Source organism: Abrus precatorius, unplaced genomic scaffold, assembly GCF_003935025.1.
Source record: "Abrus precatorius isolate BTA unplaced genomic scaffold, Abrus_2018 Scaffold3, whole genome shotgun sequence".
In the NCBI taxonomy this organism is placed as follows: Eukaryota; Viridiplantae; Streptophyta; class Magnoliopsida; order Fabales; family Fabaceae; genus Abrus; species Abrus precatorius.
Window position 1 is genome coordinate 6,622,609 of NW_020874373.1, and position 68,168 is coordinate 6,690,776.

General features: G+C 33.0%; 13 protein-coding genes and 1 pseudogene across 19 annotated transcripts in view; 8 read left to right on the forward strand and 6 right to left on the reverse strand.

Annotated features, from left to right (window-relative positions):
- Window positions 1–2,076: 2,076 nt before the first annotated feature.
- Window positions 2,077–4,552, forward strand: LOC113860950 (auxin-responsive protein IAA16). The gene is made up of 4 exons (XM_027493531.1): window positions 2,077–2,330; window positions 3,641–4,045; window positions 4,143–4,204; window positions 4,282–4,552. The coding sequence occupies exons 1-4, from the start codon at window positions 2,092–2,094 to the stop codon at window positions 4,329–4,331; spliced, it is 756 nt and encodes a 251-aa protein (XP_027349332.1). The 5' UTR covers window positions 2,077–2,091; the 3' UTR covers window positions 4,332–4,552.
- Window positions 4,553–7,516: 2,964 nt separating this feature from the next.
- Window positions 7,517–8,407, forward strand: LOC113860949 (pro-hevein). The gene is made up of 2 exons (XM_027493530.1): window positions 7,517–7,961; window positions 8,027–8,407. The coding sequence occupies exons 1-2, from the start codon at window positions 7,554–7,556 to the stop codon at window positions 8,240–8,242; spliced, it is 624 nt and encodes a 207-aa protein (XP_027349331.1). The 5' UTR covers window positions 7,517–7,553; the 3' UTR covers window positions 8,243–8,407.
- A 544-nt stretch (window positions 8,408–8,951) lies between these two features.
- Window positions 8,952–12,372, forward strand: LOC113862058 (annotated as a pseudogene).
- A 2,958-nt stretch (window positions 12,373–15,330) lies between these two features.
- On the forward strand, window positions 15,331–16,274 carry LOC113862996 (pathogenesis-related protein PR-4-like). The gene is made up of 2 exons (XM_027496351.1): window positions 15,331–15,596; window positions 15,933–16,274. The coding sequence occupies exons 1-2, from the start codon at window positions 15,339–15,341 to the stop codon at window positions 16,101–16,103; spliced, it is 429 nt and encodes a 142-aa protein (XP_027352152.1). The 5' UTR covers window positions 15,331–15,338; the 3' UTR covers window positions 16,104–16,274.
- Window positions 16,275–19,022: 2,748 nt separating this feature from the next.
- LOC113863414 (probable prefoldin subunit 4) lies at window positions 19,023–20,798 on the forward strand. Its single transcript, XM_027496984.1, has 3 exons — window positions 19,023–19,095; window positions 19,168–19,278; window positions 20,179–20,798. The coding sequence occupies exons 1-3, from the start codon at window positions 19,087–19,089 to the stop codon at window positions 20,437–20,439; spliced, it is 381 nt and encodes a 126-aa protein (XP_027352785.1). The 5' UTR covers window positions 19,023–19,086; the 3' UTR covers window positions 20,440–20,798.
- A 355-nt stretch (window positions 20,799–21,153) lies between these two features.
- Window positions 21,154–26,353, reverse strand: LOC113862848 (ankyrin repeat domain-containing protein 50). The gene is made up of 12 exons (XM_027496101.1): window positions 26,132–26,353; window positions 25,878–26,048; window positions 25,672–25,803; window positions 25,447–25,586; window positions 24,682–24,768; window positions 23,965–24,090; window positions 23,550–23,702; window positions 22,967–23,038; window positions 22,396–22,497; window positions 21,966–22,136; window positions 21,794–21,873; window positions 21,154–21,525 (listed from the first exon to the last, which is right to left on the reverse strand). The coding sequence occupies exons 1-12, from the start codon at window positions 26,223–26,225 to the stop codon at window positions 21,471–21,473; spliced, it is 1,383 nt and encodes a 460-aa protein (XP_027351902.1). The 5' UTR covers window positions 26,226–26,353; the 3' UTR covers window positions 21,154–21,470.
- A 1,481-nt stretch (window positions 26,354–27,834) lies between these two features.
- LOC113862059 lies at window positions 27,835–28,787 on the reverse strand. Its single transcript, XM_027495214.1, has 2 exons — window positions 28,367–28,787; window positions 27,835–27,914 (listed from the first exon to the last, which is right to left on the reverse strand). The coding sequence occupies exons 1-2, from the start codon at window positions 28,785–28,787 to the stop codon at window positions 27,835–27,837; spliced, it is 501 nt and encodes a 166-aa protein (XP_027351015.1).
- Window positions 28,788–30,736: 1,949 nt separating this feature from the next.
- LOC113862060 (receptor-like protein kinase ANXUR1) lies at window positions 30,737–33,331 on the forward strand. The gene has a single exon (XM_027495215.1). It carries the CDS (start codon window positions 30,737–30,739, stop codon window positions 33,329–33,331), a length of 2,595 nt encoding a protein of 864 aa, XP_027351016.1.
- Window positions 33,332–33,781: 450 nt separating this feature from the next.
- Window positions 33,782–37,485, reverse strand: LOC113861635. Of its 4 annotated transcripts, none has more exons than XM_027494595.1 (8): window positions 37,101–37,485; window positions 36,753–37,022; window positions 36,483–36,609; window positions 35,952–36,013; window positions 35,582–35,809; window positions 35,193–35,314; window positions 34,515–34,653; window positions 33,782–34,297 (listed from the first exon to the last, which is right to left on the reverse strand). In XM_027494595.1, the coding sequence occupies exons 1-8, from the start codon at window positions 37,434–37,436 to the stop codon at window positions 34,199–34,201; spliced, it is 1,383 nt and encodes a 460-aa protein (XP_027350396.1). In that variant the 5' UTR covers window positions 37,437–37,485; the 3' UTR covers window positions 33,782–34,198. The 4 variants fall into 4 exon arrangements, 2 of the variants coding, with proteins under 2 accessions (XP_027350396.1, XP_027350395.1); XR_003504279.1 differs by having other exon boundaries at window positions 33,873–34,360; window positions 34,515–34,943; XM_027494594.1 differs by having other exon boundaries at window positions 33,880–34,360.
- Window positions 37,486–38,527: 1,042 nt separating this feature from the next.
- On the reverse strand, window positions 38,528–42,900 carry LOC113861561 (protein WVD2-like 1). Of its 3 annotated transcripts, none has more exons than XM_027494468.1 (7): window positions 42,716–42,900; window positions 40,970–41,444; window positions 40,230–40,318; window positions 39,943–40,033; window positions 39,727–39,798; window positions 39,393–39,503; window positions 38,528–39,118 (listed from the first exon to the last, which is right to left on the reverse strand). In XM_027494468.1, exons 2-7 carry the CDS (start codon window positions 41,438–41,440, stop codon window positions 38,828–38,830), a joined length of 1,125 nt encoding a protein of 374 aa, XP_027350269.1. In that variant the 5' UTR covers window positions 41,441–41,444; window positions 42,716–42,900; the 3' UTR covers window positions 38,528–38,827. The 3 variants fall into 3 exon arrangements, with proteins under 3 accessions (XP_027350269.1, XP_027350267.1, XP_027350268.1); XM_027494466.1 differs by having other exon boundaries at window positions 38,530–39,121; window positions 39,943–40,036; XM_027494467.1 differs by having other exon boundaries at window positions 38,531–39,118; window positions 39,943–40,036.
- Window positions 42,901–50,539: 7,639 nt separating this feature from the next.
- Window positions 50,540–52,188, forward strand: LOC113863519 (uncharacterized protein At2g34160). Its single transcript, XM_027497123.1, has 5 exons — window positions 50,540–50,656; window positions 51,075–51,123; window positions 51,726–51,788; window positions 51,874–51,938; window positions 52,051–52,188. Exons 1-5 carry the CDS (start codon window positions 50,540–50,542, stop codon window positions 52,141–52,143), a joined length of 387 nt encoding a protein of 128 aa, XP_027352924.1. The 3' UTR covers window positions 52,144–52,188.
- Window positions 52,189–53,786: 1,598 nt separating this feature from the next.
- LOC113862829 (flowering locus K homology domain) lies at window positions 53,787–60,526 on the forward strand. 2 transcript variants are annotated; one of them, XM_027496060.1, is made up of 7 exons: window positions 53,787–53,940; window positions 54,144–54,437; window positions 56,850–57,102; window positions 58,302–58,450; window positions 58,535–58,813; window positions 59,420–59,614; window positions 60,146–60,526. In XM_027496060.1, exons 2-7 carry the CDS (start codon window positions 54,165–54,167, stop codon window positions 60,314–60,316), a joined length of 1,320 nt encoding a protein of 439 aa, XP_027351861.1. In that variant the 5' UTR covers window positions 53,787–53,940; window positions 54,144–54,164; the 3' UTR covers window positions 60,317–60,526. The 2 variants fall into 2 exon arrangements, with proteins under 2 accessions (XP_027351861.1, XP_027351862.1); XM_027496061.1 differs by having other exon boundaries at window positions 54,155–54,437.
- Window positions 60,527–61,170: 644 nt separating this feature from the next.
- On the reverse strand, window positions 61,171–63,594 carry LOC113863220. Its single transcript, XM_027496717.1, has one exon. The coding sequence runs from the start codon at window positions 63,544–63,546 to the stop codon at window positions 61,276–61,278; it is 2,271 nt and encodes a 756-aa protein (XP_027352518.1). The 5' UTR covers window positions 63,547–63,594; the 3' UTR covers window positions 61,171–61,275.
- A 2,562-nt stretch (window positions 63,595–66,156) lies between these two features.
- The window catches only part of LOC113863143 (probable aldo-keto reductase 1), a 3,089-nt gene continuing 1,077 nt past the window's right edge, over window positions 66,157–68,168 (reverse strand). The window contains exons 5-7 of the mRNA XM_027496599.1: window positions 67,963–68,029; window positions 67,469–67,625; window positions 66,157–66,617 (exon numbers count right to left, since the gene is read on the reverse strand). Of these exons, the coding sequence (XP_027352400.1) occupies window positions 66,430–66,617; window positions 67,469–67,625; window positions 67,963–68,029 (412 nt within the window). The 3' untranslated portion in view covers window positions 66,157–66,429. The remainder of the gene's footprint in view (window positions 66,618–67,468; window positions 67,626–67,962; window positions 68,030–68,168) is intronic.

Below are 68,168 nucleotides of genomic sequence, written 5' to 3' on the forward strand. Positions count from 1 at the left end.
AAGTAGAAACTCAAACACAACGAACAATTAATCAGCATGAAATGTGAATTCTTTTATATAAAGAATACATTAATTTTATTTTATTTTATTCTCTTCTTACATGAAATGTGTATGGCAAGGGTGCCAAATCATCGTATTTGGATATGAAGTCATCGTTATTCCTTTCTAAAATAAGTGGTCTTAAAATTTTAATTACAGTAAAGCAATACTACTTAATGCATATCTGAATCCGGTTCACTTTATTACAATACAATAGTCACTGATTTATCCACTTTTTCAACATATTATTGTAAAAATAGGCATGGCTTTTTAAAAGACAAACTCTTATCAAACATATATACCTATAAAATGATATAATTGATCGGAGTAATAACGAGTTACAATCTTAGATAACTTTTGTTTGCTGTGTCATAATTCAAACATCTAAGTCATTAGCATTATTTTAAAACCATTTTTCCTAATTACCATCTTAGCATAAACTAAATTAATTATGCGAATAATTAATAAAATAAACCAAGACATGTGAGCCTGTACGTACTATCACAAGTGTTCGTTTGTTGGAAATCGCCAACCATACCCGCAGAACTATTCAGTAAACGTGAACTTGCACTGTGAGTGATTTATGAAGTGTAGTTAATCTTGATGATAAGTTGATAAGTTTGATTAACATTAAATTTATATGTTATGCTGGAAGGCATGGTTGACAACAGTGAAACACAGTGGTTGGACCCTCCCTCGGGACCGCTTTAGATGATCGCCACGCAAAGTGGACAAAGGATAAGTACATAAAGATTGAAAAAGATTTAATGCCAAACATAAGAATAGTTAAACCTTATCTTTCCCTCCTCCTTTTCTGCATAATCCTCGATTGCAACACGGGCATGCTTAAAAGGCCATTGTCATCTCCCACCAGCAAAGTTTCTTTCGCCGACGATGTTTCTCATGCAGTTCAATTTCATTTATATTTAATACAAATTTAAACGCATATAAAGCAAAGCACTAACTGAGTTATCTGTTAAGCTTTCCTGTAATGGGAGGGAATGATAATGATTGAACGTGTTTCAAGTATTATAATGAGTTTTGTTAAACTCTAAGCATGCACAAATAAAAATTTTTTATTAAAAAAATACACAGTTATTATATTTAAACTATAAAAATATAATAAATAATTTTATTTTTAATAAAATTTTACTAATATTAAATATTTATCTTTATTCTTTAATAAAATCTTATGATATTTATTAATATCTTTATATTTTATAAAATTTAAAATAATACTTTTAATATCCGTACATTTTGGTATTAGATGTTTATATGCATGACTCAATTATGCCATACTAACAAATTTTACAAATATAATAGTAATAATTAATTTTTTTAATCTAAACTCATTTTATGGTTATGAGTACAACCAATAATGAGAAGAAGAAAATCCAATTAAGTGCAGTAGTATAATATTATTAATAATAATTTTTAACTAAATTAGTATTACTTCTATAGCATAATAAAATTTAACAGTAAAAATTAGAATTTTAATACAAATTAAAAATAAAAAAATAATATTCATAACTATATATTTAAATGTTGTAAAAATTATAGTTGTACGTATTTCTTATACACTAACTTATCCCTTAGTAAATGGAATTAATAATTGGTGCGTGGAGGCTAGCAAACAAGTGAAACTGAAACTAGGATAGGATTGCACAAATCACAACTATTCTCATTTTTATGACATCAGCTGTGACATCATCTCCCGACACGCTGCGGATGATCCAGCCATCAGAATCTCTTACACGTGGCAGAATATTTATCGCCCGATGTTCTGGCGCACACCACGCGCTCTAACAAATGTCACCAAAACCACATTCCAAACGCACGCACACTTCTTTCTCCTTCCCACACACATCTCAAAACAGAGGAAACAGGCTTCTGATTCTGAACTCAAATCAGAAAACCAAGCACAACAAAATAGTTACAGATATATATATATATATATATATATATATATATATATATATATATATATATATACACACACACGAGTCCTGACATAAACTGATTCCTAAGGTTGCAGAACGAGACAAGTACGGCATGATCAATTTCGAAGAAACCGAGTTGCGACTCGGTCTGCCATTGAGTGGAAATGAAGGCGAGTCGGCGCTCAAAACCACACCTTCTAGTGCTGCCTGTAATGGAAAGAGGGGTTTTTCGGAGACGAGTGGTAGTAGCGTCGATTTGAAGCTTAATCTTTCTAATGCGTTGCCTTCTGCCTCTTCTCAAGCGCCTAAAGACAAAACCACTCCTCCTCGCGCTAACGACCCACCAGCAAAGTTAGTTTTTTCTTCCTTCTTTATATCATTAATTACTGCCTCTGTTTTGTGTTTAATGCGCGCTTCCTCATCCCCTTTTGAATTTATCGGTTGAACATCTTCTCAAACTTGATACTCGAATTTGGCATTCCAAATTTGAAATTTTAATACACTTAATTGTAAATTATTTAACTCGACTATAACTCGGGTTGAAATTAATCTCAACAGTTTATATTAAAACATGTACTCGATTTAAACAGAGAAATGAATTTTCCATTTACAGCGGAGTTTATGAATCTCAACGATTTTTTTGTATACAACGACGTTAAACAAGCACGAGTTATCAATTGCAATTTGCAATCGCTTTGATGTATTATTCATAAGGATGGTCTTGTTTCTAGTTTTATTTTCTCTTGACTTGAGGTACCAAAAATTAAAAAGTAAAAAGAAGAAGCATAATGCAATTATGTACGTTGGGATATCATGGAGAAAAGGAAAATGTCATCCAGATTTAGAGCAAGAAAAAGTAACGAGTGATGGAGGATGAGGCAGGTTTGGGTGGATTTCTTTTGCGATGGCATGCTTCATTGTCGGGTAGACAGTGAAAAAGGACAAGACACATGGAATCTTACTTTTTCTCAACCACCCAACAATTTCTTGGACTCGAACATGCAAAGGGGAAAAAGGAAAAGGATAGTCCACGCCCCTGTCCTATCACCTAACACATCCCTCCCTCTCCCTTTCATCTGTTCTACATCATTATATTAATTCCAAAATCATGTGGCCAACACTAATAATTATATCACATCCTCTCTCTCTTTTTTACTTGCTTTTTTATTTTGAAGTTTAAGCTAATATTAAGTATTATTATTCAATTATGTTGTTATTTTTATATAGTTTTAAATTATATTGTACACTTGATAATACAAAACTAATACTTTTTTAATTAAATTAAATATCAGAGGGAATTCAAACTATGCGACTCTTAACAATTATTTCTGTGCCTTGACTGGAAATTTGCTTTTGCTGCTTGTTTTCTGTTTTCCATTTCACACCAGCTGATAATGTATGAAAAATATTAAATTCAGTGTAAAAATAATAACTTTTTATTTTAAAAAATTAGTATATTATAAATATAATACATTTTTTTGGCAGAAAGTTATTTACTTGAATACATTTAAAATGAATCTTAAATACTATATTAATAAAATCGATAATTTGTTTAGCCAGACTAGTTAGGTAATTACAAAAACAATGCTACATATTTGCATGTTTATGTTGAACGAAGATTGTAATTTATTATTGATGAGGCGTTAATTGTGAATTTGCAGGGCACAAGTGGTGGGTTGGCCACCTGTGAGGTCATTTAGAAAGAACATTGTTAACGTTCAAAGGAGCAACAACAATAACAATGGAGGCGAAAAAGTTGGCACTGCAACAACAGGAACCACGAGTAACAACAACGGCAGTGTGGCAGGAGCTTTCGTGAAGGTGTGCATGGATGGTGCTCCTTATCTACGCAAAGTGGACTTGAAGTTGTACAAGAGCTACCAAGAGCTTTCCGATGCACTCGTTAAAATGTTCAGTTCCTTCACCGTTGATAAATGTGGTTCCCAAGGCACTAAGGACTTTATGAATGAGACCAAATTGATAGATCTTCTCAATGGCTCTGATTACGTACCAACCTATCAAGACAAAGATGGAGACTGGATGCTCGTTGGTGACGTTCCCTGGGAGTGAGTCTGATGAAGTCGCTAATTAATCTCCTTTTCTTTTCACTAAAACAAATTTTCTTTAATTAATTATTACTAATTAGCATATATACTTCTACAGGATGTTCGTGGAATCATGCAGGCGCCTGCGCATAATGAAAGGGTCTGAGGCAATTGGGCTGGGTTAGTGATCTAAATCAACTTAGTTTAATTAATTAATAAATTAATGTGTATTAACTGTTTTACTCCTGAATTTACAGCACCAAGAGCGGTGGAGAAGTGCAAGAATAAGCTGAAGTCATATTTGTAAATTAATTCCACGCTCAAACCACAATCTCCTTGGTTGCTCTTGGCCGTTCATGGGAAGCAAATTTCTGGAGCAAGGTGTAATCTAGTATAGGAGCAAAGTTATGTAATGTGTCGTCCATTTTTTTAAAATAATTTTCTTGTATATGTATTGTGTATTATATATATATATGAGAAAATAGTTGGAAAATAGGTAGGGACAAGAAATAATGGAGTATGTTTATATGAGCCCGTTTTTGCTTCTAAGTGAAAAATGTTACATTGTCTAATGACAACGTCTACGTTTATGGTTGTACGTGCATAATCACGCATACCCTATACGTATTAATTATGCAACGTGCTCTTGTCTCTCACATTATGAGGGAGTTGGAACTGGTTGGTCGAGGAAGCAAATACATAAAATTTGATGAACATAGGGATAAGGTGGGGCAACGTGTGCTTTGTGCAGCAGCCTTTCATTGAGGGCTCCACTGATTTATTTCACGTGTTCCCACTTTTTTTCCTGTGGCCTTCCCTCCCTGTCTCATTTTATTGTGATTATCAAAGAAAACTTTTATTGCCAAAATATATTTATACTGTATTTTTCATTTTCCAGCAACCTTTTTCACATTCAAACGAATAGGAGAAGGCTACAGGGTCATTTTTTATTGCCAAAAGATATGTGTACACCATGTTAATTTTTAGTAATTAAATATTAATCAAACTGTTAATTAAGATAAGGATAATTCCTACCCGCAATCTACAGTCACAGTACAGGGATGGAGCCTAGCTTGGCTAAGTAGGAGAGTTGTTGAATACTATTTTCATTTTTTATTTTTAAAAATTAAAAGGTTTTCGTTTTTTAGTCATAAAAGGTTCAATGGGATGGTCGTAGGGCTGCATGTATATATATACCATCTTTCTTTTCTCTTTTCTTTTTTCTTTGTTAAATCTTATTGGGTTGGGTTCCATGATGCTCTCACGTTCAGAGTCCGTGCCTTTTTCAATTTGATGATAATTTGTAATGTTCCGTTGTCTTGCCCACTTGTTTCTATAAAAGCAGCTAATTTATATTTTATCAAAACACATTTTTCTTTCACGCATACCCTATTGCAGGGATTTTGATGATGTGTTTATTTATAGATATCACTTAACATTTATTTTTTTTATTCTCGTTACTCACTCTTCCCTCTATTCCTATTGCGCCTATTTGTTTGGTGTAAAAATATAAAGCATGCATATATATACACATATTATAAATCGTAAATCGTATAAAATGTACAACTTGTATCATATATGTTCGAGTTATTATTATGTTAATAAATAAATTAACGGTATCTTATTTGTACTATTTATTAACAACAACAAAAAAAACAAACAAGTAAGACACCCTTAAAAATTGTGATTCATTCTAATTAAATAAATAATTCAAAACTTATACTTACAAGCTTAATTTTTACGTATAACTAGACCAACTAAAACTTTGTTTAAAATTCTGGAAGCAGATAAAATGTAAGGATATGAAGAATAAGAGAAGATAAATTTTTAAAACAACGAGGGTTAATGATAATAAAAAATAATTAAAAACTTAAAAATTTAAAAATATAAATTATGAAAATTTTAAAAGATTTATAAAAAAAATCTCTTTCATATTTAAAAACTTTCAAACAATATTTTTTTTTATCAAATAAAACCTTATCTTTCTTCCCTTTTACTCTTAAATTTAACTTCCAAAGAAAATCAAACTATATACAAAAGTCATTCTCGTAAAAAAACAAAAAACAAATAGTTTTGTCACTAAATTAAGTAGTTAATTATCGTTGTAAATATATATAGGAAATAAAACAAAAAGCACATAGTTTTGCACTCTCACATCTTAATATGACATTTCGATTATTGACGATCTACGGTCCAAATTATGGAAACTAAATTCGGTAGCATACATCATAGGCAGGTCGATCACTAATAATTATTTATTAATATTTTATATATCTTTACGCATTAATGCAATTTCTAAGACTCGAAATATAACCTCGAATAATGTAGACTTTTCATCTTTCAACATTTTATTTGAAAAATCATTCAAAATTATTTAGAATGATATAAACGCTGAAGCAAAATAAATATAAAATATTACATTATAAAAAATACATTTTATTTTGAAAAAAAAATCTAAATAAATTAGAATTTTTTTATATTTTATTTCACGTAACATTTAGCTTGATGAAAACTAACTTTTTTAATATATTTTTATTTTAAAATTTTAAAATAACTTACATTTATAGAAAATAATTTTATTTATTTTAACCATCTATACAACTAATTTTATCAAATAATTATAAGAATTTAATTGTAACATTTTGTTAATTTAATTAGTTAATAAATTATAAATTTTTAATAAATTTATCCATTATAAATCATAAAGTTGAGTTATATTTTAAAAACAGAGTTTAATTTTTTCAGATTACTTTACTGCCATTTGATTTTGACTTACAATTTTATTATTTAAATTATTAAAAGTTAATGTTATATATAAAACATGGTTGCTTCTGGTACTCGTCTTATATCCGTATAGCCGCCGGACTAGGTACAGCGTATGCATCGTGTCATAACTTAAATAAATTGAGATATCGTTTAAATTAGTTTTTAAAATTATATAAACAGTATATTTAAATTTATAAAATTAAAACTTCCTTCCTAATCTTCAGTATTATAAAACACTACTTATTTTGATTTTTAACATAAAGTAATAATAAAATTAAATAAATATCTTTTACAAAATTAAATATTATAAATTTGTTATAATTTAGAGACTAAATACATGACTTCAAAATTTCGAGAACTGACTAAAAAGTTTAGTTTAAATAAATAATAAGCTGAGAAAGAGGGAAATGAAATGGATAGTTCACTTAGTAATAATTAATCAAATTTTAGAAATAATTTGTAAATAGTAATTGTTGAAAAATAATTTTAAATTATTATTATTTAAATATTTTTAAATTAATTTGTATTATTTATTCATTAATAATAACATTAATTTATATTTTAAATAATTTTAGTATTTTTTAATTTTATTTAATATAACACATTATTTATCATCAATAAGTATAATATTTACACATTTTAAAAATCTATGATATATTTAAAATTATTTATTTAACATAATTGAATAATACATTTACCGTGCAGCAGAAGGTTTTTTGGTTTATATAAATGGCGAAGCAAACATGGGGGGAAATGTGAAAACATGGGGAAAGTGAGAGTAGGCTTGGCGCTGCTGCTGTGCTTCATGGTCACGGCGATGGCCGAACAATGCGGTCAACAAGCTGGAGGGCAGATATGTCCCAACAATCTCTGCTGCAGCCAATACGGGTGGTGCGGCGACACCGAAGATTACTGTTCGGTCTCAAAGGGCTGCCAAAGCAACTGCTGGGGTGGCGGCGGAGGTGGCGGTGGTGAAAGTGCATCTAATGTACGCGCGACGTATCATTACTATCAACCAGAGTTACACGGATGGGACTTGAACGCCGTGAGTGCTTTTTGCTCAACTTGGGACGCTGACAAACCTTACTCCTGGCGCAGCAAATATGGGTGGACTGCTTTCTGTGGACCTGTTGGGCCTCAGGGTCGAGATGCTTGTGGAAAGTGCCTGCGGGTAAGGGAATCATTTATATTTGAAGATAATTTTGATCGTATGATGTATTAACGATGATGATGCAGGTGACAAACTCAGGCACGGGGGCGCAGGAAACTGTGAGAATTGTGGATCAATGCAGCAATGGAGGGTTGGATTTGGACGTGGGAGTGTTCAACCGAATCGACACAGATGGCAGAGGCTACCAACAGGGCCATCTCATCGTTAGTTATCAATTTGTGGATTGTGGGAATGAGCTTCACCTCACCAATCCTTTACTCTCGATCCTCGATTCTCCTTGACATCATCGTCTACTACTACTGTAATAATCAATAAAACTTGCTGCTTTCTGAGTAGAGTTAGAGTCTTTCCGTTTCGAAAGTCATGCTCAGAATAATTAGGTCTGGATTTTGTTATCCTTATATAATCACATCAAAATCCACCTTAATTTCACTCACTCTCTTTTATTTATTTATCTATTTCCGCTGTACCTCTGCAAACTGCAGATTCATTGTGTTCCCTTGAGAAACCCCAAGTCAACACGATCATATGCATCTTAAGCATTATATCAAGTATTTATCAAAGAGATTAGCAGATAAAATATGCTCTGGTCGACCCAAAAACATATAACGATAGACTTGAGATTTGGCTCTAATCCTCAGAGTAGTTGGTTTAATCCAAGGTAATTAGGGATGGATCAGAGGATGGGAACACTTTGAATGCGAAATTTCAACGTCAGCCAGAAAACGACGTTATTTAACGGTGCTTTAGATGACAAATCGAGGCAGACTTGGATTTTGTTTTTTCATTTTAACGTAAAAAATTTACTATAATATCTAAATCTTCTATGTTATTTTGTTAAATTAATTTATAATAAAGTATAAATTAAAAATAAATAATTTACAAATTATCAAAACTATTAATCTTTTTTATATAATTTCTTATCCTCAAACTTTTTCTATTTTTATTTATATCTTTTCTTTTCTTTTTCATGCCTAATGGTATTGGAATATGCCGTCTATCATGTATATGGCAGGCATCACAGTGAGTCAATAACTATTTAATTTAGCAAAGACGCGGGTCCCACATGAATTCTACCTACTTGTTTCAGTTGCTCACGGCTCTGACTTTATTCAATGGGTATACATAATGTTAGATATAAAATTCACACTCTTTTCAGGAGTTATTATATTGTGTTTTCTTTTGCGATAAAGGGTTGTTATTTATTTTTATAGAATGAATAAGAGTACGTACTTTGTTAATTTGTATAGTTTGTTTCTCGAATTGCTCAAACCTACTCTGTTTTAATGCACGTGCTCTTATCTATAACTGTACTTCTTGAATTGAATACCCACTTTGCAAAAATCCACGAGAAAAGTAATAACAATAAAAGTAGATATAAGAAAGATTATGTTATTGGAAGAAGTAAAAATCAGGGGTAGTTTGGATTAAAATAAAAACTTCAGATAAAAATACTTAAAAAATTAAATAAATATTATTAATCACATCATGTTTTCATTTTAAGAATATAACCGTTACGAAGAATTACACATCATAAAATTATTGTCAAATTTTTAACTCGACTTAATAATAAATGATTTATAAATCCAAATTTATCTTAAGACTATTTTGAGTTTGTAAAGCATAATTTTTTTCTCCTCTTCTCTCGCAAAAGAGTTGCTATCCTACTCTAATGAATGAAAGAATTTTTTTTCTTTTCTTTCATGAAGTAGTTACTATCTCACTTTAATTACCTTTCTCTGTTTGATTTTTAAACTCTTATAACAAGGTGTAGTATGTGACTATGATTTTTTTTCACTCTCTTTTTTTTTTACATGTAACTCTAAAACTTCATATCTACTCTTACTCTTATAAATCAAACAAAGTAAATTCACTCATATTTTTTTTTTCTTTACATAAAATGAGAGTGCAATACAAATAAATATATGTAACTTATATGCTATATACACTACTAGAATTATTAATTTTTCTGACAATTTTTTTCTCGCGGTTTATATAATCATGGTTGAGTTTGAATTTTACCTGCAGTTTAAATAACTGTAGTTAAATTTAAATTTTCTTCACAATTTGCTATTATAAACGTAGTTAATTAACGATAGTTAGGAAAACTTCAGGTAAATATTAATTTTTTTTTATCAACCCCAGATATGTAATTAATCTTCGTGCTTAGAAACCCCTTTCTCCCAAAAATGTGAAAAGAAGGTCATCTTTCTCAATTCCAATATCATATTTTGAAATCTATTTGAACATCCAATGTTGCCAAAATCCTCTCTAAGAAGCCTTAGAAACTCCCCAAAAACGTGAAACATAAGTCGTCTTTCTCAACTTCGACTGTTGCCTACTCTTTCCTGCGCTCACAAATCCTCTCTCTTTGAATCAATTTGGTGTTGTTGTTTTTACTCTCGGTGTCATACGAAGGTATGAATTTTGTTTTATGTTTGGGGTTTTATGTTTAGGGTTTTGATTTCAAATTTTTTGTTCCTTTTCTTTTGATTAGGTAGTTTCCTTTTGAAGGTTGGTATTATTGACTTTAAATGTTGTTTCTTTCAATTTGTGTGCAATATTTGATTGATTCACAGAGAAAGGCTGGGATTTTTATTGTCAGATCTGATGCAAAAGTAAGCCAAGTCCTAAAGATAGGAGCTCGAAAGCATGAATTGTTAGTTACTAATGTAGTTGCAGTATATTATCTCATCAATCTCATTCAATTCCTTTTTTTTGCAGTTTAGTTTAGGATCAATGGGATAGGGTGTTATCAAGTTTGTAAACTGTGTTTGTTACTTTTTTGTAGACAAAGGAAGGCAGTTCTATGGCTTTTACATCAAAACCTAGGTATGTCTATTTTTGCTATCACTTGCTGTTGTTTTTCCATCTTATACAAAATTTAATCATTTTTTAATTTCTTTTAATGTGAGATGATGTGTTTACTCTTTTGCTGATAGATCAACTTCTTTGTTTAAGTGAAAAGCTATAAATTAATGTCTATCTTTCAGTTTCCTAAAATAACGTGTAAAAGTAATCTAACATGGTATTGTCTATCAAGACTCGGGCTATGGTTGGATGGCAAGTAGAATTAGCAACATATTTTGCATAAAAATCCTTAGGCCAGGAGTTAAAATTTTGCTTTTTATAGGCCAATGATCAGAGAACCCTTGTTACTATCAAAGTAAATTACTTTACTAGATGGAATTTTTACTGTTCTATGGCCTTTCAAAAATGAGGGATTTAAGGCATAGGGGCCGTTAACTTAGCTCCTTTTGTACCACAATGGCCTTAGAGCTATGTACTGAAGGTTATTGCTGGTGCTATCAAGATGACGCTTTTGGACCTCTTGACTCCTCCCCTGTGCTAGGGAGTATCAGTAGTAGGAGACTTAAAAGTCTAAAGGGCAACCTTTTGACTGTCCAAACTTCTAGGATGTTTTGTTCTCCTGTAGTCTCTGAGTATGTACAAGCTCCATAAAGTTGTCAACTTTTTGATACATCACAGATTATGATCAAGCACCATGAGTTAGGTAATGATATTTAGTACTAGATTTTGGGGCACTTAGAAGGATGCTAGAAGCCCCATGAAGTAATTGTTTTGGGTTGAGAATTGAAAACCTTTGGGACATTCTTGTAACACTTAATTCAAAATGGTTAACACATGAAGTTGCTAGAGAATGCTGTGATTTTTATTTTATTTTAATCTCGTATTGACTGTACTTATTGTAGAGTTATGACCAATTACGATGAAATTCACCAGATATATATTTTATTTTTAGGCATGAACTTCTCCTTTTTGAAGCCCTACGTGAAGGCTTGGAAGAAAAAATGAAGAGGGATCATTGTGTGTGTCATGGGTGAAGATGTAGGTCATTATGGAGGATCTTACAAGGTGACTAAAGGATTGGCTGAAAAGTTTGTGACCTTAGAGTTTTGGACACCCCTATTGCTGAGAACTCATTCATAGGCATGGGTATTGGAGCTGCCATGACTGGTCTAAGGCCAATTGTTGAAGGCATGAACATGGGGTTTCTATTTCTGGCATTTAACCAAATCTCTAACAATTGTGGTATGCTCCATTATACCTCTGGAGGCCAGTTTAAGATACCAATTGTCATTCATGGGCCTTGTTGAGTTGGGCAGCAACTTAGAGCAGAGCACTCACAGAGACTGGAGTCATATTTTTAGTCAATCCCTGTAATCTAGATAGTAGCTTGCTCAACCCCTTATAATGCCAAGGGCTTGATGAAAGAATCTGAAGTGAGAACCTTGTGATTTTATTTGAGCATGTTTTAGTTTATAACCTCAAGGAGAGAATTCTAGATGAAGAGTATGTATTATCACTTGAAGAAGCTGAGATGGTTAGGTCTGGGGAGCATGTCATAATATTGACTTATGAAATGAAAGACATGACATGTTTTTTTTAATTAGAATATTATTATAAGTGTGTATTATGAGGTTTTTATGTATGACTTTTGATTTTATATAAGTGTTTGTGATTTTTAAAATTTGTTATGTTTATCAATTAAAGGAAATTATTTGATTTTTATGTAATATTATATGATATACAGGTGAATTAAAAATAAGCTATATTTTAAATATCCAAATTTTATATATTCACATGCATTTAATGGGAGTTTCAAAACCGCTGGCAATTTTGACAAATTAATGGAGGTTTCAAACTGCGGGTAATCCACGCAAAATTTAATGTTGGTTTAGAAATTGTAGATATTTAATGACGGTAAGTAAATCGCAGGTAATTAACGATGATTAATAAACTGCGAATAATTAACGATAGTTAATAAACCACAGACAATTAACAACTATAAAAAATCGTTGTTAATTAACATAAGTTTCATTAACGGTAGAAAATACCAAAATTACCTGCGGTTGTTTAAAACTGCTGATAATCTATTTGTCACACTTAAATTAAATACGATTTTATCAACCGCAGGTAACGTCATTTACGATGGTTAAAACCTCTGTTAATGTCATAATTAACCATAGATAAACTATTGTTTTCTTGTAGTGATAAGTCACATACATTATGAATCAGGTCTTGAGGTTGCTACTTGTTGGCTTAAGCTCTCAATGACTAAGACATCAAAGTGTAACACCTAATTAATTCGCGCGTGCTGTTTTCACTTCTCAGTTCCCACCATCTTTCTGGATGCATGGGTTGACACAGTGGAAGATGGACTTGTTTTGGAGTGTGTCACCGAAGAGAGTTCTATACTATTATTGTTACGAGAGGGATCCATGACCAGTGACAACCAGAAGGAGCACACAGTGAAAGACAAGAAAAAAAAAAAAGGATATAAATTATTTTTATAAACTGTTTGCAACACTTTCAAAAGTTTACTCATTTTTATAACATGTCTCGTAATTTTATTACCTGAGTTGTCATAAGGAAATACCTTCATTTTACTTTAACAAAAAAAATAATAAAAAAATCACATTTTCACTCGTAGGAATTAGCTGGTAAGTGGTAACATTACAAAATTCAAATAAGTTGAAAGAAGACTATGGTGGGAAGAGAATGCGAGATACGTACTGCAATAGTTTGTATATAGTTATGGTCAATAATGCTGAATATATAATTTTTTTAGCCAAATTCTTCAGATGTTTGAGTAGGAATTTCATTTAAGAGTTGGTCCCTCAACTTTAATGTTTAATATATTCTAAAAATTAATATTTAATGAATCATTGATAATACAACCAGGTATTATATCCAGTAAGCTACACGTGAATTTTCTAATTAAATTAATCCGTAAATTATTAAGTTTTCTTTTAAAAAATTAAACAAGTACTCATACTTTTAAAAATTTTATAATTAAGTTCCTAAATCTTAAAATTATTTTTGATTAGATCCTTCTGTTGGAATTCTATTAGAGTTTTGTTGAGTATAAGAACCTAATTAAATAATTTTAAATAGTTTAAGAATTTGGTCTCTGGATTAAATATTTATCAAGTCTTTAAATAATTAATTTTTTTTAATAAAGTTCCTACACTTTAAATAATTTAAATACCTACAGATTAATTTAATTATTCTTCCTTTTTTTTTTTATCAACTTTTTATGTTTAACAATAACATTCAATTAGGGGTTAGATTTGAAAATTTACCATTGTTAAAATTTATACTGACATTTTATTTAATGAGTTATACTATATTAAAAATTACATAAAATACGAATTTCGTTAAAAATGTCCATGCAATATATTACAAAATATAAATGATAATGGTTAAGCAAAATTAGGAAATGGAGAAACCCACATCATGTTCTCATTCATAATGGGCTTGTGTACAGCAGGAGACTAAGAAGGAAAATAAAGACCAATCTTATATATCACATCCTTTGACTCGTGACTTGAGAAATTTCCAAGGAGTTCAATTTCTTTCGGTGACCGTCGCCAATTATTGATGATTTAAAATATTTATAGGTCTGATTTCTCATTTTTTTTCAAAATTTGATTCATGATAAAATACCAGCAAGTAGAAATATTACTGATTTAACATTACATGAATCGTTCTTTTTAAAAGTGTAACATTTTCACAAACTTATATCTAATTAAACAGAACCTTCTTTCCTTTTCTTCCCCTTATCTGTCACTTAGAATGTTCAACCAACAAACTTAACATTCCGTTTTACAGGACCTTGAATTATCATTCTACAAATAGAATGTTCATCACAAGCCTCGTGTCCTGCCTATCAAGCAAACCACGTATTGGGGGTGTTAAAAATTGAATACAAGCATTTTTAAATTGATAAATTAATATAAAAAATTGAAGACTAATTAAATTAAAAATAATTAAATAAAAATATTATTTTATATTATTGTTTGATTCTTAAAATTAAACCAAACTTAATTGTATTTATAATAAATTTATATTATTTTTATTGTATTTTCATAGAAAGTTTATTTTTTTACTCAATTTTATCATGATTATATAAATATTTAATTTAAATTATCATTTCTATTAAAAAAATTTATTTATAATGATATCGTTTAAATTATCATGTATTTATTAATAAAAATAATTTAAGTCATATAATAATAATAAATAAAATTTAAAAAATAAATAATTAATAATAAACAAAAACTGATTTAAATAAAATTGATATTTTCCATTTAATTTAATTTTCAAATTATATTTAAACTGAATTAAATTGAACCACATGTTAATGATTTTTAAGGAAAAATTAAACCAAAACCAAACACCCTACCACGTTTGGGTCTTCTCGTAAGGGAGTAAAGGAAAGGAATTGTGATACTTTTCAAACAAAGGCAAGGGGTATTTTCATAATTTTGCAATCCTGGATAAGTCCTATAAATATGGAAGTTGCTATGGTGCTTAAGTCAAGTGCAAATGCAATTGCAAACAACTAAGAACATGGCAAAGCTTTCTGTGTTTGTGGTGTGTGTGCTTGGTATTCTGGCTTTGGCCTCTGCTCAGAGTGCTACCAATGTTAGAGCTACTTATCACTTATACCAACCTGAGCAGCATAATTGGGACTTACTCGCAGTGAGTGCATTTTGTGCAACTTGGGATGCTGACAAACCCTTGTCATGGCGCAGTAAATATGGTTGGACAGCCTTCTGTGGACCTTCTGGGCCTCAGGGCCAACAGGCTTGTGGCAAATGCTTGAGGGTACCTATTCCTTTCTAATTCAACTTTATTCAAATGATTTAGCAATATACAATTTTCCATCTTCAAAAATTCTTTTTTCACAGTAAGCTTGGTTTGAATAGTTTCTAATAAATATCAAATGTATTTGAATATACAGCTTAATTAAACGTTTGTTGAAATAAGTTAAAAATGAACTCTCGAGTTATATCCCCTTTTATATGTTATTAATCCACTTATGCAGGACTTAAATATCTTGATACAAGTATTCATACCCAGATCTTACCTTTATTTTTTCTTTTATTCTAATTAATGTGAGCAAAGGAAGCATAAGGTCTCATTTTTGATGGGGTGTTGCAGGTGACAAACACAAGAACAAACGCTCAGCAAACTGTGAGAATTGTTGATCAATGCAGCAACGGGGGCTTGGACTTGGATATTGGTGTGTTCCAAAAGCTGGACACGGACGGTAATGGGAATGCTCAAGGCCATCTTACAGTCAACTACGATTTTGTGGATTGCGGTGACTAGATTAGCTTCGTGGATCAGTTCCCAAGTTATAATAATTAATGAGCTTTTACGTGCTCTATTCTACTCCACTCAATAACAAACTTGAATTGAATAAATGATACATAGCATCATGCAAGTGCTTTGTTGCTGATTAATAATCAAATAAATAAAGTGACGCTTTACGTTTTATTCTGAAATTGAAAGGAGTAAATGATAGTATTACGTCATGCTTCATTCGTTTTATACTGTACAATAGCAGATAGTTGAAATCGTTGGCTGTTTTATTTCTTTTTGTTGCGTATCTAAAACTATCACTCTGAATATGTTTGAGTACGTAGCAGATATCATAAGGAAGCAACTGAACATATAAAATTTACAGAATATTAATTAAGAGTGTTTTAAAGGAATGTGACAAAGATGTATAATAGGTGGTGCGGCATAGTTACGATCATTATATTTATTTGTTGACAAATAATTTATAAATAATATCAAAATGAACAATAAAACAAACTGATCATAACTCATGACTAAAGATAGAAAATATCAAAGTACCCTTTTCAAAACTTTGAACATGTTTGCCCTGCAAAATACGACTATCAATTAAGAGTGTTTAAATAATGGTTCATGTTAATATTTTTTAAAAGATAATTTAAATTATAAATTTAATAACAAAATTTATAAAAATAAATTGAAAATAATTTATTTTTAAACTTCCATAATTTAGTTGATAGAATCGATAAAAAAATTTATTCTTTAAAATATATTTTTTATATTTAAACTATATTTTTTAATAAAATAGTTTAATAAAAATAATAAATAAATACACATGAATTTCAATAAAAAATAAAATAATAATTATTATACGCAAAATAAATCTTTGATAAAAAATTAATTAAAAGTGTTTATTATAATATCTATAAGCTTGAGAGAGTATTTTATACGTTTGTTTTAATATTTATAAATTTAAGATAGTATTCTGGATTCTCTTTAACGTTATGATATTTTAATATTTTAAAAATAAAAAATATTAATATTTTTAAATTAAATTATTAATACTTTATTATTTATCAGTATAAAATTAATAATTAAGATTATTTCACCTATAATAAAAAATATAAATCCCCTCTGATTACGAAACTTAAAAAAGTAAAAGGGACGTGTTAGGCTGAAATGCGACCATTTCGTAGAACGTACAGTGGCGGTCAGCAAAGGGTAGTGACCCTGCTGCATACGTAATTACACATTGATGCCCAATTTCAATAACATTACCATTGTCTTATCTAATACGTGCAATGCAATGTTCATCATTTTATTGATTTATTGAATGTTTAGCTCATACTATAGTTGATTTTTTAAAAATTACTAATTATATTAATAGCATTTATCAGACGTTTGAAAAATTTTAAAATAAAAATTATAAAAAATGTTTACATGGTGTGGATTTAGGCCTAACATATGCAGACGCGTCAAAATGGAAATCTACGATAGGGGCTGCTGAAACTTCGTCCATGCCGCATGTTGTTGCGAAATTTAAGGGGACAAAAATAATCCTATAATAATAACAATAATAATAAATACAGATATTTTAATCTTTGTAACCTTAAACAAGATAAACCTCAATAAATATATCATTTAATAAAAAAAAAGTAAAAATAATTTTTTAAAAATTATAATAAAATAATTAATACAAATTGATTAAATGGTGCATTTATACAGCTTACACAGGTTAAAAAATCTCTAATAAATATTCTATATATTTAATTAAAAAGAGTAAAATTGAATTGAGCATCAACGACGTGCCATGTGAGAGTTTTGATTGAATACAAGAGAAGGAAACGAGTGATGTAGGAGAAAGGGGATTCAATTTTTGTTGCATAAAAAAAGAAAGCAATTTGTATGTTTCATAAAAAATTGAAAGGAGCCTAAATACTTAGAATATTTATTATATATTGATTACATTTTTCAAAATTTTCTCTAAATGGAATTGTCAGGTTTGGTTTAAAATATTTGTCAGGCTAATAGTACATTTCTAAAATTTTTCAAATAAATTAATTTTACTATGATGTACATGTTATTAATTTTATTTTCATATAAAAAATACTTGCATTTTAGAAAATCTAAAATATAATACTTTCAAAAGAGTTTATAGACAAATAAAACATTTTAATTTTGAAAAGCAAAATTTTTTAAAAAATAAATAAAATACTTTTTGGATTTCATGTGGTAAACTAATATGATAAATAATAGATTTAATTTTACATTAAGTTAAAAAAATTTATACTAATTTATCCTATGAGTTTAGTTTCAAGATACAAGTTTTCAATCATAAATCATATATTTTAAACTCACTTTTAAACAAAATAATATAATTAAGTTAATTTTAACTTAAATTTATAAACTCTCTCCTAAACAGACCCTCAATTAATAACAAACAAGAAAAATAACAAATCTTTGTTACGTAACAAAAAAATAAAAATAAAAAGTAGATACTAACCAATATTTTCTTCTTTTGTTTGGTTATTGTTTAAATAAAGTAAAATGAAAATGTAAACCTACTGCTAACTTCATTTTTTGAAAAAGAAAAGCCTATATGAAAAAAAGTTTTCAATATCTAATTCTTATTGCTTTTATCTTTGGTAGAAAATTGTTATTGTTTTCATTTGATACAATTTTCCAATAGGCCGCAAGGACATTATTATTTTTTTATTGATAAATCGTTAGTTATTTATTGGTAGAAAAATGACATGAATGTAACTATGTGATAAACAAGGTGCACTTCTAAACAGATTATCAAATTTAGATCTTAAAAACATAAAAATTCGATTTGTGCTCTTTTTTTGGGGGAGCAGCAGCGTTATTTGATTTAAAATTCGATACTATTTCTGATTTTTATTTTATTTTAAAATTTGTGTTAAGGGACTTTACTTCCAAATAGAGGGAAGAGTGAAGGCATCGTGCTGAAGTTTGGTGCATCAGAAAACCCTAATTGAATCGTAGCAGAAGAATGCAGCAGGTACTGAAATATTTGGTATTTATTCTTTGTTGTGATTTCTGATTCTGATTGTGATTATGGTGATCCGAAAAGGGCGAAGGATCTGAAACGGAAGTGACATGGGAGGATCAGCAGAACATCAATAAATTCGGAAGGTTGAATAATCGCTTTCACGAGCTCGAGGATGACGTCAAAATCGCCAAGGTGATAGTAATGTATAAAAATGGTTGTCTACATGCAATTCATACAAATTATCTGTGTAGTTCGATTTGGGGTTTCAAGCCCTGTACAAATTATCTGAGTAGTTCGAAATGGATCCTTTAGTTTTGAAAATTGAAGGAGTAGAAACAAATTAACCAAAGGAATCAGATTCCCTTCCCTTCCCTTCACTTCCCTTCACTTCACTTCGTGCATATATCACTATAGTGAAGCATGTTTGTGTGTCTCCTTTGTATCCTAGGCTGCAAGCCTTTTATTGATGCTGGACATAGTGAACTGCGCTCTGATTTGGAAAAGCTTAAATGTTTTGCCTACTCCTCAAACAATGTATAAGGTTGGCGAAAGGGGACTTTTATGCAGCATGTAAAATTGAGAAATAGATTAAACTTGTGCTAATAGGTTAGAGGTAAAGGGTGAAGGGGGAAATAGAACATTCTGGGGAAAAACCTGTAAGATTTTATTTGAGGGCTAGACCACATTCCGCGATTTACATCCTTCAAAATTTGTTATGTGGGCTTGCTGTTTATGTCCGTTCTAATTTGGTTTGAGTAGCAGTATGCGTAATTTTTTTCTTTTGAAAAGGCAAAAAAAATAAGATGAAAAGGTCTAATCCAACATGTATTGTATATATCAAGTATTGTGCATCTGTCTTTCAGCTTCCCTCTTTGGTTTAATGATTGACACTAACTCATTAATAAGACAGTTTTTTCAATGTGTCCCCGAAGGGCACAAGTTAAAAAGTTTTAATTGAAATACCTGTTTTGCAAGTCATGTTATAGTGTCTAATTTCAGTGTCGATACAAGCTTACTTTAGTTGCAAGAGCATTTTTTAAGCACGTTTCATCTTGTTATAGGATTCAAATGTTATCCTGTTTTTTTTTTCAGGAAACAAATGACAATTTGGAGGATGCAAGTAACGAGTTAATTCTCACAGATGAAGAGGTAGTTCGATTCCAAATAGGGGAGGTTTTTGCTCATGTACCAAAGGATGAAGTTGAGGACAAGATAGAACAAATGAAAGAGGTGACGAGCCAGAAATTGGAGAAGCTTGAAGAGGAGAAGGAATCTGTGCTTGCTCAGATGACTGAACTGAAGAAAATTTTATATGCGAAGTTTAAGGACTCCATCAATCTTGAGGAGGATTAATAGCTTTGTTATTGATAGATTTCGAGGTTTTTGTTGTCAAAATCACCTTATGGACCCTTGGATTATTTTCAGTCAGTTGATCTCTTAAAATTTCTGAATGTTATCGTACTTGAGACGATAAGGTTAAGAATGAATGTGTTGTAGAGGACGTTGGGTTAGCACCCATGATAAAAAGGATAGCCCTAGTAGAATATTTCATGGTTATTTTGGGCATTTCATTTGTCAAGTAATCTGGAAGCCTAAGTAAGGAAAGTACATTTGGTTAAGGATAGCCCTGTCCATAAGGTAGAGGGAACCGACATTTTAAATTTCTTATTTTAATATTTTACCTTTTTCATCAAATTTAAGTTTTATTCCATTTAAACATTTTAACTTTCCATTTGGGTCAACAAAAGTGTGCACTTATATTTGTTTTCAGCCCCCCTCCCCCATTTTGGCATCCTTTTAAAGGCGGTTTTTCCAATATATACTTTCTATTTGATGGCGACGTTAATAAATTGCTAACATATAGATGTGTATCTCGTCTCATTTGTTTGAAGTAAAAAATACACGAAGTTTTTTTATTTGTATTTCAGTTACTTGAAAGTTAGCCACGAATTACGAAGGATACTAATACTTTCGTAAAAACAAAGAACCGAAAGAATCTGTTTTAAATTAGCTACAGTTGCACGAACTAGCATTTTACTACCAACAGTCGCGAAGAAAAGCCGACGAAATCATTCATACATAATCACCAAAAATAACACTGCCGATAGAAATTTGACAGCATGCACCTACCTGCTGCATTGCCATTTTCAAAACGCACCAATGCAGCAACAATTTTCGTAGACGTCAAATGTGGATAACCTTTCTAAATACTACAACAATTTTTAACGAAATAGATTACTAGCCGACTCTACCTGGAGGACTACCTTCTGAAAGAAAACACACACGCATTGTATGGGAAAAAAAGGATCATGCAAAAAAAGGGCAGCACCAACTTTAATGTTTTGGTCTCTCCTCTCTGCAAAAGGGCATTAGCAAAAACCCGACTATGATTTATTCTCAGCTGTGCCATGAAATTTCCTCCCAGCTTCGACAGCTTCCCTGTAAAAGATGATGCAACATGAGCTAAACACGCAAATAACATTTGAGAACTGTCTAGCTGATTGAAGACTTAAATGTGGACAATGTGAATAGCGATCTATCTATAAATCACTTGAAACTTAATTACTCCACTTAGTAATCATATCTGTTGAACAAGGATGCAGTAGTTTCTATAATGATTTCGTAAGTTGCAAGGCCTTTTCTTTTTTTACAATTTTATTTGGACATGCACTGGCAACAGGTATAAATAATAAACCAGTATGCAAACCTGAATGCATTTACAAGCTCCTTATTTTCAGGATCAAGCTTTACTCCCTCATAAAAAGCATTTGCAGCTTCATCAAATTTCTGCAAGAAGGAAAGCCAAGTATAGTTTTAGAAATGTGAATTACATATTCTGCTGCTAATGTCAAGGGGCAAAGGGTTCCCGGATAGCATGCCTGCAATACACGCAAAGCTGCCCCTTCCCTGTAACAAGCTTTTGGCCAATCTGGTCTTAATGCTCTGCAAGCCTTTGCATCAGCTAAAGCATGCTCAGCTTGCCCCAACCTAATCCAGCAGAGACTTCTATTGGATAACAAAGTAGCATCAGCGGGGTTCAGATCAATTGCCTGTAAATAAATTTCAAACAATGACAAGAAAACAACATTTCATAAATTGATCATTTTATAGAAAGACTGAAAGAGGTACAGGCAATTATATTTGTCAAACCACACTAGATGCTCATGTCCAGTAGACATTGCACAGAAACATTAATGACATATTACTCACAAGGGGGATGATCTGAACTTGTGCAAGAAAAGTACCCAAAAATACTAAGTTATAGTAGGAAAAAAAATTCAAGAGTCAAATGAGAGATTAGAGATTTACCTGTGTATAAGAATCTATTGCCATGTGATAGTCCTTCCTTTTAAAGGCCTCATCCCCTCTCGACTTTGCTTCTGCTGCTCTCTTTTTGGCTTCAGGTGCTACCTAGATAAGTTGACAAACAAAAAAAGAAATTATAACAGATACAAGATAAACTATATACTCATTAGCTGAAACCTAAAAGTTCAAAAATGTCCTTTTAAGAACAAATTAATCACGGATTACCTACTTAACAATGTATTAAAAGCTCAAATATCTTTTAAGAAAGTTTAAGCATGTAAACATATTTGATATGGAATAATCAACTAGAAGAATGAGGCTGACCACAATCTTCTTTTGTAAAAGAAACCTAAACTCAGGGTGAATGCATAATCTTTGAAACAATGCAGAATATAAAGATGAGAGAGAGAAGGACCAAGAGAGAAAATCCTTTTGATTGAATAAGCATAATTATATGGGACTCAAATTTCTTCTGCATTTACAAAATGAGTGCGGCTCTTTACATTCAATAGCACAGCTGCAACACAGTTAAAAGAAATACAGGTAACACATATTTAGCAAAAGAAAAGCACACCTCTGGGACATTTTGCTCCTGAAAAGCAGCATCCTTGGGCCGATTAATTTCTTTAGCATTTACAAATTCATCCTGCATATTTTCCTTCAAACTTAGTAAAAAGACTGAGAAATCCACTTTGTCAGACAGCATAGAAACTAGCATCAGACAGCATTTAATTGTCCATTTTTTAAACTGGAAAATGAGTAGAATATGCTTGAGATTATATACTGGTGAAAGTCTTAACCAAAACCAGTTAAAGGATTGAGAATTTTAGAAGTGTCAGAAGCATATAGAGCCTATTCTTGGTTGGAGGATTGAATATTTGCTGCTCAGCTAGTGCAGAGGATATCTTTAATTACTTGGCATTTTAATTTAGAAAGCTACAGAAAAATTCTAGAGAATGCCCTGTTTTTTGTAACAAAATAAATGCAGAACATATTTCCTTCTGGATAACGTACAAATTTACATGGCAAATATTTGTATTTTATGAGAATGATGTAACTTTGTCAAGCATGATTTCATAGTTATTTGATGTTCTTGCTGCAGAGATATGGCTTTGCTCAGTCCACTAGGGCATAAGAGAAATTTAGGATTCCAGTACCTGTTGCTTTTTAGTTTCAGATTGCATATACTCAAGTATCCCATCAATAGTCCAAGTAGGAACTGTATCAATTTTGGAAGTCAAGGGGAACAATATCTCAACTGCTCCACGATTGCCCCTTGCAGCTGCAACCTGAATTGGCTTAACACCATCCTGTGATGCAAACAGATGTCAAATTTTATTCCAAATATTCATTCAAGCACATTTTTACCACAACCGTAAGTACTGCATGTGATAAACAGAGACATTATTGAATCGTACTGAAAGTTTGGAAAGACAAATGAATCTGAGTACTGTTTGGGTGTTCTTAGGACTATTGCGTTACTAGATAAGTAAACTAGCACTATTTTGTTGGTCATGGATTCCTATGCTGACAGTACAAGAAAATAACTTTGGGACATAAAATCTTTCTCACCTCGTCAGAGACATTAGGATCAGCTCCAGCTTTCAATAAGCAATTTATTAGTTCTAGACTTCCATTATCAGCTGCAATGTGCAAAGGAGTTGCTCCACCAGCACTTATATTTACTTTAGCACCTGCCTGCATATAAATATTCATTAAATGAGATCTCAATTGCAGGGTTTATTCATATATGTAGGTATGCATAAATATGAGATATTTTCTTATCCATGTATATTTGATAAGAAAACATTCCCCCCCTATCCATATTCATTTGGACAGTATAACAAAACTTCTAGAGTACATACGTAAACATCAATGGATCGGTATGGTTACATCTAGAGACATCTTGCAAGCAGAAGCACATTCTTCAAAAAAATACACAGTTCAATCCAGCTTACCATTGCTTTAAACATATTTTACCGACGTGACTCTTTTTCATTTTCTAGATTTAGTATGTCAAAATACTCCTCTCACTAGTTCTCTTTCCTTCCTAGTACATTTTTGTACTTTGAAATAACTAATCCTTATGAATAGAAAACACAAATAAATTGTAAACCTGATTGCATTGAAATAACAATTCTCTTATAGTACTTGTATCTTTTGTACAATTTCCATGTTGGAGTATCTATATCATACCATGCATTCTAAATTTGTTCCATGTTTCATAGATTCAAACAGATGCATGATGTAAAAAAAGCCAAAGTTCACAAGTTGAGAAAGATGTGGAACCTGAATTAACAGCTCTAAGCATGCCAGAGATCCGGCTGCCACAGCAGAAAGTAGGGGAGTAATACCATCATCAGTTTCAGCATTAGGCTGCGGAATAACATCAGTAGTATGAAAGGGAGAATATTATTGTTGTTCTATCAATCGAAGGGTGCTATTCAATAAAATATTAATTCAAAAACTAAAATTGAAATCTTATTTGAATCATTGGCATCCTCATGAAAGGCCATTTGTTTTTAAAATTACAATATTAAAATCATATAACACAAAAATAACATACTTTTGTTCTACAGTACAAAATAAACAAGTCTAAGGCATTGTATTACTAGGTAGCAGCCATGAATCAAGCACGGAGATTAAATTAATCCCAGCGAACTATTTAAGCAAACAGATCTCCATGACAAGGCAAATTTGATATAGCTTAAGCTGATTGCAATCATTTCACTAATCCAATCATAGAATTATTGACGTGGGAATAAGAAAAAATTGTGCAACTATAGCATTATTGATTACTGGCATGTGGTCATATGACTAATACTTCTTAGTTCCACTAACCCAGAAGTTAGAAAAGGAAAATACTTTTTGCAACAAGAAACAGAATACACTCTGCATATCGGTATAAAATTCACTTAGAAACAAGAAAAGGACACCTCTTTTGAATGAATAAAGTTCCAAACAAAGAAGTACACCAGAACATTATTTAGCATCAAAGCTTCAAATCAATTATATTAGGCTAGGAAAAAGAAACAGAATAAAAAGAGAGCTTACATTTGCTCCATGTTCTAACAAAACAGTGACAGCCGCTGGCTGGGCATGACCGGCAGCCCAAACCAACGGCGTTCCTGCATCGCTTTCTAAGTCAGGATTAATTCCCCTGGACAGCAAATGCTTCAGCAGCTCAGTATCTCCTGAAACCACAGATTACAACAGGAATTAAAAAACGATTGTTTTTGAATGATAAAAACATGAAGATAAAGAGAAGTGAGAATAGACCTATCCCTGCAGAATGGTGCAAAGCCGTAGCACCTAGGTTGCTAGCCACAGTGGGATCAGCACCATGGTCAATCAGACATTTAGCAGTATCAGTGTGTCCTCTATGAGCAGCATGAATGAGAGCAGTCTTGCCTGACAATCAATAGCAACAATTAATATATGAGAAAACGACAAAGAATAACAGAGAGAAAGAGGAATCATCCCACCTTCGTCATCTTGAGAATCGACGGGAATGTTCAAATGGTGTAAAAGGTAGTTGCAGACATTGGTGTGGCCTTCAAGAGCAGCAAAATGCAGTGCCCCTCGCTTGTTAGCATCCTTAATTGCTTCCACTGTTTTGGCTAAATCCTTGCCCTCGTTCAACTGCTCCGCCAAATCTACCAAAACAAATAAACAATCAAAGATGACATCACAATAGAGAGAAAGAGAGAAAGAGAGAGAGAGTAAAACATATACATACTCTTGAAGAGATCGAGATTTCCAGTGCGAGCGGCATTGAGGAATAACTGAACTTTGTGCCTCACTGCAAGTGCGTCAGAAGCATCGGGAGTCATAGAAGCAGTGGAATTGGGATTGAAATTGCTTCTTCCTTCCTTTATCGTATTGTTTGAGATTAGATTCAGTGTCTTCTTCAGTTCAAAGACTCTGAAACCTCTTAGACTCTCACTCTCATTTCTGAGTTTATAGGGTAATACTGTTTGTGTTTAAGACTTATAAATTAAATTATTTTTTATTGGTTAATTTTTTTTAAAATAATCATAATTAAATATTTTTAAGGAATCAATATAATTGTCTTCTAGGTTATAAAATGGGTATACATTTTAACTAATTCTTAAAACTTTTAGCTAAATGTGTTATGTATTATTTTATTTTATATTGAAGGTCCATAAAAAGTTTGTGCTCATTGAACAAGTAATTTAATAAATTTGAAACCTTTATCTTTTCCATCTAGAATTAAATTCTATAAAATTATATTTAAATTTTTATATAATGAACAAAATATTTGGTTAATATTAATTTTTAACCATTCAATATTATTGTATACAATAATGTATAACAAAAATAATATGAAAAGTTATTTTAAAATAAAATTAATTTATTATATTTTTATTTTTTTAATATTTTACTTACTTTGGTAAAATAAAAAGAAACTAACATGAAATATTAAAATGTTATTGTTATTCTTATAAAAATGATATTATTAATTTTATCTTTATCTATGATAATATGCATTTACCGTTATTTTAGAACTTTCTTATATCATTTCTTCCTTTTTATAGTATTATTTAATTATTATATTATTCCTTGCTTATTATATTTTTTTAATTTATTTTTTTCATATATTTTTTATTTTAAATATTATTTAATAAAATATTTAATTTTTACATTATTATTTTATCATAAGTATGAAATATACATGTAGCTATTTATTTAGGTTCATATTATTTAATTATTTAACAGTAATTTTATTCTTCAATTGTCTATAGATTACTTTACTGTTAAAGATTATAATATAAATAAATTACTGTATGTCAATCTTACTTAACCAGTAATTATGATTCTGCACTAAAATATCTTGATCATTTATCTAATCTAAAAATACATAATCATGATCAACTAATAAACTACAAAATTTAGTGATTCACGATAAAAGAAATATATATCTATTTTATATTACTTACTTTATCTTTTTATAATAAAATATGAATTTACATACAAATACATATTATTTGGAAGCTGGGAAAGAAAGAGAAGACCCCTATGCCCTGGTTTTTGCAGGGGCTCAAAATTGTTTACATGAATTGACCTTTGGAGAGACAGTTGCACATACTAAAAATACATATAATAATAAAAAAAAAGGGTAAAGGAAAAACGGGGTAATTGATCAAACTTAGACCAATCTTTTAATTGGAGCCACCCATTCATTGCATTGCATTGGTTTAGCTCCAACAAAAACCCCCCAACGAAAGCTGCACAGTTTTTCTTTCTTTTATTTTTCCTTCAAACTTTTTCTCTGTTTTTTTAACTGCCCAAAAACGAGAAAATAGAATGAAACTTGAAGCTGGCTCCTCTTCTTTCTCTGTTTTCTGCTTATGCTTTTTTTTTTTTTTACACTTTCTCTGTGCATCCCTAGAAACTCCCTCTGTACAAGACATCCACAATTTAATGAGACTGCATTACAGAACAAGCTACAGCCTGAGCCCAGTGCCTTAACTTGGTCTTTACATGTTCAGGGTCATCTCCTGCATACATACATACATACATATTCAACAAACAAATTACCAACAACACAAAATTTCAAGTATTCATGGAATGCACATGCATGCTAATACGAGATAAAGATATAACATTTTATTGTTACGTAACAAGAATATGTTATGCTAATACACATGGGATACATTACACAATATACATTCTTAAAAATAACATTCTCCATTGATTTGGCAGTCTTAAAATATTTGCATGTATAAATTAAGTTCTCAAAACTATTAATCTCTCAAATGAACAAATCGACACAAGATATCATGTAATGTAATATAACGTACTATAATACAACAATAATCAAAGCCTTATTTTATTAGGTGAGGTGGACTACATCATCAGATAATGTTATTGAACTGGGAATGATAATTATATAATATAGAAGAAGAAATAATGCATATATGCATGGATAGAGGTGAGAGTAATGAAAGACCTGGGCTACAAATCTTCCAAGAATCTGAAGGATCAGCTGCACAGATAGGGCTGCCAAAGGAAGAAGAGGCGCGGCTATGAGGGGTAGAGACAGGGCTCGGAGATAGCTGGCGGTTGACGGCGAAATAGAGGTCGAGAGCCGGCAACGTGTTGCACAGTGTCTGTCCATCTTCCTCGTTGAATCCGAAACCTAATTCTATGCACCCTTTCAGCTCCCTCATGTCATCGTCCGTTACATCATCTTCACAACTTTGAATACTGTTCCTTCTCCTCTCTTGTCTTCTCCTTCTCTCCCACGCCATGTCTCCCAGCTTTTCACTCATCGATAACTGCTTCGATAAACACTTCCTTTGCTTCCACGCGCGTCCAGCCAACGCCATTTGTTGCAACTCCATTTGAACCACTTGATCTTCTTCCCTCATCTCCACTTGCTGTTTAATCAACATAATGTATATACACCTAGTACCCTTATAGATATGGCTAAATTAACGGTACTTAATTTGTTTTCTTGAATGTAAGTGCGGTGGTGCCGACGGCGGAGGCAGCTAAGAAAGACCGCGGCTGCCTCGCCGTGCCGCAGTGAAGGGTGGATTAGTGTGGAGACGAGGGACTTTGGTGATATTGGAATGAATGGTGAAAGTGGAAAATGGAGGTATCTAAATAGGAACTATTAATGGGGGTTAAGTTTGGTGCTTTGTATTCAACCATTCGTTTGTAACTGTCCTCAGCGTTAATTATAGGAGGAAGGTGAGGAATATTTAGTAGAGTGCAGCTACATTTGGGTATAATCTTCGCCATAAAGTGGAATATGCTTTACTTGAACCATTAATTCCAAAATTTATGAGCCTCTACTTCGCTTCCTTCTACTAATAGCATTATTGCAATTTTGCAATTGATCCCTGATGTATCATTGCATGCATGCATGTCTCAGTGTTTACGTTTTTCTATCATTTTCGCGTTGCCGCGTTCTCTCACTTTGCATTTCATGCACAACGTGTCATCGTTGCATGCAACCACAATTGGAATACCAACCTAACAATTATACTTTGTTTATACATAACGAAAACAAATCTTATACTATTCTTAGATCACGTTCTTTTTGTGTAACAAAACAAACAATTTATTCAAATTTACTCCTGTCAGTGTTTCTTTACCTGATACAAGAAGTGTTGAACTCAAAATTTTGTTGTGTAAATACATATAATAATTACTAATCATTATATCTTGCTCGTGCTTTGCATGGATTATACATTAATTATTATATAAAATACTTAGAATAACAAATAAAAGATAAATATTAAGAAATTAAAAAACAACTATTTGAAATATAATCAAATTAATTTTTTTTCATTTCATCTAATATTTCTATTTTCATCCACCTTTAATTTAATATATTTATAAAACATTAGAAATGAAACTGTTAGAGGAATATATACCTATCTGTCTATATACTTGTTTATACATAAAATAAAAGATATAACCCTTTTATTTACAAAAATGAAACATTTTATGGTCAAAATTATGAAACGTTTATTTTATTTTATTTTACATATATGCAAATAATAGTGGTATGATGATAATTTATTAATGATTTTTAGTAATTAATAATAGTATTTACTGTTAAACTATGTTTTTATTTTATTTTTTGAAAATATAATGTTACTATTCATGGTTTTTCTTACAATAATAAAATTATTTTACTATAATTTATAACGTACATATATCTTACTGTTATGGACATGCTAGTCAATATGATTCATGTCGTCATGCATTATGCGAAGTTTTAGCAGTTACGACAAAACTTGAACATAATCTCTTGGATGACATGAGAGCTAAAGTGGCCGAGTTTTGAAGTTGTATATTGATTACCTCGTTTCAGTGTATGGAATGACAGACTCTGAACAAAAGCTACCAGTCCACAAATTCTATTGAATGCTAAAAATAGCTTAGACTCATGACATGTTTCAAATTCAAACCACGCTGTAACCAATCCAATTCATTCAATTACGATACTTTCTCCCCACCTCCCATTCTAAGTATGGAAAAGAAACCAAAAAATGTACCCAAAGAGGATCATAATACAAAGAAAGATAGAAACTTGATCATTTTTTCCTTCTTGCCTGGTTTGGTTCCTCCAACCCAGGTAGGTTCTTAGTTGCTCGAGTCCATGGATGATTAAGATGGCTTAAACAAGCACCTTATCATCCAAACACACAGAAAAACCAAGAAGCCATTCACGCCTTTTCAGCGTACAGGAAAATCCTTCTTGTTTTGTAAGTTGTAATATAATTTTGTTATCACACAGCTCATTTTCCTGTACGCCAAAACGTGTGTTCCTTTGGATTTTCTTTATCTTTTGTATTTTTCAATCATGCATGCTAGTGCAAAGAGTGTCTTGCTTTCCCTTGTTTGCATCTCTGTTTTGGTGCATGGGATTCATGCTGAATGGAGAGAGGAGACAGGTTCTTTGGTCTTAGGTTGTGGGTTGGATGAAGGAGGTGCCAAAGATAATGATGGAAGGCAATGGAGTCCTGACAACAAGTTTCTGGAGGCAAATAGTGATTCAAAAACATCCAAAGCCTCATACCAAGACCCTTCCCTTACATCTGAGGTTCCATACATGTCTGCACGAGTTTTCTCATCTGAGACAAAATACAATTTCCCTGTTCAACCTGATAAGCGCTATTGGCTCAGGCTTCATTTTTATCCCTCTCTTTACGGCAGTTTCAACCCCTCTGATTCATATTTTTCAGTGACTGCAAATGGGGTTACCCTCCTCTCCAATTTCAGCGCTTCAATCATTTGTGAGGCCCTCTCACAAGCCTACATCGACAGAGAGTATTCCCTTGCTCCTTTGAATACAGACACTTTGACCCTCACCTTCAAGCCTTCTGACAAGTCCAATGGGGCTTTTGCATTCGTGAATGGCATTCAGTTGATCCCAATGCCCGAGTTGTTTGATTCCGCTGCATTGGTAGGGATGTCTGACCAAACCATGGATGTCAAGAGCTTGAATTTGCAAACCATGTTTAGACTTAATGTTGGTGGACAGTATATATCTCCTACCCAAGATTCTGGCCTTACAAGGATGTGGTATGATGACACACCTTACCTTTTTGGTGCAGCCACTGGTGTCACCAACCAGGCTGAGAAGGATGTTTCCATCAACTACCAGACCATGCCACAGTACATTGCCCCTCCTAATGTCTACTCCACATCAAGATCAATGGGGAATGATAAGGATGTCAACATGGGCTATAATCTCACTTGGATGTTCCATATCGATCCTAATTCCATGTACCTTACAAGGTTGCATTTCTGTGATTACTATTATTCCAAGATCAATGAGATTGTTTTCAACATATTTGTCAACAACCAAACGGCACAAGTTGAGGCGGATGTGATTGGGTGGACAGGAGGCAAAGGCGTGCCAACTTATAAGGACTATGTGGTGTATGTCCAAGGTGGGGAGGGTGATCAGCACCTATGGCTAGCTCTTCATCCTGCACCTGAGACCAAGCCAGAGTACTATGATGCCATACTCAATGGGGTGGAGATATTCAAGCTCAATGACAGAGACTTGTCTGCTCCTAATCCTACTCCTTCGGAATTGCTCCTCCAGCAGGAAGAGGAGGATGCAGGTTTCACAAACAGCAGAGGATATCACAAGACTGCTGTTATTGGTGGAGCTGCTGGAGGTGCTGCGGGTGCTGCCTTCATGGCTGTAATATGTGTTGCTGTCTACAACAAGAAGAAGAGAGCACCAGGGTCATATACTCACACAAGCTGGTTGCCTCTTTATTTGAACTCAAACGCGAATAGCAGCAAATCCACCTCGTGTGGGAAGAGCATTAATAGTGCCAACTTATCTGCCATGGCTCAAGGTCTTTGCCGCTATTTCTCCTTACAAGAGATAAAGAAAGCAACCAAGAATTTTGATGAGGCCAACGTTATTGGGGTTGGTGGATTTGGAAAGGTGTACAAGGGTGACATTGATAATGGAATTAAGGTGGCAATTAAGAGGTCAAACCCGCAGTCAGAACAAGGAGTTAATGAATTCCAAACTGAAATTGAGATGCTTTCAAAGCTGAGACACAAGCATTTGGTATCCTTGATTGGATTTTGTGAAGAAAATGATGAGATGTGCCTGGTTTATGACTACATGGCTCTTGGCACCTTTAGGGAACATCTTTACAAGGGCAACAAGCCAATGGCTACTCTATCATGGAAGCAACGGTTGGAGATTTGCATTGGAGCAGCAAGAGGGCTTCACTACCTTCACACAGGGGCCAAGTACACCATCATTCATAGAGATGTCAAAACAACAAACATTCTCTTGGATGAAAACTGGGCTGCCAAGGTTTCAGATTTTGGGTTGTCAAAAACGGGTCCAAATATGAATACTGGTCACGTTAGTACTGTGGTGAAGGGTAGTTTTGGCTATTTGGATCCTGAATACTTCAGGAGGCAACAGTTGACTGAAAAATCTGATGTATACTCATTTGGGGTTGTTCTGTTTGAAGCCCTTTGTGCAAGGCCTGCTCTGAATCCTAGTCTTCCAAAGGATCAGGTTAGTCTTGCAGAATGGGCATTGCTCTGCAAGCAAAAAGGAACTCTAGAGGATATCATTGATCCCTGCCTCAAAGGAAAGATTAATCCAGAAAGCTTGAAGAAGTTTGTAGACAGTGCTGAAAAGTGTTTGTCTGATCATGGTGTTGATCGTCCCTCCATGAATGATCTATTGTGGAATCTCGAATTTGCTCTCAACCTGCAAGATAACGAAGGTGGTTCAACTCGCCCTGCACGTGTTGAAGAGAGTGAGTTTGAAGAAATAAGCTTGGGGGACAACGACATGGCAAACCATTATAAAAACCTGAGCCTTGGAAGTGAGCATGAGCTTGACCATGATTCCAATATGAATTCCAATCCCACCTTCTCACAACTTGCCAATCAAAGCGGCCGATAAAGAGAAATGCTCTAGGTGGTTGTTTTGCTCTAGGGTAAACAGCTTCGTGCTTTCAAAGAAGCCCTGGATTTCAAGCAAATAAAACTGGCTATTTTGCGTTGCTTCGAAGTATATAAGGCACCGATTGTTCCTTTTATCTGTTGGGTTTTTAATTTCTATTTTTTCCTCCCCACTATCATGTTTTTCTACATATAAATATGAACATAATGTATACCTTGTTTCTGTCGGATATGTTTCCACAAAATCTGAAAATCATTCGTCATGTTTCTAGAGTTCTGCATGGACAGCATTCGGGTAACTTGTTGCTTGTGAATACTGAGACTGTTTATTAGAATTATAGAAAACCTCACTTATCCTTTTCATCACCGGTTTTGTTTGGTTGTCTAAGTTCAAGTTGACTTGTAATGCGTGCTTTATGCTGCCTAAAAACCAGAAAGAGTTGTTTCGTATAAAAGTAAGCAGTGCTGTATCTTATCTTGAAGGCAAAAGTCGCATTCAGTACAGGTTCTAACTATTCAAATTTCATGTTTTCTTTAGGTGAAATTTGAAAAGGAAAATACTTGTTCTGCATATGAGAAAAAGGATGTTGTAATAATTTCAGGGACACAATTTAATTCGTTCCCAACAAAACAATAATGCCACTATCTCTTAAGAAAAAGACATGTAAATTACATGTGTGTTGTTTCATGTCATCATGTGGCTGTTGAGGGAGCCAAGGCCCCTATTGCCCCAAAGGAGAGTTCCAATTTCAAGCAAAATCTTCAGTTGACCATGACGTATTGACGTTGCTTTTGGGGAGATTTCCTTTGCATGGATATGAAATCAATTTTCCGTTGCCAAAGGAGAGACATTCCTGAGCACCATGGCCTACTTAGCAAGTTCGTATGCTTGGTCTTCATTCATCTTTATTTCTGACTCCAAACCAGGGAATTGTCCAATATCATGACCTTCCAGTGGTTGAAACTCCTGATTTAAACCAACAGCAAACTCTGCACGGTCAATTTCAGGGCTTTGGAAATAGTCTGCAATCTGTGTCACAAATGTCCAACTGAATTTTGAGCAACAACAGGATATTTTAAAGCACTTCATTGAAACCGAATCACTTATGGTACAATTAGCATGTTAAAAATGTTTGAGGCAAACAAGTGATATCAATCGACAAGTCAAAGTTAAAGTGGCATACATGGTTAGCGAGAGCCATTCCACTTAAAACTGCCGCCTCTATATTAGAACCTAGTAGCCAATCACCACATATCCCAGCCCTTCCAAAGGGATCAAAGATGCAAGGAATTCCAGGTGTATTAGTTGGAAGAGCTGCACCCCTGTAAATGTCAGAATAAGATAATAATAATTTTCAATGAATTAAGTTTACATACAATGGTCTAGAGCAACCAATATTATCTTTAAAATACTGAGATTATTTAAATATTATCCCATCTGGTTTGTTGAGGCTTGAGCAGTGGCTGAGAACAACCACACAAGAAATGCTACTGAGGGAGCATGTGCAATTAACATTTTGACTATCAGGCAACTGAACCATTTGAGAAGTCACGTTGTGGTCAATGACATCACATTTTTTCTGTACCCCTTCCCATGTAGCATATTGTGCCTACTAAAGAAAAACATTAATATTCATATCCTCATCCTCCAGCATAATAAAAACCCTTATTATTTAAAGTCCTTTCTTTAAACTTGATTTGACCCAAGTACAGTGATTCAAGTTAATTGCTAATTCTATTCAATCATCTAGTTTTCTTCTTTTGTTCCCTTTTTCTCCTCATTAACCCAGATTTTTCATTCATAGCGTACACATATAAAAGCAACAAACATCAATATTTTGAGATGAGTATATGACCCTTACCATAGTTGGAGTCTGGTATAAAAAGGTTTTGGAAGTGACCCTTTTGATAATCCAAGGGCAGCCTCAATACCCTCTAGCATGCCATCGTTTACCTTTGCTGCTGTAGCAGTAGGGATGTTTTCCTGATAAACAAAATTTGACTCAAATTTGAGTTATAGAAGGCCCTAATCATTGCATGAAATACACGTTAATAAAAAGTTCTAACCAATGCATGATAATATAGGATATAAATAAATTAATCGAGTCCAATTCTAGACAAGGTACATCATCGTTAATATTACAAGCCATTCCCCAAAAAAATGAATGTGAGCCTAAAGCCATCTAACAGTTGCAAAGAAACTATTTCATAAATCGTAGTATCACACTGATTTGATAATTCAACCACCAACCTGTGGAACCTTGTTCTGTTTTCCATAAGCAGCAGTGCTCAGAAAGGTCCAACAGTGTGGGCTACCATTCTGGGAAGTCAGTAGCTTCTTGGTATTATTGGCCATCCATGACACTGAATCAATTCCTCTCACAAAAGCTCCTTCAAAAGGAACTTCTGTGCTGCCTGGAAAAGGAAGAGGATCCTCAAATGCTGCCAGAAGGGCCCATATTGAACTCAGCTCCAACCTCTAACACAATGAAAAATACAACAGAGACAAGAAACAGTATGAGATGAATATAAACAATCCTTAACAATGAATGAAACTGATGAGATTGATAGCACTAGCTCATCAAATCAAATGAACTGAACAGGGCATGTCCTGGATTGACCTTCATTTGTTTTGCAATCAGTGGTAAACCAGACGTCATAAGCAAGCGATTTGCACATTTTCCTGTTGGCAAACAGAGAAATAGTCACTCACTACAAGAAGCCAAAATTTGGGTTACTGTTTCCATAACAGGGGTAACCGCGCAGAAGAAGCCAAAAACTGTACAAATTTTCAGATATTAATACAACGAATCTTGCTAACCAGTACCCTTGCACTGGTTAAGAAATAAAAAAATAGAAAGTTTGTATTGGAAATCACATCGGGAATGTATTAGAAATCGCAGTGCGACAACAATTATGAAATTATCAATAAAAACTTCCTATTTTAAATTCCTTAACTAGGGCACTGATTACCATTTTCCTAATACAATTTCAGAACAACAATCCAACTGACATCCAGAAAAGTAAAGCCCTATCCTTTGGTAGTTTTTGTTTTTAACTCGAGAAAAAAGAAATGAAGTCTACATTGAAATCACTTTAGCAAGGAAGCATAACGAAGAAACGATACATTTAAGATGGGTATATAAAGTTACCATTGTGTGCAATAACAATTGCATCGAACTTGCCACAAGGCTTTCCATTTTCACTCAAGTGCCACATTCCATTGAAGGGCTCCAGTTTACTGATCCAGCATGGTCTCACCACATTAACCATGCGAGTCTGCACGATAGTTAGAGTCTTAACAGCAGCAAAAACTGAAATAATAACGGCAACAAAACAGGTGTTTAACAGGGATATTTTAATTCAAACCACTTAGTTGCAATTCTTTAATCATTAAATTGATTGAATAAGCATCTAATCACCTCAGAGAGCAAGGAATCAGCAAGAAAGCGCATTCCATTAGTGGCTATATATTTTGGAGGAGAGGGTAGAAACGGAACAAAGTTACCACCACTGTGAAGCTCTCCAATGGTACCCTTCCACTCGAGGACCAAACCCTTGTCCATCCAAGCATTGAAGAGTTCAGCAAAGCGAGAATCGTTCACTGTAAAGAACTGAGCCGCATGGTCGAATATTAAGGGATGAGGATCGATAACCCTGGTTCCCATTCGTCCTCCTAGACCATGAATACCCTACGATTACGAAACGACGTCGCATTTAGAAACGGTGAATTAGAACAGAGAGGAGAAGAGAAGAAAGAGGAAACTGACGGTGTCGAATAGGGTGGAGCGAACACCGCGTTTGTCTAAAAAGATGGCGCAAATGATGCCGGCGATGCCGCCGCCGATGATGGCAACGTTGGGGTCATCGGAGAGAGGAGAAGTGAAGGTGACTTGCTCTTGATTGAAGGATTTCTTGAGAATTGATCTTCTAGAGGTTCCGTATGATGATTTTCTGCGGTTTTTGGAGGAGGAAGATTTTTGCATCTTCACCGTGCCATTGCCACAACTACATCTACTCAGCACTGGACTCGTGGATGGCCACGCGCACGGGGCAAGTGGTAACACTTTCCAGTTCTTCAAGTTCAGCGGTTGAAGTGCAACCATGGCTTCCGAGATTGGTTTGGACTTGGAAAACCCAACTATACCGCCACATTTTTTCCATTCATTCTCGTTTATTTATCTCACAATACGTAGATATTTTTAAGTATCATCGATTAATCTCTTCATAATTCAGATTATGAAAAATGTTTCATTTCATTTTTTAAATTGACACATTAGTTTAATCTTTTTTATTTTTAAAAATTATTTGAATCTTAAGTTTAGCAATTTTATCAGTTAATTTAGTTTTTCAACCTTAACTTTATTATCTAGACTATACTTTTTTTACAACTTCCAGACCAAATTAGCTAATGATTATAAAAGGAAAATTATTTTTTTATAAATGATTATTAAAATTCAATAATAACTTTATTTTTACGTAATTCAAGAAATTATTTAAAAACCAGAGTATTGTTTCACTCGTATTTATTAATATCATTATTTTTTTCTTTTCATTTTTATCTGTGGCAACTGGCAAGGGAGCATGAGATAATTTAAGCACATATTTGATAACACTTTAATTTAAAAATAAACTGAATTAAACAAAACATCATCATCACTCTCTTCTTTTGTTAATCATGTTTTTATCAATTTACCTTTTTTTTATTTCTTTTTTAAATTTTTATCTAAAATAAAAAATTACTAAGTATCTTCAAACTCGAGGTGCAAAATTAAACCCCACTTACGTTTCACATTTGCCGTTGATCCAAAGAAATTTACGCACGAAGTATTGGAAACATTCGCATTCATCCATAAGTTCGACCAAAAACAAAAGTCATCCACGGTCTACAAATTTAGGGAAACACAATATGAATAATTAATTATATTGGAATTTTTATGTTCATTTTTTACTGTTTTCATACTTACATCCCGCCAGCATAAATACAATTTAATCTAATAATAAACATAATCAAATCCAAGAAAAACTCTGGAACAATTAAATCGCAAATATCCATTGTTTTATCTAGTATCACGTGATCTTGAATGTGTCTCTCCTACTAACAACGTCGAATCCAGCTCCTTTTAACCACCTACAATGGAAGGTCACTGACTCACTGGACAAGAGATTTAGCATTGATAAAATAAGTTATAGATCCTACAAAAAAGGAATATATTTCATATAAATTTCCCTCGCCAAGTCCGCATCAATCTGAGGAATATCAAATTACGTACATACATCTTCTTACATCAATAACTATTTATATATAAAATAAGGTGTGCCGATATAACTTACAAAACATATACACTTCAAGTGAAAAAACAAAACACTTAGAAAAAAGTCAGTCCGGATGAAAAGAAAATGAGGCCATCTCTTCTGCAAATATCCCTTCTGGTGTGAGCAAGGAAAATGAAGGCTATTTTCCTCTCAACTGGAGGTCAGTAAAATCTTGGTAAGCTCATGATTGGACTGATATGTCGGCGTTTGTCTGCTCAGTGATTTTAGGAGGAGCTGTCTTTGTTTCCTTATCCAGTTTTGGTCGTTCTTTGTTTATGCATGTGCCATTGCTGTTGTTACGTCCAGTGACCATGTCCTTATTTTTGCTAGTCACGGGGCTACCAGATCCCTGCTTAGCATTACTGCCAACACTGTGACGGGCTCGGGTACAAATTTCTGCAGATGAGTTAACTGCATCACCGCAGCTCCTTCTCCGGGATAGTTTTGGTGACTTGGGGCGAGTCAGTGGCAGCTGCTATCAAAGGAAAGGGAATAGAAAGTTTCTCAAACTCAAGGCTATAAGCAAATTTGGAAAGAACTAAAAATCACATGATCGTGACAAGAAATAGTACCACAACCATAGATGTATCCCATTGTCAAATTTTCATTCCTGATTTTATTAGACATTTTAACATTCCTATTGCATTATTATTCCTTCAGTCTATTAATGCAAATTCCAAAATTTTATATGGCAATTCATATTGATTCTGAGACTTCAGAAAGACAGATGGAGAAGCGAAGAGTACCTTCTTTAGTTCAACCTTAGGGGGAGGCCCGTCGTAGTAGAAGCTTGGTACTGGTTTTGCTTTAATGACCAAGTTCCTTCTCAACTGTTTAATGGCTGCTTCTTCCTCTTCCTGTACAGGTTAATATCAGATAAACAGCAGAGTTATTTTAATGAATTGAATAAGCAAAAGGTAACCTGGAAGGATCAACAGAAAACAAGTCAGCCATGTACTACGATTTGGCTTAAGTGATTAGATGTTTCTAGCACGAGGGGAGACAAAGAAAAGTAAAAAGTGTAAAATAAAAAGCCACACATGGGTGGGTCTGCAGCAGACAGGATAAAGACCAATATACCTTTTTCCTTGCCTCATACTGGTTTTTTTCTTCTTCTAGAGCTCGATTCTTCTCCTCTAACTTGAGATAAAACTGGATAGATAAATCAAGGTGATGAGAAGAATCAAAACCACAAATTAGATTCAACTGATAATGCCAATTTTCCAACTAGGAATGCAATCAGCTATCAGCCTCAGAAAACAATCCTGAATTGTTGAATGTTCAAAAAAACAATACCTCCCTCCGCTTCTCAGCACGACCCGAGCATCTAAAAGTAGGGGCTGAACCTACAGTTACCTTAGATCTGCCAGTGCGTGCAGATGCAACGCTACTATTTATGGTTAAAGAACACATGCGAATTATTGCATATCATATTTAAATCTAGGAAAAATGTAGCTCTATTTGGAGGGTAGGAACCGTTTGACATTGATAGGATTCAGTATAGCATAGTGCAATTTTTTCAATATACCTAAAACTTGATCTGTTCAGAATAAACAATCAAAATGTTCAAGTTTTGAGGATACGAGGAAGCAACAGACCAATTATCTTCATCATCGTGGTGCTTCTTATCATCATGCTGCAAGAGCTTCCTTGATGAAAAAGGAGAATTTGGCTGAAAAGAAAAATGGAAAAAAAATCAGTAATCTCACAAAACACTCCCTGTCTCAATCACACGGCATCACAAATAGCAACCCATGCAATTGTACAGCATCCCCTAGAAATATTAAGACATGTAAGCAGTTAAGTCTTTTACAAAGAATTTCTAACAAATGAACAAAATTTGTTGCTTGTATTTATTAGGTATGGATGTAGGGTATTATGAGCTTCCCTAGAACATTTTCTGGAATCGATCGCATTTGACATTGACCTAGTGCAACCTGTTAAAAAGTAATCGATTGATTCTCTCCTTTGCAGTTAGCAGGTATGCATGACTCTATCTGTTTAAAGTTTAAACCATGGCAGATGAACTATCTAAAAAGAGTCTCACAGCATAATACTTTTTTAAATGGTCGCATTGAGGAAAAACAAATACTTGGTCACAAACAAATATCATGCAAATACACAAGCATTAAAAACAAAAGGTAGATCCCAGTTCTCCTACTCTCTAAAATCTTGCACTTTCTTGTTTTCTTAAGCGTTACTGGAAAATGTAACAACCATCATGCACAACACATGTTAGGACCATTTGGCATACTTGACTTCGTTCTCACATATGAATTGAAGCAGTTCAAACTTAAATTTTCAAAATATGATGACACGATACCTGTGAATTCTTTGAGGAATTAGGCGAGTGTATATTGTTAGCATTAGGTGACAAATTCGGATCAGCTGTGACAGCTTCAGTATCAACAGTCAGTGTGTGGGTAACATGCTTTTCAGCAACTTGATCAGATGGCTGTGGAGCAGAGGGGCTTGGATGCTCTTTATCCACAGTGGGTGAACTGAACTCTTTATTGTCACCCGTCTTCTGTACTTCAGATTTCTCATTCTTCTCTTCTGGCAAGTCAACACTTAATTTGGCATTTTTGGCAGTCAAAGCATCTTTCCTCTCATGATGTTTCTCAACAAAAGAATGAGTTTCAGCAGATTCCTTTATTTCATGATCCATAGCTTGAACCATTGCTGCAATTTTGGGAGAAACACGCACCCTATCACTAAAATTGCCATTCGAAGCCGCTATGGCACCATTTGGCTTCTTGTCCGCAACCTGTATGCCAGTAACTTCCCTTCCCATGACGCTGCATGGCACAAGTTGCAGGGTAAGCAACAAAACATTTTGAAAAGGTGGTTGATGACGAAGATACAGGACTTCGACATACAAAGAATAATTTTAAATATGAATATTATAACAAGAATATATTAAGAAGATCAATACATAAACATTCGACAACAACAGGAACAGATCTCTTCTATCAGCCTACCCTTGTGTGCGTCACATTTCTTGCTTTAACTTAATATGCCCCTTATACATCCACACACACATATATACCTGAATTTTACAGTGCCAGAACTAGTTCCCTAATATTTGCCACCCCAAACCTAGAAAGATGGGGATGAAAAACTAAAGGAAAAACAGGAAATAAAGATACAAATATAAAAACACAAAACAAATGATCTAAAACCAACAGAGGAAACAGAGATATTTCAAATAAGAAAAAAAAAAGGAGCCAAATACACATAGGATGGAGGTATAGATATTAAATAAAACACAGAAAAATAATTTAAAATTTAAAATTAAATAAAACTGTAAATATTGATTTCTGGACATTCTACCTACGAAAGCTAGAACGCATTCAACCCAGAAAAATTCGAGAAGGATGCACAATCAGATAGATGAGAATTCGCTAAAATACAGTTGAAAAGAGCGATTTCTTCCAAGTTTTGAAGTTTGAACGGACATATGAGACACTGGAAGCATCTTGTATCCCAGGCTAAGCCAACTGCTACGAGTACTAGTCGTTTATCATCCTACCAAAAAAGATCCAGAATACTACCCTGCTCGAAAGAAGGTTGCTATTCTACCAGAATCTCTTCATATTAAGTACATCTTCTATGCGATTTTGGCCATTTTCCCAACCACTCCAAAGCCTTTCAACATTTTCAAAAAACAACAACGACGACTTTGAATATGCTATGACGTGGAACAGTAGAAAAGTGGTAACAGGGACATTTGGAGGTATGATTCTGCGAATCATTTGGAAATATGCATGCAAATTCGAATGAAGCCCGGAAAAACAAAAAAACGAGATTCGAATGATGAAAAGGTAAACACAAAATCAATTTAAACGTTTTAGTTGGGTTTAGGTGGATGAGTTAACAAAAAAGGGAAATAATAACAAGACAAGCATTGAGAGAACAAAATTAAGCACTGATTAATTAGATTAACTAGAAAGGTGTGAAAAGAAAAGAGGGAATTCGTAATAGAAAGAGAGATCCCGAGAATGTGAAAGATGAAGATGCACATTGCAGAGAGGGAGAAAAGGAAGAGAACGAAGTGTAAGAAACGCACCACAATCTAGCTTGCGGTTGCGCTCCGATCTGACAGGATCTCGAGGATTGAGGCCTTCTTTGCGTTTGTTGCTTTGTTCTTCTTCTTCTAACCTCTCTCTGTGTGTTACGTGCGAAATCCAAAATTTATGTATGATATTGCTTTTCTTTAGGGGAGGTTTTTCTTTTTCGATTTTTAGTGTTCCTTCGTTGGTTAATGGTTATATATAGACTCAGCCATTTCATTCTCGTGGTTTTTATTCTTTTTACTTTTTCAGTTTTCACCGTTTGTGAGACGGTGTTAAAATGACAGTGAGATTTGAACAATGTGACGTTCAAGTCAAAATGGAAAACAACTCTCGTCCCAAATTTCAATCCAATCCATAATAATGACAGAGAAACGAGGGACACATTTCCGACACGTGTAAGGCCCTGTGTGGTCCGAACTGCAAAGATGTGTGACCCCATAAATCGCCAAATTCATGACATAACACATTCTTAAGGGCTAAGGCCAACTATTCCAAACTTTCCAATAACACTTCGTATGGATAATATATCCCATTCACTGGATTATTTTCAATAAAATATTTCTATGATCTTTATTCTACTAAAAATTCAATGCATTATTCATATTAATCGCTTGGACATATAATAAATTATTTAAAGAGTTAAAAGCATCATATAATTACAAAATCAAACTCTCCAAAACTTAAGATGGGGTTTTAATAGAATACAGAGTAACAAGTATTAATAAAAAAATAATTGTTAGATGAAAATAGAATATATGTTTGTAATAAATAATGCGTTCGATAATTCAACGTCTACTTTGAAATCAATAATTATCCTTTTTTTTTTTTTAAATACAATATGAACCATGCGCTTTGGTGGAGTCAAACTCAGTTATTATTACAATCAAGCTAGTCAAATAAAATGTCAACGTAACATTGAATGGTATTATATTTTTTAAAAAGTTCAATTAAATTTTAATTGAATGTGTTATATTACAGTCTATTTCATCTTTTTCAAACAAACTTAATAGTTATCAATTCTTATTAATATAATAATTAATGATAAAATAATAGCATAAAAAGTATAATACTATCAATGTATTTTAATTTAAAAGAAATGTCAAAATAAAGATACACATTATCGAAATTATAATATTCAAGTAATAAAATTTTAAAATTTATTTTTCAATAAGGCTGCGGTAAAAAAATAATAAAAAATTCACGAGTGCGTGTAACATGTGAATTAAGAATATTCACGAGTTAATAGTCGAAGATTAATTTTTTAAAATGTTTCAAAGATTCATTTGTTCCTTTTATTAATGATTACAAATTAATACTTATTTACTTTTTTTTAACGTGGGTAAAAAAACACATATTAAGAAATTAAAAATAATTTTATAAAAAATAAAAATATTTTTATTTTAAAATTATGAAAAATATTTTGTACATATTTTATAATAATTTAAATTATTTAATACAGAGTATTTAATTTTTGAATATGTGTTATTAAATACAAATTTTTAAAAAATAGTATTTTTTTAATTAAAACAAATATTTGGCGTGGGCCTAATAATATCTTTGAGATTGAAGCAATGTTTTGGTATATGAAGCGTGCCGAATCACAATGACCTTTTGGTTTCAACTTACAACCGCACTGCTATTCGGAATTGACACTGAACCAATGAGGTTTGGGTGCTCATAATTCCGTTGGTAACGCCGTTTCTCAATGGCAACTTACAATTTGTCCACAAAATAAATAAAAAACAATTAATCATTCACCCAAAGACGTGGTGGTATCGTTGGTTCTCCACAAAACAAAATTTCTAGTTTTTCCGGTATCAGAATCTTTTTCTCGTAACTATTTAAATTAACTTTAATAACACCAAAATCATTCTTAGTCTAAAATATTAGAGAAATACTATTTATACAATACTTTTGCATATTCTTTTTTAAATTAAAGAAATATAAAAATAAAATAAAACGAGGAGTTTTTATTATACAATGATATCGTCTTATTTGTCGGAAAATTGGCTAAAGCGACAGGTCTTGTCTATTGACGTATATGCCCTTCCCGCGTGACCTTTCTATTTGTTTCCCTACTTAGAATATTCCTATCTTTGATTTTTTCCAAATTAATACCTTATTTAGTATCTCCCCACCTCTAGCCACAAACGACCAGAAACTACCCTCACCTCACGTATTATTCAGTCTCTCTCTCTCTCGTATATATTGAATATACCAAGGCTAGTAGGAATCTATTCCAAACACTGATGACATAAACGCGATTTCATTCAAAGTAAGATTTCCTACATGTAAAATTTTGTATAAACTATAATACCATAAATTCTTCAAAGCAAAGCGAGATTTGTGATGGTGCGAGTTTAATGATTAAAAGTTGTCGTCTAAGGGACAGATTTAAGAATCAATCTCCATATGATTGTCTAAGATAGTAAGGATCCAGAAGAGACGGAGAGAGCTAAGCAATCTCGGCAGCAAATAGGGTATACATAGAGAAAGTTGGGTACCAAACGCATGTAAATTTCTATTATCATATATAGTAATGTTATAACTAATGATTGGGATCGATGTATTGCCTATAATTACTAAAATAGGTCATTAATATTTTACGTAATTTATAGTTTTTTTTGTTTTTAAATTGCCACTTTGTTTGTTTCTTCTTGTTCACAATCACATACTGCAGTATTGTTTAAACGGGTTAAACGTGCCCTTTCATGAAAGCAACTTAATTTTTAAGAATCTAATTAAGAGTGTTAAATTAATGAATGAAACTCGATAGCACACAACCCCCATATCTTCACAAATCATAATTTCTTTCTCAGGGATGATGAGAGCACTCCCCAGTAAATGCTTGATGGTTGCTTCTGTATTGTGATTGCAGTAAATAAGAAAATAATTAATATTTTAAAAATTTTAAAAATTTATTATTTAATCTTTATTATATTTTTCATTTATTGCATTTATTATTCCCTATCAAAAAATTATGAACTATTAAAAATAAAAATGTTTTAAAAAATTTTGAATTTGTCGTTGATGCTGTCATAATCCACAGTATAAAATCACGAATGCAACTCATGAATACTACGATGGACATGGATTCTCTTTCTCTCCGCGTCACCCCAAGCTTGAAAATTTTGTGCAATCTTTCTAATGCTTAAACATCGTACTCGAGACATAGCCTCGTCACTAAGCTGAAGATTTCATGTCTTTAACATATACATTCGCGCGAGTATTATCAATAGAAATAGATGTGCCTGCGTACATTTCAGCGTTAGAGAGTGTTACTTCGGATATAGAAAAGTGCAGATTAACCTTAATTACTTGAATATGTGCAAGTTTTTTTATTATTACTATTGATTGTTCTCCGGTTCTCATCATCACCCAAACGTCATTCTTAAGATAGAAGTAACATCTTGAATGGGTATTTGTTGGGCATATAATCAATCAATGGAATTAAAAAGAAAAAAACAATTATTCCGGTTGAGTAAATACCTATGTACACGCACACATAAAGTGACGAAAATAGACGTTACAATGTAGAATTGTATTAATCTAAAATAATTCTCAGACGAAAGTTCCTTCGAAACAAAAACAAACAAATAAATTAATAAATACGTTTGAGACGTTTTCCCTCGACTTTTGGCTTATTAAAAGTGAGAGAGGAAATTCCCCTTTAAATTTTTGGCCATTAATTAACTAATTTTCTGTTAGTTGATTTATTAGCCACAACTTAAACACATGAATTTTCCTCACCGTGGCAATATATGAGAGTTTCTCTTACAAGCAACCGTATTTCATTTGCAGTAGGAGTTACTTAATAATGACATATTTTGAACTATGCATATTTTTAAAGTTAAACATATAGTCTTGATGGGGATGGCAGAGTGCAGAAATATGGAATAAAAAGGAAATTGTGAACTTAAGCTATGTATAGATAGATTGGCGAATTTCCAAAATTAGATGGTTATTTTAATTTGCCCAGCCAAAGTGAGATGAGTAGCCATTGCTAGGCCTAAGTATGCTCAAATTTTGAATAAAGCTTGGCTCGGTACTCCAACACCTTTTCACACCTTGGTTGTTGAAGAAGACCAACTTTTTCTCTTTTTCTCTCGTTTTACCCTTATTCTAAAGCGCCCTTGCCTTTTTGAATTTCAAGCCGCAAAGGAGGTAAATATCTATCTATCTCTTTTCGATCAATTCCAATTTCATAAATTAAACTTTTTTTTCGAACAAAATTTACTGATCTTGTTAATTGGTAATTACCAAATAAAGTACTGCACTACTTGTATTGCTATAAAAGTCTCACATTGATGTGCATCAACAACATATAAAATTGTATCTTATTCTAAACTTGTTTAAAGCATTTTAGAGAAATAAATGTCTTAAATTTGTGCTCCAAACACTCCAAATTAATATATTAACTCTTAATTATGTTAAAGTGTAAAATGTTCTACCATCTCTATTTAATTAAGCACGGAATATCGTAGTTAAAGATTTGATCCTCACTCTATAGCGGCTTGTGTTTTGTTATGTCATGTCATGTTATCTATATTTAGCCATAATCTATTCTAACATTGTTTAATGAATGTATAATATTACTCTGACTTGCCAAGATTCGTTTTATATTGCTACTTTTCACTGGTTTCAGGTTGTAAAGGAAAATGAAGACTTAAAAAGATGTTTTTGTTTGTCATGTTACTTTTCATATTATAGCTTTGTCAATCTAGTGTAGGCTTAATTTATTTTTTTAATAATTTTTTAAAACCATATTTTTTAATGTAACCTACGTTTTTGGCCATTACTTAAAAGTTTGAATATCCATAATTCTCCCCCATTTATTCCAAGACTTTTGCAAAGTCAAAAAGATTGCACCGTTCTTTGGGAAATTTTAGCCTTCGCACTTAATTAAATATCACCTCTCACACGCTCGCTCAGTGCTATACGGACTTTCAATTAATGTTAATATCTTATACTATATAATCACTGGGTAGTTGCAATGGAAAAGAAACAACAATGAAAAGAAAAGAGATTCACTCAACATACTATCGTTGATAATTAGTTTCTAAAACAGTAATTAACATGCGAATATTAGCATCTAACTGAGAAGTGTCAATATATAAACTGGATTAATTTATTGTTTCAAGATATATCATGCTCTCATCATTATAGTTTAGACGGAGATAAGAAGGAAAGCCCACAATAAAACAGACTTGGTCACATTTACTTGTTATTTCTTAGTATTAAGTTTATTTTAAAAATTAAGAATGTTGGTTTAGAAACTATATGAAAAGATTGTGTGGAAAATCTTTGAATCATATAACAAAACTAAAATGAAATTAGTTATTACAGACTTGGTCAGATTTATGGTTAACGTCAACTTTAATCTTTAAGGCTGAAATTAAGGAACTGAAAATAATAAAATTTGTTTTAAAAATATTTATTATAATTTTAATGCTTTAAATGTGTTTTTCTTAACAAGAACTTATCGCTTCTAAAATTTTAAAATCAACTCTAAAGATTGAAGTTAGTAAAACTCTAATTTTATGTGATAACATCTAGATGATATTAATTATAGTTATGTATAAGTATTATAAAATTTAACTTCTTTTTTACATTTATTTTATAAAACAAGGTTGGTTTAAATAATACAATCTAATCTAATTTCATATGATCAAAGTTTTGGACTGAGTTGGGTATGAAAAAAAGATAATCTTCTATCAAGTGAGATAATCCTACTAGATTATACATATTTTCATTTCAAATATTAAACATACTTCATATAAAGAGTATTGTGATAAGATAAAAAAAATAATTATTAGTCCTATTTTAACAATAAAAAATTAATTTTATTTCATGTATATCCTGCTGGTTGAGTTCCCTTTCATCTTTAATAATTTTGCACCGACTATATAGTATGACTCAATCCATGGTCCCCATGAGCACCTATCCATCCAATTTGTTCTCATGATAAGTTTGGACTTTTTTTTGTGGGACGCACATATACATATTCCATATTTATAAACTTTGATAACTCTATTATAAAATAAATACAATGGATCGTAATCAAGACGAGACGTGGAAGCTTAACTGATTAAATGATTAGTCAATTGTCTCAGAAAAATGATAAATTTTGCAAAGGCCAATCCTAAAAAACGATGGGACCTGACTACCAATTCTGATTTTCATTCATTGTCAACTTTCATCGTCTTGGTGTCCCGCACATTCGATAGCTCAGCTGAAATAGATTTAGACGTTAAACGAAATAATACAATAATCATAATAAATCAATATATAATGTCAATCACATTGGAGCATTGGAATTTTCTCAAACAACAAAAGGTATTGGATCCCGGAATCTTTCTTCCTATAATAATCACGATTTTGTTTGAGAGAATTCCATGCTCCCATTAACAATCAAACGTGGTTTATATACATCTATATTATATAGTGCATGTTCACAAATGATCATACCCTTTTTCTTTTTTTCTCTTTTTTGCTTTGTCATTTTGTGTTGAATTCTTCATTTGGGGTTGTGGGTATCAATGCTCTTCTGGTACGCTTCTTAATGGATTATCACAAAGAAAAGGACTAATAATTCAAAAAGGCTATGTAGTTTTACTTGTATGGCTCCACGGAATAGAGCATTCTAAGGAATCAAATGTATTTGGGCCTACATTTCCCCACGCGGGGATACAAACTTTTCATGGCCTTTATGTTCAAAGAGAAGCAAAGTTAAATTTAGAGAATGCAACTTCTCCTTGGGATGGAGACGCTGTGACTGATTTTATTAATTTGTCTGGACCACCATACCAACGTTGCCGACCTAGTTGCACGCATATACGACAAATAAAGTTGTCAAAAAGATCATCACAACTACATAGTTGGGACATTGCTTTGCCATGGTTGCATATATGTTGTAAATCAAGTGTCAATATTTAAAAGAAAAAACATTACAGGGGACAATTCATTCATTCCCTTTCTTTCAATATTGGATTCTTTGATTTATGGATAGAAAAGAAGGTTCTCACTGTATGTTGAGGCGGCTGTATTAATGCTCCTTTTTAATTTGAGCACACATGCAAACTCCAGAATCAGAATTAGGAAAAGTAACAAAACAAAACAATCTGTAACACGTGCAATATTTGTACTTCAATCATTCATATTACCAATCACAACCACCTTTTTCTTTTTGAAATTTTGTTCGATTCTAAATGGCATTTTTTTTAAATATATGATCCATGGGAAAACATATAATTTCTCTGTATCAATAAAATATATTTTTGAAAAATACTGCCTTTTTTTTCTTTCTTTTTAGGTTTTTTATAGTCGCATAAAAATGATAAAAACACAATTGACCACAATATCTACTAATTTCTGCATCTACATAAAAATTCAAGAAAAGTCAACGTAAGAATAATGTTATGTGACCGACGAAAAAAAATGAAAAGCATAAAGATTAAGCAATGAAGCCTTTCCTTTCTTAGGCCCACGAGCAATGAAGCGTGTTTTTTTTATTATTTTGCATTGGGCTTCATTATGAAGCCCACGCTAGCAGAGTTTGGGCCAAGGGACAGATTCGGCAATCGAACGAAAAAAATAACGACCATGAAGAGTTTCTCTCTCCTCCTAACGGAATCGCAACTGCTTTAACATTAACAAAAGAATGAACGAATTTCAGAGTTTACCACGTCCACATCCTATCAAACAGCGCCACGTGTCCTATTATTTCCTATATCATTGCTATCATTTATGATGATTCAACTCAATTCTGCTACTTTACCCACACACAAAGAGGACAAGGCACAACAATAATAACAACAATGGCCACCGTTGCTGCCGCTGTAACTCCAAACACTGACCTTGAATCTCCCAAGAAAAACAGAATTCAGGTTTCCAATACTAAGAAACCTCTTTTCTTTTACGTCAATCTTGCCAAGGTATATCATCATTTTGCCACTCTTTACGTTTTTGGTCATTTCACATTACTCAATTCCTAATTTATTGATCTTTTCCCTTTTTTTTTATTTGAAATTGTGTATATGTGAATGGTGTCACATTTCTTTCCTTGTCGCTTAGATCTGCAACTAATGCTAGGACAGTAGTAGAGGAAATATTGATTAGATATGTTTAAAGGAGTTATATTTTGAAAGTAACAACACTATTTTATATGTAGTAATTGAATTTGTTATTTGGATACCTACATTATAATTTATCGATTATCGTTTATCTCAAAGGCTTTGTCATTTTAAACTTTTTTTTTAAATATCATGTAAGTATATTCGATGGAAAAGAAGAAAGCCAACGTGCCAACATATATAAAATCCAACGCTGAAATAATTTCTGTTTTTAATGCAGAGGTACATACAGCAGCACAATGAGGTTGTGCTTTCTGCTCTTGGAATGGGTACTTTTTCTCCGAAACTTGTGTTTTCATTCATGTGAATTTGATCAGAAGATCCTTTTTGTTTTTGTGTATGAATTGCAGAAAAATTATAAATACAAAAGGCTTAAGAAAAGGAATTTCTCTTTATTCTTTTGCACATTCATTTTTTCAATTATTAATTCGTACGTTACTAGCTATATTTTCTTAGCATTTTGTGTTGGCTGCCTCTGATATGTCCCTACTGTGCACTAATTTAGTGTGATATCCTTTTGCCCACTCGTGTATCTCTGTACGATGGGAACTGTAATATGATACAATTATGCAAATGCTGTTTTACTTAATATGATTTACACATTCAAGATTTTGTATTTACATTTACATACACCCTCTCATTTAATTGTTCCGTAGTCACAACGGTATGGCATGTGTCTTATGCAGAATCCAAAATTAAGTGGAAGACCCTATATTCTATGCTGAACACTGAAAAAATTCATTTGTGCACATATTGTCCAACTGATATCCTATCAACTAAAAGAATTTCCAATGCTATTTACTCCACATCCTATCATTTTGATTCCGTTTGTACATTCATGCTCATTAAGTTGGCATAAAACTCTCCACAGCTATAACTACAGTGGTCACAATTGCCGAGATATTGAAAAACAATGGACTAGCTACTGAGAAGAGTAAGATCTTTTCTTGTTTGTTATTAATGCCACATTTACATTATGGTAGTTGTTATCCTAATCCACTAATTGTGGGATGGAACAGAGGTTTTGACATCTTCAGTTGGCATGAAAGATGAGAACAAAGGTCGTCTGGTGCAGAAGGCTAAGGTGGATTCCAAATGGATTTTGTTTTCTAGCAAGATTAATTGGCCCTTTTAAAATAGGGTAGAAAAAAAAAATCTGTGTTATGGTAATTGATTACTTTTTCATAATTTTGTAGATTGAAATTGTTCTTGGAAAATCTGAGAAGTTTGACAATCTGATGGCTCCTGCCTCCACTGAATCAGAACCAGCTGCTGATGACAAGAAATGACAAATATAGAAGTTTCATTATTTTCAATGCTATTTTAAATGAGCACCTTATGTAGTTAGCATCTTGATTCTTTGTGCTGTTTCCATTCATAGACCATCGGGGAAGTAGATAGATAAATTATTTCGTTGAATACCCATGAGAAAAAAGAAAAAAAAAGTCATGAAGTTACAATGATAAGCACCACATAGTGGTCAAAGATGTTGATCTCATATTTCCAATATTGACAATTTGAATTGCATTCCTGGACATAATGATGATTGCATGATCCTTAAACTGATTCATTGCTTTTCCAGCTCTTCCTACTTGCGTTGATTGTGAGCTGGAATTTTTATGTACAATTATTATATATTTACTTGCATTGACCACCTTAGCCATTAATTCGTAGGATCAATAATTCACAAGCACTCGCGTACCACAGCAAGTTAGGCAATTCGCTGGGTAAGTTACCTAACAAACAAATAGATAAGAGTACATAAAATCGTTAATCTTAATCCAATTTCAATATCTTATTTTAATCAAGTCTAGTAAATCTTATATAGTCTTAGAATCACGGCATAATTAATTCCACAAATTCAAAAGTGCTAGTTCAAAGTTCTTAGAATTAATAAATTAAACTCATTTTTAAATAAAAATTTAAAATATATTATATAATTACTTTTAAATTTTATAAATTAAAAGATTGAATTAAAAAAATACTTTCTTATCTTTATTAATACAATGTGTCAAAATATAAAACTAAATTTAAATTAAGATTGGTTGAGATGATAATATTCTTAAACTTTAATTTATCTAACAAAGAAAGATATATTAAATCAATACATAATACAAAAAATAAATTAAAAATATTTAAAAAGAATAAAAATTAATCTATATTAAAAAGTCACATAATATGATACTAATGAATATAATTTTTAAAAATACTTTTGTTCAAAAATATAATTATGAATTTAATATATAAAATTTAAAGTATATCACTCTGAAAATGTGTGACTTAGTTCTATTTATAAAAAATAGTTATTAATATTTTTTAGTTTAAAAATTAAAAAAATAATTTTCTAATATATTAATTGTCAAGAAATTTTAAAATTCTTATTTATTAGATGTTTATGTTTTTAAGATATTTATCTTTTATCCATATAAGTTAATATATTCATTTATTTTTAAAAAATAAATTTATAATATATGAATAATTTTATTGATATTAATAAATTATATATTTATTTATTATAAATAAAATAAAAAAACATCTTTAACATTAATTAAATAATAAAAAAAAAGATATGATAACGATAATAATTAAAAAAAGCTAGTAATTGATAAAATTAAATATAGTTAAAAAAATTACTTAACTAACATTTAAAAGTAATAGGAATAATATAAATTAAAATAAAAAATGAGATTAAAATATTAGTTAATTTTTTTAACATGTATGAAAATACACAATAATAAATTATTAAATAATATTTTATTAAAAATTGTATCATTTAATATTATTATATAATTTTTAAAGTATTAATTTTTTTATTTTATAAAAAATATATTATATAAAAATTTTGATTAGGTGTATTTGAACGCGTTTATTTTAACATTACCTTTATATTATTGAATAATTTAGTTGAAAGTTGACGGTTGTGAGAAAAAGAGGAAATTTGCGAAGATGTTAGTTGATTAGTTAGGCGATGACATAAACGAACCCTATGCTATCGGCTTCATCATATAATACTAACCTCTCTTACCTTTCAATTGTGTCGTCTCTTCTCTTTCCTGAATCCAAAGCCCTAGATTCCATCAATCAAGGTAATCTTTAACCACCACATGCAATTACTTTTTACACACTCGTTCAATCATTGTTTAGATCCAGTTAGTTAATTTTAACTTCCTTTACTTTTTAATCCTTGCTCCTATTCTATCATAGCAGTTCCGTCCAGATTGCATTTGCATGTGATTTCATGTTTCGTTTCGTTTCGTTTCTGCTATCTCTATAACGTTACCAATTACTGTCTTTTGGCAGTGAAACTTCGATGGCTGAAGTTGATCAGAATAACTCCGGTGAACATGGCGAGGAGCAAACAATTGAGAACTCAGAGGTGGCGGAAGGGCACGGTGAGGAGGTGGTGCTGGCCGAGAAGAGATGGCCGGGGTGGCCTGGGGAGAGTGTGTTTCGTATGTTAGTTCCTGCACAGAAGGTTGGGGGTATAATTGGGCGTAAAGGAGAGTTCATTAAGAAAATTGTGGAGGAGACACGAGCTCGCGTTAAGATTCTCGATGGTCCTCCAGGAACTGCAGAAAGGGCTGTAAGTGTCTTATATCTCGTTTCTCATCATTCTCACTGCAACTTAATCAATTATGTTATGTGTATCTTTTTTGCTGCTGTTGTTGATACTTCTGCTGGTTGCTATTGGAATATTCATCTGGAATCTATTGCATGCTCTTTTGTGTCTTTTAAAAAAAATTCATCTAGCTTGTATATTTATAATTTAAAAAGCTTTTGGCCGAGTTTCTCTGTGATTATAGTGGTAGAATGATATTGATGTTATCTGATTTCTTATGAACTTTCATAGTGATTGTAGTCTGTACTTGCGATTATAGATTTGTGTTATATCTTTAATCCATTGGTTTACTGTTACTAGATATGTTTATCATAAATGAAGGGAAGCTATATGATTTGGTGTGTCTCCTATTCTAAGATGAGGGATAATGTGGTAAATATTTGTGTTTTCATTGAGGTATTTTCCTATTTACTGGTCCTAACTGCTTATAAATATTTACACAAGAAAATATTGAGAGCTCCAAAGTTTCTTTGTGTATTTGGAGGTTTAATTCCTTTTGAAGATCTGGGGTTTATGTCTCAGCTTTTCAGGCATCACTTCAGAGTAAGTTGTAGTGGTGCTAATTATCCAGTGTAGCTGCGTCTATGTGTCTGTCAATGATGTTATGAAGGAGAACTGATTGTGACTGTCTTTCCTTCAGCAATATTTCATGACAATACCCAGTGTCCTCTTGTTTAAGCTAGAAAATTTAAATGAAGGAACTACAAACAATAAAAAGTATAGCTTGTTCATGGTCTAACTCTGAAGTGTGACCTTAATATGCTACACTAAAGGAAAAAAAACTAAGGTGACGAAGATGAAGCAAATTCGAAAAAGAAGAATGATGGCAAGAATCCATAAAATATGAATTTAGTTCTAACAGAAAATGAATCTGTGCAGGTTCAGTGTTCCAATTTTAAAGGCAACGACTCAATCATCAATTAGGTCCCAATATTGAAGAACCAAAGTTCCAGATGCAGGGATCAGCATTGAGCATTGCAAAGTGCTGAAAAGTTTATTAACATGTAGACCTTTTGTTCCAAAGTACCACGAAGCTCTGCATTTCATCTGGTAAATTCAAAACCCAGATGATTGATGTCTTGCCGCAGATTGCAAGCAATGAAAAGAAGCTTATAACCAGCTCTAGTACAATACTGAAACCATCAATTATCGAAACTTTTTAATTTTTTTGTTTGTTGTACATGTTAAAAAAAAAAGGATTCAAAACAACGAAAGTGTGTCAATCAACTTTCCGTTTAACACGTGGAGCATCTCTATGTGTTAATGATTTATGTTATCAGAGTAATTCTTCAAGATATAATATTGGCCATACTGTTGCTAAAATCAAGCTAAAATTCACTATTGCTAAACTGAGATGCAATCACTAAAGAATTAGAAGAAACTTCCATTGTGACATGCATCTTACATCTTGTGTCATGTCACAAATTATTGGCCAATTAGAATGATTATATTCCAGTGTGAGACTTCTATTTTTTCAATCAGTTTTAAGTCAGTTTTAGTTTGATGAATAAAGAGAATAAGGAGCATTTCTGGTGGTATAAGGAAATTTTGGATTGCATATATTAGTAAAGAGCTAGGAAAAGAAATGTAACATGATATGTTTATTGTTCAATTTTCAAGTAGGGAAACAAGTGGATAGCTGTGGAGGAAGATACACAAGGTGTGGAGTTATTGCATATATTGTTAGACTGAGAAAAGGGGGGAGGGGAATACCTTGGTCAGGTGAAGAGTTCAGGTTGCACAATATTTAAATTAGACATTAGATTTATCATGTTTCATTTGTTCATTATATAAGATGTTCACTAAGATTTTTTTCTTCTAAATTGTACTCCATTTATCCATCCTGAAGACAAGATTTTGCAGTATTACTATGACCGGTTGCTTATAATGAACAATGTGCTGCTATGGTTGCTACTTAAACCAAAAGTTCATCACTGTTTTAATTTTCTTATGAGGTTGGTTAATGTAGATTAATTAGGCAAAATAACTGTCCAGTTGGTCTTGGCTATAGGACTTTTACAACATTGATTTAATGGTAAAGGATTCCTTCTGGCATTTGCCTGACAGGAGGATATTATACGGATTAATTGGGGAAGTAAATATCACAAAAACAGGATTGGCTGTTTTGCTGAGTCCTTCTAAATTATTACATTTTGCATTATCCAAAGTTGCTTGCTTGTTTGCTTTTGTGCTAAGCCTGAGATTGTTGGTGGCATGTGATATGTTTGGCAATTGGTGCTTTTGTTGGTGTGTTATTTTTGGTTAAAGATAAACTTTTTGTTTGCCACTCTATATTCTGTTGCTATAAATATAGACATTGGAGAAATTGTTTAGGACAAGGATAGGCTGATACTATTATTTGTTCATTTTGATTAGGTAATGGTATCAGCTAAAGAGGAGCCTGATTCTTCTCTTCCTCCTGCTGTTGATGGGTTGCTGAGGGTTCATAAGCGGATTATTGATGGTTTAGAGAGTGATTTTACTCATGCTCCTTCAGGCATGGCTGGGAAGGTTTCAACAAAACTACTAGTGGCCGCTTCACAAGCAGGAAGTTTAATTGGGAAACAAGGAGGAACTGTAAAATCTATCCAAGAAGCCTCAAATTGTATTGTTAGAGTTCTTGGAGCAGGTTCTTTCTAATATTTCAAATGAAATTTTCTTATACAGTTGCTGCATTATTATCTTAATTTCATTATTTTAAAATTCTGTATTTCCATGGACTTAGGTTTTTATTAAAAAATTTCCTTACCATGATTTTGATCTGGGTAAGGTTGAGCTTTATGCTGTGGGTACTAATTCTGTAATAGTAGAACATTATCTGAATGTGTTTTAAGTATAGTAGTCAATAGCGGCTGTAGCGACTGCTATTGCAAAGGAGCAAAGCAGCAGGGTGCTGCTATGAAGACGTCGTTGCATTTCAGAGTAGAGCCATCACACCATGAATCGCAACCAAAAACAGGGAAAATCCCGGCCGCTATGTCATCTGTGCTCAAATCTCAACTTTGCGCTCCACTTTTGAATGTTGGGCAACTTTTAAGGAGTGCAATCTTGGAATTTCCCCCTCCCCTTTACTTAATGATATCTTCTTCTCCCTCGAGCTAGCTCCAAGTCCTCTCATTCTCATGTCTCAGTTCTCTATCGTTCTGTTCTTCATTTTCATTCTCCGCAATCCTCTTGCTTCTTGTGTCCTCCATCTCCAGCAGGGCTTTTGACGCAATAGATGTTCTCTGGTCATCTTTTTCACCTTCGGTGAAACTTCCTGCAAACCTGCACATTTTTCAGTGACTTCAGAATAGTGGTCATCCAGCTATAGCATTTTTTCGGTCGGTCACTCTGTGCTGTTATTCGAGATTGACTACTATGTTTTTAAGCCCATTCACTAGTGTCATAAATTTGTGTGTCATAAATTTGTGCAGGTGTCATAACATACTAGTCACTGTTGAATTTATCACTTTTTTATATTATTGATATCATGAAAAGTGTCAGATATGTATCACTAACTCCTATCGGCACCACTTTAATGACTTGTAAAAAATGAAAAATGTTCATTTATTAATTCAGTTGCCATAAAAATAATCATGATCTCATTTTTTACATTCTATTCTATATCACTACAATCTAATTAGTTTTGAAATTTGGCATTCTGGAATCTTCCTTCTCTGTCTATCCTTTTTAACTGAAAATTATTTCAGGATACAATTTAAGGAAGTGGTATGAATGGATCATGGAGCAAATAACAACTATTACTTATGATGTTCTGATTTATGCTTTTAACTTCCTTAGACATTCTCTTGTTGCTAAGCATCTGTACATCTTTCTCTTTTGCAGAAGACCTGCCTATTTTTGCTCTTCAAGATGACAGGGTGGTAGAAGTAGTAGGGGATCCTGCCGGAGTGCATAAGGCAATTGAGTTAATTGCCTCCCAGCTAAGGAAGTTTTTAGTTGATCGCAGTGTAATACCAATTTTTGAAATGAATGTAAGTGTTTGATTCATCTTGCACTTGTAAAGAATCCGTCTTCACAATAAGCCTAGAAATGCAGCTAAATTATTCTTTCTCCAGATGCAAATGGCTAACCCCCATCATGTGGAGCACATGCCACCCCACCAATCATGGGTTCCACCTCAGGGTCTTCCTCCAAATGCTGGTGGAGGTCCTGGTTTTGGACCTACTTCTCAATACATGCCACCTCCACGACAACTTGATAGTTATTATCCACCTGCCGAAATTCCTCCTCCAGTGGACAAACAGCCCCATCACGGTATATCTACCTATGGCAGAGATGCTTCAGTACCTCATGCATCCTCAAATACCCAATCTGCACCTTCCGTAGTCACACAGGTACTTGTTCTTATTGAAAATCTATTTTCTAGTAATCACCAACAGGAAGCAGTATGTTCTATGAAATTATAAGTTTCTTTTTATTTTTCAAATCAAATTTGCATTTTCTGCAAGTCTTAGAATTTGCTATCCTTCTGTCTGTAGATTTGTGTTTCTGTGGTTTGATAAGGAGACTTGTGGAATTTGTTGTTTCTTCAATTTTGTGCTTTAATTGTGGGGAAACTTAGCGGGCTAACCGGAAGTCAACATTTCTCATATAAATTGATAAGTAGTGGTTCTTTGATTTCCAATTTAGATTTAGGATAGCGGAAGATGATGTATGCACAAATACTTGGATATTTAGCTTAAGCATGTTCTATAAAGTGTATGAAATACCGTGTGAATGTCATCTTCAGTTGTTGAGATTAGATGTGGGTGGTTATATGTAAGATTAATATTTTTAGCCTTGCTTTAATTGGAACTATGGATGTGGGCATGCAGTCCTGACCAGTGACTGTTGGAATTGGAGAACATTGCAAATATTATGTATAATATTATACATATATGGACCTGAGAAATTTATTACATTTTTATCATTAAAAGTCATTTGTTTTGCTGTTTTGGCAGATCACACAGCAAATGCAAATTCCTCTCTCTTATGCTGATGCTGTTATTGGAACAGCTGGAACAAGTATAAGCTACATCAGACGAGCTAGTGGGGCTACTGTTACCATACAAGAAACACGAGGTGTTCCTGGGGAGATGACAGTTGAAATCAGTGGAACGGCTTCTCAAGTCCAAACAGCACAGCAACTGATACAGGTGATCTAGATCTTCGTCTTCTAATTATTTCAATCCTTAACATGCTGCTTGTATAGTTAATATATTTTTAACTGCAGTTGAAACCTTTTTTTTCTCCTTAATAGTATGAAAAGCTATTTGCCGTGTTCATCGGGGACCTAAAAGATTCACTTTGCACTATAGTTTAATCAGCATTAATCTTTCATCTGAAAATGGATAGAAAGTGAAGAGGAAACTATAAGCTTGTTGAATTTCTAATTACACAATTAACCTTCCCATGTATTATCTCAATAAAAAATTGTGTGTAAAATTGTAACTTTTATAGGTTTCCCTTCATGTTCACCCCTCATTTGTATGACAGAAGAAAATTATCTTGGACTTAATTTCATTTCTTGCATTTTCTGTCTTCTCTCTTTTCATTTCCTAATAAAGGCTGAAGGTCTTATGAGCTTAATACTAATCTTGCTGGATGTACGTAGTCAATGACTGATTTACTCTACATAATAAGTTTGCACGGTAATCAAGCAATGCAATTTTAAATATGTGGTGCAGAATTTTATGGCTGAAGCTGCAGCCCCAGCGCAGTCACAAGCGGGCGGGCCTGCTGCAGACCAAGGATACAATTCTTACCCTACTCATGGATCTGTCTATGCGTCTCCACCTTCTAATCCAGGGCATGGTGGAGGCTATGGCTCGGTTTATGGTGCAAACTATGGGTTCTAAGCTGGGCAGTGCAGCTAAAGTTGCCATTGTTTAAATGTAAAATGCTAGTAACAGATTGAATGTAATAATTTGATAAATAATAGATTTTTGTTTAACCCTTGTGTTCTGTTTGTGCTGATAATCATTTGAAAAGGTTAAACAGATTATTCGTGGCCTTCAATGTGTTATTTACTTTTTAGATGATTCTATCTAGTTTGTGTGCTTATGCCCCTTCCTGATTTTGCATAAATTACATGCTGGTTAAATACGGGCGAGCTTGTATGCTTAATTCGTGTGCTTGAGAATGTTATTTGGGTGCGGTGAGAATGTGAGAGTTTTGATTGTCTTTTGCGCTTGGGCCGCTTATCCCGTTTTATGAAAATGCTATTTTTGTGGCAATTTTGAAAGCTTAAGTAAAGATAGTAGAATTGAAAGGTAAAATGGGTTGTCACGTAAAATAGTAAATAATAATATAAAAACTAACATTAATTAAATTTTAAATTGACATAAGATGGCAGTAATATAAATTTTGTATGATAAATTAATGATAAAAATTCATGTATATAAATCTTCAGAACTTGTCTTGTCATTGAACTTTTAATTAGTTAAGAATTATAATAAAAAATGAAATGAAATAAAAACTAAAAAGTTCAAATTAGTTTTCACCAGTTTTAAACTGATTCAACCAATTCACCAATTTTAAAATCAACTAAAGTTTTTAGCTGAACGAACCAGATGACAGAATTTCTAATTAGCCAGGTGACCCAACGGTCTAATCCAATTTCCAAAACAATGCTATTATGTGCGCTCTCAAACAATGCCAATTATTTGACTATATATATATATATATATATATATATATATGGAGCAGCTGCAACAATTTAATTCACATTAATGTTAAGGAAAATAAATACATGATTTGGTTAACTGTCTAAGCTAGGAAACCTAAATAAATAATGATAAAGAGGTAACATTGAGACTTAGATGGGAGCTGCACATGTGGTTCTAAAGTGACCTGTTTGATTGCAACGACTACAATGAACGACCCGTTTTACACGCCCTCGGTCTTCTGCACGAACCCGTTTCTTTCGAGGTCGTCCAGGTGGCCTGAGAGATTTAGGAGGGTTGATAGTAACTTGATCAGCTTTTGAAGCATTGACATCCCCCTCAGACAACTCCTTCCAAAGAGACTTATCTGGAATTGGATGTATGGTCTGTGAGTATGTCTTCCTATAAGTTGCAACAGTGAAACAACTTTCTGTGAATCTATGCACATTCTGCCTGCAAGAGAGAAGTGCAGCCACAGCATGTGCACAAGGCAAACCATACAACTGCCAGCCACGACAAAGACAGCAACGGTTCCTAATATCAACTATATTCGTTCCCTCATGAGATATAACTTCAAATTCAGCTTCATTAGCACGAAGTACCTGATATGTCCGTGCACGTTCAAGAGCCTCTGCAACGTGCCTCTCTGCAGAAGGTACAAGTATCGGTGTCCACTGCATACTTGTCTCTCGGCGCTCATTAAACCAAGTCATTAGCTGCCTTCTAATGCATTCCATCATTTGAATTATAGGAAGTCCAGATGCATCTAATATCCATGTATTTAAAGATTCTACTATGTTTGCGGTCAAATGACCAAACCTTTGCCCCTCAAAATATGCAGTAGCCCACAAACGAGGTGGAATTCTCCGAATCCAATATGCAGCATCTTGTGATATCTCTTCAATCTCTAAAACTTTTGCTTCAAATTCAATTACAGTAAGAACTTGAGCTGCTTCCCATAGAAGATTAACAAGCATCGTGTTATTGAACTCCTTGCGAAAGCTGTCACTCAAGTGTCGCATACAAAATCCATGGAAAGCAGTAGGAAAATTTGCTTCCACACCGTCTACTATTCCCTTCTGCCTGTCAGACAAAATTGTAAGCCTTGGCATGTTTTCAGTGTTAATCTCAAGCAAGTTATGAAGTTCAGACAGAAACCACATCCAATTGTCATCATTCTCCTCATCAACAACACCAAATGCCAAAGGAAAGAGAGCCCCATCACCATCAAATCCAGTAGCAAGAAGTAAAGTACCAAGATACTTGCTCTTTAAGTACATTCTATCAAGCCCCAAAAGTGGCCGACAAGCATTTAAAAAGCCATATATTGATGCTTGAAAGGATATGAAGAGGCGTTGGAAGCAATTATCAGTTGGATTTCCATAAACAGATGCAATACTACCTGGGTTTGTGCGCTTCAACTGTTCACAGTATTGCGGAAGCAAGCGGTATCCCTCTTCAAAAGATCCTCGCATTGCAGCCATGATACGTTCCTTACCTCTCCATGCTTGCTTGTATGATAATGTGATACCATGAACCCTATGAATCTCTTCCAATATCTCCTTTGGCTTGTAATTAGGGTTCTCCCTCAACCTTTGCTCCACAGAGCTAGCAACCCATTGAACCGATGCCTGTTGATGACCAAGATGAGAAATTCCTCCACATGAATGATTCTCGTGGATTGTCCTAATAGTAAAAGTTGGAACCCCAGGGAGCTTTGCTGCATGAATGCGCCAGGGACATCCTTCACTTGCACATTTAGCAGTAAATCTGGTCTTGTCAGATTTTATAGTCTGCATCTCAAAGTGCAGGGCGATTGCTGTATCCCTCAATGCCCTCCGGCAACTCTTTACATCAGGGAATTCTTGTCCCACTGACAATTCATAATTAGGATTTATAGCCAATGTACGAGCCTGAATTACAGGGGGAGTGGAAGTAACCATATGGTGGGATTCATGGACACCCATATCGTCAGCAGAATCCATACCCATTTCCGGGTTTTGGACCACAGTCAGGGCCATGCTCTCCTCAAGTTCCTGATTTTCAGAAACAGTCAAATCATTGTTTTCTGATATGGCCAACTCATGATTTTGTGTAGGAAGGGGCATCTCATGGTCATCATGTTCAGGTTTTTGATCAATGGCTAACTCATTCTCATGCCCATACGTGTGAACATCATCTCCTTCATTATCGTGGTTCTGTCCTAAACCCAATTCATGGTCATGAGCATGTCCTAAGCCCAGTTCATGATCATGGGTTTGTCCCAAACCCAAATGATGATCATCAGCCTGTCCCAATTCCAAATCATGGTTCTGGCTGAGGCCCAAACTATGATTATGGCTCAGCACCAATTGTTGGTCATGGCCAAGGGCTAAATTATGACTTTGGCCAAGAATCAAATCATGATCAGCCATTGAAGACATAGATCACTATATATAACAACAACAATATGCGGACAGAACAGCAGCTGCAAGGACCAACAAATAACAGTAGACAAGTCAGATAATCATACAAAATGCAGAGTTTGATGGTACAATTAGATCATGTCAGGCTTCTATGATGAACCCCAAAACTGCAGCAAATAAATAGTTCAAACTAGGCAAAGGGATGAGGATATACCCCTATGGCCAACTCCTACAAAAATATGAAATGCAAACAAAACTAGAGGCAGCTACAAAGATGGGATGCATTTAAACATACAAAATAACTGTTCACCTTTAAAGCCCAGAACTATCACACATTACAAATCTCAAATAGCATGATACAACGCCAAGGGTTGATTACAAACTACAATTGCCCTATTGGGATTACAAATATGCAAATCCGAGGTTGCATAGTGTATACTACCAACAACCACAGGCATACCATTTCTAACTTCTATCAATTTATAAACCATCCCCAAAACAAATTCAAATCGCATGAACCAAATTCTTGGGCAGCCACACAAAGAAAACCATCAACCTTTTAATACCAGAGAATGAAAAACCAAAATCAAGTCTGCAATCCAGTCTCGCGTTGAGCTTAAGTTAAAAGTGGAGACCCAAGTAAATCCGACTCAAGCTATACGTAACTTATCAAAGAACATACTTCAACGTAACACCCCCTCCGCCTCCTCCCAGTGAAGATTATCTCACACATGTGTAGCAACTAACAGAAAAGGACAAACTTTGAAGGAAATGTAAATTCATAACCAGAAATTGAAGCAATAATGGAACTTACACTTAAATTAACACGTCGGATTTACAAACTACATCCCCAAAAATTTCAAATTAAAAAAAAAATCTTGATAAGGAGAATCAGATTAAAATTACCTGAAAGGTTTAAACTTGGGAAAGAGGAAACGCAACCCTACGTGGGAATGGAAATGAGTGTAGGTAATGCGAATCGAAGAAAGAAGAAGAAGGAGAAGAAACGGGAATTTGAAAAAATGGCGGGGAAGTGGAGAAAATCGGAATTAGGGGAAGAAGGGTAAGGAGAAGAGAGGAAGATTGGGAATTAGAAAGAGGGTCTTCAAGGGAAATCCATACACTGAACAAAACGCAAGAGAGGGTATTTAGGTCAAACGAAAACACCCTCTCCTCTTTTCTTATACCTTTCTCCCAATTACTTTTTCTTTTTAATTTTTGCCCCACTTCAAGATTATTAATGATTATTATAGATTGCAAACTAATTAAACATTGTCAATGACACTAATCCAACAGCAATAATAAATCTGTTGATCTTTTTTGGGGACTAATTAATGGGATAAATTTATTCAAACTGTGAACAACAATTAGTCAACTATTGAAAGCAAAACAAAGAATAATATAATGTGAAGTAGTGCTAAGATCACATGACAAGACAATTTTATATATCATAATTGTTAGTAAAGCAATAGAGTCATGAGAATATCGATTAAAAAACAATAAATAAAATATATTTTATTAAATCTTATGATGTATTAGATTAATTATTATGATGAGATATAATAACATTTTTTATTTTTAAGATTGATTAATATATTTCTTACTATTATTTGCAATAATTATTTTTATCAGAGTAAATTGTATCATATATTTATATATGGACATTTTCTGTAATCTAATATCTCTCGTAAATTTATTCTATTTTTACAGAGTTATTAATATAAGTGCAACGTTATTTTGAAATTATGTGATAATGAATTTATTCGGATTCAGTAAAATTTAGTACAGGTTGTATATCGAATTATTTTTCAGATTAAAGTTTTAAGTTAAAATTCAAGCGTAATTTTTTAAATAGTGTTATTATTTAAAATTTTATTCAAGTAATTGTATATTAAATATCATTAAAAGTGTTCAAATTTATTAAAAATTAGTATTTATGCTCATTAGTGATGTACATGCAATGTGTAATATTAATTACAAATTTTTAAGTTAATATTTTTTTAAGCTTATGCATATATAATATAAAGCTTTTTATTAAAGCTGTCCAACGAAACTTTTTTGTTTTTATTATCTGTTAAAATTCATTCAATTTAATACCTCCATGAATTTCCGAGAGATTTATAACATTGAAAAAATAAAAGAAGAGCACGAGGCCACAATAGAAGGCGCATAGATGAATTATGAGCACACGTGACCTTTAAGTGTTCGGTTGCCTTTCTACAAATCCGTTATAACGAGTGATGATTGAAATAGTAGTTATATGAGGCATTTCATGCTGATAAGATGTGAATTTTTAAATTCAAATAATCTATGATTGTCATTGTCGTTGTGCAAGTATAGCATTGGTTTTCAACCATCATTCTGAATTTTTTTTAGTGAAATCATTCTTAAATATTTTAAACAATGTAAGTTTATAACCTAATTTACATTAGACTCAACTTAAATCAAGCCTATTTCTAAGATCAATCAAGTCAAAATTTTATAAAAAAATATTTTATTTAAAAAGTTGTGAGTGAGAGTAAAAGTGAAAAATACATTTTCATGAATGAAAGAAATAAATCTGAATCATATGCATAATCATGATTCAATTTTTTTAAACGATATGATTAATTAAAGAAATCATGTAATCTTAAAAGTCTCACATGACTTTATTCTTTAATATTGACCATTTATAATAAACTTGTACAATATTTTAAACTACAAACATTTTTTTGGGTCCACTAAACTATAAACCTTTAACCAACCAAATATCTATTAGCCAACCATCGACAGTCCATATATTTCCGTACGACTGCACCTCCTTCTAGATAATGCCTTGGTAGCTCAAACCGTACTAGTTTTTGCATCTGACAAATGACAATTCACAAATTTGTGCATTATCCAACAGTTAAATTTCGAGGGCTACAAGTTGAGACCCTTCGGAGGTGTGTTGGCAAGTTTCCAAGAAAGTTCATCATTCCCCTTGAGGTGTCGAGTACCTGCTGCATCATCAACGGGAACTGCCTCAGAAATTTCTCTCAAGTCGCGTTCTGTTATTTTCAGTGATAATGCACCGATGTTCTGATCCAGGTTCTTAATCTTAGTTGTTCCTGTAAAGGTCATGACAAAATTGCAGTCAGTAATTAACTTAATACACTCACGAATTGTGACGATTTAGTTGTAAAATATAACCCTTTCATGCGCATCTAATTGCCTTTTCTAGTTGGTTTATGACATTGAATTAGAGTCTCTACGAGCATGTGGTCTAAAATTTGATTTTGTCGCTCCCATTCCTCTAAGTGACAATGTTATACTCCTTAATGCTCACGAACGACAGTTGACATGGTCAAAGATAAAACCCTTGCTGAAAATTGCATATAAAACATTAAAAAAAATTCTTTCCCACTCTTTTCATCGAAACTTCCTCTGATTGATATCTATGAATATTATGAACACTTGAGAAGGCAATAGTAAAGCTGAGATGTGTCTGGACTGACAATGATTTCATTCTAAGAACTTAACTGAGAAACCTTTCAGCCAGTAACCTCAGCACACAAGATCATTCTTGTATTACCATATTTGGCTAGCATACAAGCTAATTTAGTGAAACGTCAACTTTTGACTAGCACCTATGCAATAGAACACCTTTCAACCAGGAAAAGCAATGTTAAACAAAATTTATAATGTCTATAAACACACATTAATAGACCACAAAGAAAAACTTACTAAATGCACAACAATATTACCCACATACACAAGAAGAAAAGTGCATATTTCTTCTCTTGTTTTACTAATGCACAAGTGCAGTTACAGAAATATGCAATGCATCATAGGTTGTTCAGATTGAATAAATAAAGAGAATCATAAGCGAAACACACTAAGGATAGTTATTGGAATAGTCAATAGGTTATATTTTATCACTTTCTATATTTTAAAAAGGAAAAGTTATTCTGTCACGCACCAGGAATAGGCACAACATCGTTGCCTTGTTGGAGTACCCATGCTAATGCCAATTGGGGAGGAGCGCACTGGTGTTTCTTAGCAAGGCTTTCTATCCGGTCAAATATTTTCTTGTTCTTGTCTAAGTTCTCTGCTTGGAAGCGGGGATGATGCGCAGCCTGATAAGCGAAAAAAACCATCTATCAGACAACAAATAATTTCTTATGCAATTTTTTAAAATTATCAAGTCTCAGTTTGTACTATTTTGACTAGCTTTTTGTATGGAAAAATGACATGAATGGAACCTTTCATGATTCATCATGGCTTTTGTTCGAAAAACAAGTAATTGCAAATTAACGAATGCATAAATATTGTACTTATAGAATGAAGAATTAAATTTGCTCAACATTAAATTCAGGTTCAAGATGAAGGATTGACGCAATTATCTGGCTAATTTTTCACATCCAAAAATTCTACGGTATTCAGCAGAGACACACAAGTGGTAAGATATTGTACCAGGGCACTATTTGCAGGCATACTTTCCAGAACTCCTTTGCCACCAAAGAAACCTCGACCAAGGGGGCTATATGGTACAATTCCAATGCCAAGCTCCCAGTATCAAACAAAGTAGTGACTCCATCATAACGTAAGCATGCAGCTAGCAGACCATTTTTTTTTTTTTTTTTATCTTATCGTATTACCCTCTTTTCAAGTAGCTTATA

Excerpts from the sequence above, each read along its gene's own strand:
- LOC113863519 (XM_027497123.1), top strand. The coding sequence starts at position 50,540 with ATGGCCACCGTTGCTGCCGCTGTAACTCCAAACACTGACCTTGAATCT. Across the intron at positions 50,657-51,074 it reads TTTACGTCAATCTTGCCAAG|AGGTACATACAGCAGCACAA; the intron begins GTATATCATCAT and ends TTTTTAATGCAG. Across the intron at positions 51,939-52,050 it reads GTCTGGTGCAGAAGGCTAAG|ATTGAAATTGTTCTTGGAAA; the intron begins GTGGATTCCAAA and ends ATAATTTTGTAG.
- LOC113860950 (XM_027493531.1), top strand. The coding sequence starts at position 2,092 with ATGATCAATTTCGAAGAAACCGAGTTGCGACTCGGTCTGCCATTGAGT. Across the intron at positions 4,046-4,142 it reads GTTGGTGACGTTCCCTGGGA|GATGTTCGTGGAATCATGCA; the intron begins GTGAGTCTGATG and ends ATACTTCTACAG. Across the intron at positions 4,205-4,281 it reads GTCTGAGGCAATTGGGCTGG|CACCAAGAGCGGTGGAGAAG; the intron begins GTTAGTGATCTA and ends CTGAATTTACAG.
- LOC113862060 (XM_027495215.1), top strand. The coding sequence starts at position 30,737 with ATGCATGCTAGTGCAAAGAGTGTCTTGCTTTCCCTTGTTTGCATCTCT.
- LOC113863220 (XM_027496717.1), bottom strand. The coding sequence starts at position 63,546 with ATGTCTTCAATGGCTGATCATGATTTGATTCTTGGCCAAAGTCATAAT.
- LOC113862059 (XM_027495214.1), bottom strand. The coding sequence starts at position 28,787 with ATGAGGGAAGAAGATCAAGTGGTTCAAATGGAGTTGCAACAAATGGCG. Across the intron at positions 27,915-28,366 it reads TTGGAAGATTTGTAGCCCAG|GAGATGACCCTGAACATGTA; the intron begins GTCTTTCATTAC and ends GTATGTATGCAG.
- LOC113862996 (XM_027496351.1), top strand. The coding sequence starts at position 15,339 with ATGGCAAAGCTTTCTGTGTTTGTGGTGTGTGTGCTTGGTATTCTGGCT. Across the intron at positions 15,597-15,932 it reads CTTGTGGCAAATGCTTGAGG|GTGACAAACACAAGAACAAA; the intron begins GTACCTATTCCT and ends GGGGTGTTGCAG.
- LOC113861561 (XM_027494466.1), bottom strand. The coding sequence starts at position 41,440 with ATGGGAAGGGAAGTTACTGGCATACAGGTTGCGGACAAGAAGCCAAAT. Across the intron at positions 40,319-40,969 it reads ATTCCTCAAAGAATTCACAG|CCAAATTCTCCTTTTTCATC; the intron begins GTATCGTGTCAT and ends TTTTCTTTTCAG. Across the intron at positions 40,037-40,229 it reads AATTGGTCTGTTGCTTCCTC|TAGCGTTGCATCTGCACGCA; the intron begins GTATCCTCAAAA and ends AACCATAAATAG.
- LOC113861635 (XM_027494594.1), bottom strand. The coding sequence starts at position 37,436 with ATGGTTGCACTTCAACCGCTGAACTTGAAGAACTGGAAAGTGTTACCA. Across the intron at positions 37,023-37,100 it reads GCTCCACCCTATTCGACACC|GGTATTCATGGTCTAGGAGG; the intron begins GTCAGTTTCCTC and ends TCGTAATCGTAG. Across the intron at positions 36,014-36,482 it reads AATTGTTATTGCACACAATG|GAAAATGTGCAAATCGCTTG; the intron begins GTAACTTTATAT and ends GTTTGCCAACAG.
- LOC113863414 (XM_027496984.1), top strand. Across the intron at positions 19,279-20,178 it reads ATGACGTCAAAATCGCCAAG|GAAACAAATGACAATTTGGA; the intron begins GTGATAGTAATG and ends TTTTTTTTTCAG.
- LOC113862848 (XM_027496101.1), bottom strand. The coding sequence starts at position 26,225 with ATGACTCCCGATGCTTCTGACGCACTTGCAGTGAGGCACAAAGTTCAG. Across the intron at positions 26,049-26,131 it reads AAATCTCGATCTCTTCAAGA|ATTTGGCGGAGCAGTTGAAC; the intron begins GTATGTATATGT and ends TTGTTTTGGTAG. Across the intron at positions 24,769-25,446 it reads TGTTAGAACATGGAGCAAAT|CCTAATGCTGAAACTGATGA; the intron begins GTAAGCTCTCTT and ends GTTATTCCGCAG.
- LOC113862829 (XM_027496060.1), top strand. The coding sequence starts at position 54,165 with ATGGCTGAAGTTGATCAGAATAACTCCGGTGAACATGGCGAGGAGCAA. Across the intron at positions 54,438-56,849 it reads CAGGAACTGCAGAAAGGGCT|GTAATGGTATCAGCTAAAGA; the intron begins GTAAGTGTCTTA and ends CATTTTGATTAG. Across the intron at positions 58,814-59,419 it reads CACCTTCCGTAGTCACACAG|ATCACACAGCAAATGCAAAT; the intron begins GTACTTGTTCTT and ends CTGTTTTGGCAG.
- LOC113860949 (XM_027493530.1), top strand. The coding sequence starts at position 7,554 with ATGGGGAAAGTGAGAGTAGGCTTGGCGCTGCTGCTGTGCTTCATGGTC. Across the intron at positions 7,962-8,026 it reads CTTGTGGAAAGTGCCTGCGG|GTGACAAACTCAGGCACGGG; the intron begins GTAAGGGAATCA and ends ATGATGATGCAG.